Source organism: Myotis nattereri, assembly GCF_964212035.1.
Source record: "Myotis nattereri genome assembly, chromosome: 12".
Lineage (NCBI taxonomy): Eukaryota > Metazoa > Chordata > Mammalia > Chiroptera > Vespertilionidae > Myotis > Myotis nattereri.
In genome coordinates this window covers 81,785,268-81,852,082 of record NC_138087.1, presented here as the reverse complement: position 1 = coordinate 81,852,082, position 66,815 = coordinate 81,785,268, and the positions used below count along the sequence as shown (strand labels likewise).

At 65.4% G+C, this 66,815-nt stretch overlaps 5 protein-coding genes and 1 long non-coding RNA gene across 11 annotated transcripts in view; 2 read left to right on the top strand and 4 right to left on the bottom strand.

The window, feature by feature from the left end:
- Positions 1-2,027, bottom strand: part of AGPAT2 (1-acylglycerol-3-phosphate O-acyltransferase 2) — a 10,413-nt gene extending 8,386 nt beyond the window's left edge. Inside the window, exon 1 of the mRNA XM_081102953.1 lies at positions 1,753-2,027. Coding sequence (XP_080959079.1) covers positions 1,753-1,934 — 182 coding nt within the window. The 5' untranslated portion in view covers positions 1,935-2,027. The remainder of the gene's footprint in view (positions 1-1,752) is intronic.
- Positions 2,028-16,669: 14,642 nt separating this feature from the next.
- DIPK1B (divergent protein kinase domain 1B) lies at positions 16,670-23,102 on the top strand. 2 transcript variants are annotated; one of them, XM_081103488.1, is made up of 5 exons: positions 16,670-16,820; positions 19,473-19,610; positions 20,889-20,996; positions 21,122-21,298; positions 21,907-23,102. In XM_081103488.1, exons 1-5 carry the CDS (start codon positions 16,758-16,760, stop codon positions 22,711-22,713), a joined length of 1,293 nt encoding a protein of 430 aa, XP_080959614.1. In that variant the 5' UTR covers positions 16,670-16,757; the 3' UTR covers positions 22,714-23,102. The 2 variants fall into 2 exon arrangements, with proteins under 2 accessions (XP_080959614.1, XP_080959615.1); XM_081103489.1 differs by having other exon boundaries at positions 16,699-16,820; positions 19,476-19,610.
- Positions 23,103-25,193: 2,091 nt separating this feature from the next.
- On the bottom strand, positions 25,194-28,442 carry LOC308527700. 3 transcript variants are annotated; one of them, XR_013996646.1, is made up of 4 exons: positions 28,174-28,442; positions 27,246-27,339; positions 26,084-26,157; positions 25,194-25,489 (listed from the first exon to the last, which is right to left on the bottom strand). It is a non-coding gene; the product is annotated as an uncharacterized lncRNA (long non-coding RNA). The 3 variants fall into 3 exon arrangements; XR_013996647.1 differs by lacking the exon at positions 28,174-28,442 and adding an exon at positions 27,906-28,041; XR_013996648.1 differs by lacking the exon at positions 28,174-28,442 and adding an exon at positions 27,665-27,861.
- A 5,654-nt stretch (positions 28,443-34,096) lies between these two features.
- Positions 34,097-37,050, bottom strand: MRPS2 (mitochondrial ribosomal protein S2; the record flags this gene model as incomplete). The annotated part of the gene is made up of 4 exons (XM_081103637.1): positions 34,097-34,749; positions 35,792-35,921; positions 36,218-36,352; positions 36,786-37,050. The coding sequence occupies 4 exons, from the start codon at positions 37,048-37,050 to the stop codon at positions 34,140-34,142; spliced, it is 1,140 nt and encodes a 379-aa protein (XP_080959763.1). The 3' UTR covers positions 34,097-34,139.
- A 487-nt stretch (positions 37,051-37,537) lies between these two features.
- PIERCE1 (piercer of microtubule wall 1) lies at positions 37,538-39,850 on the top strand. Of its 2 annotated transcripts, none has more exons than XM_081103639.1 (3): positions 37,538-37,705; positions 38,621-38,672; positions 39,487-39,850. In XM_081103639.1, the coding sequence occupies exons 1-3, from the start codon at positions 37,545-37,547 to the stop codon at positions 39,676-39,678; spliced, it is 405 nt and encodes a 134-aa protein (XP_080959765.1). In that variant the 5' UTR covers positions 37,538-37,544; the 3' UTR covers positions 39,679-39,850. The 2 variants fall into 2 exon arrangements, with proteins under 2 accessions (XP_080959765.1, XP_080959764.1); XM_081103638.1 differs by having other exon boundaries at positions 38,591-38,672.
- Positions 39,851-43,703: 3,853 nt separating this feature from the next.
- On the bottom strand, positions 43,704-52,262 carry PPP1R26 (protein phosphatase 1 regulatory subunit 26). Of its 2 annotated transcripts, none has more exons than XM_081103636.1 (4): positions 52,143-52,262; positions 49,626-49,754; positions 48,101-48,241; positions 43,704-47,898 (listed from the first exon to the last, which is right to left on the bottom strand). In XM_081103636.1, the coding sequence occupies exon 4, from the start codon at positions 47,848-47,850 to the stop codon at positions 44,293-44,295; it is 3,558 nt and encodes a 1,185-aa protein (XP_080959762.1). In that variant the 5' UTR covers positions 47,851-47,898; positions 48,101-48,241; positions 49,626-49,754; positions 52,143-52,262; the 3' UTR covers positions 43,704-44,292. The 2 variants fall into 2 exon arrangements, with proteins under 2 accessions (XP_080959762.1, XP_080959761.1); XM_081103635.1 differs by lacking the exon at positions 52,143-52,262 and adding an exon at positions 51,666-51,793.
- Between the last annotated feature and the right edge of the window lie 14,553 nt (positions 52,263-66,815).

Below are 66,815 nucleotides of genomic sequence, written 5' to 3'. Positions count from 1 at the left end.
CTCGGGGGAGGCTGGGGCCCACGTGGGGCCCGGGGCTGAGGAGCGCCCACCCAGGCGGCCACGGCCAAGGCCGGCCAGGGCCCCAACCACCGCTCAGAAACTTCGGACTTGACTCCTTGGCCCGGGGAAGCAGCTCTGAGGTGCAGGTTCCTCTTGACAGAGCCAGTGGGGCCTTTTAACAGACAAGGGAGCCACTTAGCCAGAGGCCACCTGATGACACGGGGCCGGGGAGGGGAGAGGGGAGGGGGAGGGTCGACTCCAGGACCTGTCACTCTTGCTGGAAACCAGCTCTGAGCACAGCTCCCCTGCACCCCAGGGCCCCTCCTGCTTCTGAACCAGACAGGCCAGCGCCCGGGCCTGGCTGCGGGCAGCACCCTGACCTAGCACCCTCTCTGCACCTCCAGGCCCAGCCGGGCCCGTCCAGGGTGCAGGCAGCTGGGAGCCTCTCCCTGCAGAGCTGCACGCAGACTGGGGCAGCACCCTGGGGCGGTGGCCCAGCCCCGGGACCTACTGTTCCTGAAAACAGCCCCCCACCCTGCCCGCCCAGAGGACACTCGCCTGGGAAGAGGGTGGCTGGATGGGCCACCCCGGGCCTGGCTCCTTAAGACACTGCCTGGGCCATGGGGGCGGCGGCGGGGGGCATAGTCTCCCTGAGCACCCCCACTTGGAGCCCCCTATGGGTCACTAATCCCTGAAGACGGGGCCTGGACCCACGCGGCGAGGGCTGGTCCCCGGGCACTGGCCTGCCCGGGACAAGGACAGACGGCGGAGGCCAGGACCCCTCACCCACTGCCCTGTGGCCACTGGGTGGTGGGGGGCGCGGCCAGTGTCCCCACACAAGGTCACAGCCAAGAGGCTATTGCAAAACCCCCAGCAGCGTGAGCCACACACAGCAGCGCCCGCTTCAGGAATGGGGTGAGCTCTGCGCAGGGGCGGCACCGCAGCCAATGAGGTTCATCCCAGGCGCGTTTATTGCTAATCGGAAAAAAAAGAAACGGGGTGAAAGGGCACGAGGGAGCCCCTCTCTGCAGCCCCGCCCCAGCCTTTGACCCCGAGCGGCCATGGGCTCCTCTGTCCGCTGACAGCGGCCCCTCCACGCCCTGCCCTCGCCCCGACGCGCCGCTCCCAGAGGAAAATTCCAGCCGCCACCCCTTCCTTTCCCGGACCGAGGCGGGACCCCAAGGGCCAACCCTGGCCCCCCCATCGCAGAGCCTCCCCTTCCAGGGCAGCGGAAGGACACGGAGGAGGGACCGGCCGGAGCCGGGGACCAGGTGCCAGGTAGGCGGGAGGCGGGGTGCAGAGGCGGGGCGTCAGGTGCCCCCGCGCTCACGGCCCAGCAGGGGGCGGTGTGGCGCCGTCCCGGCCTCGGTTTCCCCGCGTGGCCCGGGCCCCTTCCTCCGGCAAAGCAGCTGCGCCACCTCCGCCCGGCACCCCGCTCCCCGCACGCCCTCGGCCGGGCGCAGGGACGCGGCGGCGCCGGAGGCCGAGCCCCGCTGGAAGCCGTCAGGGCCTCCCGGGCACGGGCGCGGGGACATTGTGACGCCAGGTCCCGGGGCCCCTGCGCTCCCCGCCGGCCGCCGCCCGAGCCGCCTCCCCTCCGCGCGCGCCCGGAGCCCGGAGCCCGGAGCCCGGGGAGACGCGGGCGGGGCAGGAAGGAGGGAAAGGAGAGAAGAAAGTTGGGGAAGCGGAAGCCGGCGCCCGGGCGCCCCCCCGCGCCGCCCGCCGCCCGGCCCCTCCCGCCGGCCCGCTTGCCTCATGTTCTCCACCGTCCGGCCGCCGTGGCGCAGCAGACACACGACGGCGGCCACGGCGGAGACGCAGAGGCAGAGCGCGCAGTACAGGCTGATCTTGGCGTAGAAGCGGGCCGCGCGGCTCAGCTGCACCAGCAGCACCAGCAGCAGCAGCGCCGCCGTCAGCCACGGCCAGAGCTCCATGGCGGCGCTCCCGGCGCCCTCGGGGCCCCGACGGCCCGGCTCCGGCTCCGCGCCCCGGGCTCCGCCGCGGGCTCCCGCCTGAGCTGCGGCCGCGGGCGCGAAGCCGACTCCCGGCTGCCGGCGGCTGGCCCCGGTCCCCGCCCCGCCCGCGCCCCTTATTGCGAGGACCTAGGGGCGGGGCGGGAGCGGCGGGCGGCGCGGGTGGGGAGAGGCGAGCGCCTAGGTGCGGCGCGCCCTCCGCTCCCGCCCCGCCCCGCCCCGCCCCGCCCGGGCCCGCCCCGCCCCCTGCCCGCCCCGCCCCGCGCCGCGCCCCCTTTCCGCCGCCGGGTCACCTAGCCTCGGGCGCGCGCCCCCCTCCCGCCCCGCGTCCTGGCCGCCGGGCCGCTGGGACTGTGGCACCGCCCCCCACAGGCTGGGCCTCTCCGCCGCCCGGTGTCCCGGCCCCCAGCGCCCGCCGCCCTCTGCCGCCGTCGCCCCGGAGCCCAGACCACAGCTCCAAAGGCGGCCCCAGGAGGCGGCCGCCCTGGCCAGCCGGTGGCCACACAAACAGGCCCTTGGACCGCACTCGAGTGACCAAAGGCCACTGCCCGTCGGGAACCCTCGGGGAATTCCAGGGAGACCCAGCCGGCCTTTGGGCGCCCTCCCCTGAGGGTTCTGGGGGGACGCACCCCAGTTAGGAGGGGGAGCAGCCGGAATGGGGCGTGCTTCTGGGCGGGCGAGGGTGCCAGCTCGGTGCCAGGAACTGTCACCCGGCTGCTGCTGGGGCCGGGCCAGTGGCAGCTACCAGGCAACTGTGTCCACATCAGCTCGGCGATCGGCCAGCGAGGCCTGAGGACGGAGCAGTTAGCCTGGCCGGCGGGGTGGGACTTCACCCGCCTCTCCCTCCTTCCAAAGGCTGAGGTGACCTGTGGCTGGAATGAGTCACTGACGACACCCCCCCCCCTTCCTCCTGGGGCTGAGCGGGGACTCTGGCCCTGGCAGGTGGGGCCGTCCCGGGCTGAGCAGGCTCACAGGTGGCAGCTGTGCCCGGCACCGAGGGCGGGGCCTGTTGGCTGCACCTGCAGGCACTTTGCAGTGAAGGCTCCCAGCAGCCTCTGGGTCAGTCTGCGGTCCATCTGGCCTTCGCTTTGTATCAGTTTAAAGAGACTACTTGTTGAAATCAGAGAAAGACAAGTGTCACATGATCACACTCACGTGTGGAATCCAAGTCATAAAACACGGATGAGCCAGTGGCTGGAGACCCTGGAGCTGGGACAGTGCGGAGGGAAGGCGGGTGCCAGGTGGCCAACCAGCCCAGGACCCTGTAGCGTCTCGCGTGGCTGTGGCCACAGACCAGGGTGGGGAGGGCTGGGGGCGGGCTGGAGGGCTAAGGGGGTAGGGGGAAGGGGACATATGTAATATTTTCAACCACAAAGAATTCTTTTTTAAAAAAAGAAAAGCAAAAAAATAAAGAGACCGCTTGTCCATCTTTCCACGGCGGAGCGGATACTGCCGCCCCTGGAGGAGCCCGGAGGACTTGCCGCCCCAGGGCAGGCGGCAGTGCTGGAGCGATGCGGTGGGTGCGGTGGGTGCGGGTGGGTGCCCTGCAGCCAGTGGTCTGTGGGGAGCGGGCAGGGCCAGAGGGTGGGCTGGGCTGGCCAGGCCGGCTTCTCGCAGGACGGGGAGCAGCACCTTAGGGTCAGTACGGGGTGGGTGGGACCAGGCCTCACCAAGCTCAAAAAGGGCTGCGCTACCCGGCCCCCCGCCCCCCCATCACTCCCTCCTGGCCTTGCCCGCCTCACACTTCCCACCATTTCTGGATCCTAGTTGTCTTTGGGGGGGGGGGCTTGCTGTCCCCCTCCACTGGGAGGGCCACCCCATTGGGACCTGTCTGTCCTGTTCACTGGTGTATGACCAGCATGAGAACCATCGATGCCTGGCACAGAGTGGGTGCTCCATAAATGCTCCTCCACAGCCCAGGCGCCCCCACTTCACGGATGGGAAACCGGGGCTCCCAGAGCTGACCCTCACCGGGCAGGAAGGGACGGGAGGACGCTGACCCCATCGCCGGGTCCCATGCCCACTGCCCTGGAAGACTGCCGGCCCTGGGCAAGCTGCCCCGTCCCCGCGCCCCGGGCTGCGGTTCCAGACGAGGCTGTTGCATCCTCAGACGGATGAGAGGTGTTGCCCAACGCCACCTCCTTCCCCAGTTCCACCCTCCCCTGGGGACATGTGGAGAGAAAACGTCCCCTTTTCCTCCGACAAGACGGGGAGGCCGGGCCTGGGCCTGCAGAGGCCAGCGGAGGGGGTCCCAGGCCCGAGGCAAATATCCAGTATTTGACTGTGACGCTCCACTTGGGAGCGAGCGGACAGTGTCCCTGTTTCTAGAAGCGGAAGCCTGGAGAGCCTTCTGGGGCGGCAGAGACGCTGAGAAAGGCGTCTCTGACGTCCGTGATTCTCAGCTAAGCAGGGCCTGGCATGGGCTCTGCCCACTTTCCTCCCACCACCCTGTGGGACGAAGGGCCGCGCTGCCGCCTGGGCAGGGGGCGCACCATCCGTCTGACCGGCTCAGGAAGCCGCGGGTGGGTTCGGGGCTGAGTCAGCGCCACCCCCGGCCGGACATCAGCTGAGAGCCTCCTGGGCATTTGCTGGGACCTCGCCAGACAGCACAGGGAGTCAGGTGACACGGTCAAGGCTGGGCTAGCACCACCTCCCAGGCCCTTGGGAGCCCGAGGCCCAGGGGAGGGCACATGGGCACAGGGCACTCCGGCTCTGCGCGGGGATTGGCCGAGGCTGAGCAGGCCACCGCCTGTCCACCACGCCGCCCCCTGCGGGGCCAGGCTTGGGCGTGGGGCTGGTTGGGGTCTGGAGGGAGGGGCGAGGCTCTGCGTTCCTGGAAGCGATGGTGTGCAACCTCCCGCCTGGCACGTGGCACCAGGGGCCGGGCCGGGTGCCCAGCCTTTGAAGTCCCCGACCTCCTTCCGTCTCCAGGTTACCCGACCGACTGCACCTGAGCCCGTTTCCTCCTCGCTGGGATGAGAGGAGTCCCCGTCCCCCATCCCCGGTCCCCAAGGCCACGCCTGACTGCCCTGCCCAAGAAAGCCAGGCCAGGACGGAGGCCAGGCGAGGAGCAGGCCTCAGGTCCCAGAGACCAGGGGGGTGTGGGCCGGGAAGCAGCTGATCAAATGGCTGGTGGGGGGCAGGGGTGGAGCCCCTGGGAGCTCCTACTGCCTCTGGGCCTCTAGGAGGCTCACTCCTGGGTGAAGGCTGGGGGAGCCGGGCCTGGAGGCTGAATGGGGGCAGGGAGGCGGCTGGGGGAGCCGGGCCTGGGGGAGAGGCCTGGCTGCCAGCTCCTGAGGGGGCGCCGTGGGAGCAGCCGCTCTCCCTCCACCTGTAAATAAAGCGCCTGTGAATCTTTCATGGGCTGGCGTTTAAAAATAGATGAGGTGAGGCCTCCGGGCCATTCCCGGGGCGCTCGGGCTGGGGCCACATGCTACCCCTGGGTGGCAGGGAGGGGTGTTGGCGGGCAGGCGGCTGGAAGCACGCGGCCCAGCGCAGGGGCCGGGGGAGACCCCCTGGGAGTGCGGTCGCACGGCTGGCTCCCAGGCTGGGCACCGGCCGGTGAGGCCCCAGAGCCTGGCCATCATGGCCCCCAGCTCCTGCTCTGACACTGGCGGGCACCCGGCCTCAGGTGGGTCCTCAGAGATGGCCCCGCCCACCCCCGCTGCCAGGAAGGAACAGGAAGGAACAGAGGGGCCCAGGAGGTGGAGCGGCACCCCGAGGCCCCTGGCCAGCAGGGTGGGGGGGAGGGGGGAGACCGAGGTGAGGGCCTGAGAGCCCAGGGCCCTGCCCAGCCCCCTCCCCGCAGGGGATCTCAGCCCAGCCCTTCCTCTCTGGGCCCCAGTTTCCCTATCTGTGCCCAGGGACAGCGGCAGGCTCTCAGGGGCCTGGTGAGGTGAAAGGGACAGGCTGTGTGCGCGATGCCAGCCGTCAGCAGCTCTGCCCCAGGCTGGCTGCCCTCGGCCACCTCACCCCTGGTCCAGTTGGCGTCCGGACCAGTCAGCTGCCCCAGGGCTCCCCGGCCAGCCCCAGGCGCTGCCGGGCCTCCGCCTGCCCCGCCGCCCCTGGTGTGGGCTGCTGGCCGAGGGGCAGCCTCTCTGGGCCAAGGGGCCTCAGAGGTGCCCGCGCCCTGCTGTCCTGCCCCGCACCACTGGCAGGCGGGGCAGCAAGCCCCAGGGAAGGGGCCGGGCTGGGGTGTCCTCTCCACTCTGAAGGCCGCAGCCTGCCTCTGACCCTGGGGTGGGGAGGCGGGCTCCGACTGACCAGCCTCCTTCCCCCCGCTCCCCCCCTGAATTCACTCACTGCCCTGGAGAGCTCCGAGCCGCCTGCTGTCCCCACCAGGACTGTGGCCGGGCAGGACGTCCTTTCTCTGGTCACTGCCCATGGTGTCACACCCGGCAAACCCAGTCTGGGGACCCAGACTCGCCAATCTAGGGAGCAATGTCCCCTCTTGGTGAGATGAGGCAGAAGGTGGGAGGCCCACACAGGCCCTCCCGGGGTCTCCCCTCCTGCTGCAAGCCAGGTGGCGACGTAAGACACATCCAAACCTGAAGAGAATTCTAATAAGAGCTTACTTTGGCCTGGCCGGTGTGGCTCAGTGGTTGAGCATCAACCTATGAACCAGGAGGCCATGGTTCGATTCCCGGGCTGTGGGCTGGATCCCCGTGTGGGGCGTGCAGGAGGGAGCCGATCCATGATTCCCTCGCATCACTGATGTTTCTTTTTCTTTTTCTTTAGAGCAAAGGTGGAGATTTATTGAAGAACAAATACAAACCTCATCATTAATTTTCTCTCTCTCCCTTCCTCTCTGAAATCAATACAGAAAACAAGATAAACATTTTAAAAAGGAAGGGCCAGGAGGAAGACGACATGGAGTGGTGGGACTGCAGGGCAGCGAACAGGTGCTGTGCTCGGTCGGTCCAGGGTGACTCCCCTCTCGGGTGTCTTTCCGGCATCCTCGCCGAGGTGCACCGGATGGAACAAGGCGGGTGGCTCAGTACAGAGGCGGCAGGTCCGGGCGTGGCCCCTGTGAGCTGGCCCCCAGGAATGTGTGAGCATCACCCTGGGAGGCCGCTTCCCACACAACCTGCCTGTCCGTCCACAACGTGACGAAGACGGGGAGCCTCGTCCGGAGCGGAGCGGGGGGCCGAGGGGGAGCCGCTGGGAGCGGAGGGAGCCCGGGACCACCGGGCACTGCACCTGCCCCCGGCCCCCCGGAGAGCGCAGGCCCGGCCCTCTGGCCTTTGACCTTCCCCACACCCTGCACCACGGAGGTCTGGACAGCTGAGTCCCACGTCACGGGGCGTGGGCGAGGGGCCGGCAGGTACCACCGTCAGTGCTCACCTGACTCAGCAGGGCAGGTGCGGCCTCCCGGGGACCCATCCGGGCGAATTAGTCACTGAGCTAATGAGCGTGGAACGCGCTGCAGCTTCCGCCGCACCCAGAGGGGCCCCGCTGGCTCACGCTGGCCCCAAGGAGGGGCCCCCCACCCAGCAAACACAGCACAGGCCGCGGGGGGGTGCCCGGCCCAGGGAGCACGTTCAGCACAATTACGCCCGAGCAGCTGGGGCGCACTTGTCCTGAGAAATGTCCGTCGTCGTGTGACCTCTGTGGAGGGTGAACCCCTTGGCTTTGGTCTGCCCCCCTCCCCCCACCTCCCCCCACCCTACCCCCTGACTAGGGCCTGCCGGGGCCCTGTGCTCACCCAGGTTCTCGCCACTGTCACCCCACCGGGCTGGGCGGCACTGCCCTCTAGTGGACAGTCCGGGAGGGAAGAAGCAGCCAGCAGTGGAGGAGGATGGGGGGAGGGGCTCCGGGTTCCCGGACCTCCCCCTCCCCCGTGGGGTTGGGAGGGGGTCTGGGGTGTGGGGGGGAGGAGAAGCAACCACCTGATAGTTCACCGGCCCCCACCGCCCGGGCGGCTGCCCTCGGTGAGCACACTGCCCCCCGGACTGCAGGCAGGGCCGGGCTTGGTGCCCCCGCCGTCCGCCGGGAGGCTCTGCCCAGGCCACTGCGGGTCCAAGTGGCGCTTTCTCCTTCTCTCCGTCCCATCTGAGCTCAGTTTCGTCCTCCGACTCCCCGCGCCACGGTCCGAGCAGGTGCCCCTCCCTGTCCCCTCGGGGCCGGGAGCAGGGAGCCCCGCCAAAAGGTCTCCGGTCCCCCAGGCTCCATGCCGTGGCCCCTGGAGGCTGTGTGGCTCTTTTTTAATACATATATTTTTAGTATATTTTATTGATTTTTTACAGAGAGGAAGGGAGAGGGATAGTTAGAAACACCGATGAGAGAGAAACATGGATCGGCTGCCTCCTGCACGCCTCCTACTGGGGATGTGCCCACAACCCAGGTCCATGCCCCTGACCAGAATCGAACCCGGGACCCTTGAGTCTGCAGGCTGACACTCTGTCCACTGAGCCAAACCGGTTAGGGCTTTTTAAAATATATTTTTATTGATGTCAGAGCGGAAGGGAGGAGGATAGAGAGAGAAACATCAGTGACAAGAGGCAATAATGGATTGCTGCCTCCTGCGCGCCCCCCACTGGGGATCCAGGCCACAACCCGGGCCTGTGCACTGACTGGGAATCGAACCGTGACCTCCTGGTTCATAGGTCGACGCTTGACCACGGAGCCAGGCCGTGCCCTGGAGGCTGTGCCCACAGCACCGTGAGGGGGAAGCCCACATGGGTGCTGCCCGCAGGACCAAGCACAGAACCCCGGCAGGCCCTGCCTCCAGCCCAGCGAGACCGCGGGGTCCCGGGTGCGCCCAGCCCTCGCGCTGCGCCCTGGGGGACCTGCCTTCTGAGAGCAGCAGTCCCGACGCTGCAGGCAGCTGCCAGCTTCCCTTCACAGGGACCTGGGGGGGGGGGGGGAGACTCCCAGCGCGGCCGGCACCCTCCTGTCACTCTGCGGCTTGGACAGGGCGTGCAGGCGTGACAGCAGGGCTGGGTGACGTCCCTGAGACGCCCCACACACCCACAATCCATTCGGACGCACCCCAAGCTCAGTCCCCGTCATAGACTAACCCCATTCTTCCTCACCGGCTCGGAGTCCTCCAGAGTGAGGTCACGCCAGCGCTGGGGCGTAGCCAGCCCTCCCTCCCCCCCTCCCCAGCTGCTCCCTGGGGGGGGGGGGGTGTTCTGACCAGGAGGAGCCCTGCTGCCCAAGGCCCCAGCCCCCAGGACCACGCCTTCTCAGGCTGCATCACCGGGAGCCCCGGAGGGTCTGTCGGCTGCGCGGTGGCCTCGGGGTTCAGGGCTCAGGTTTTGTTACTCTCCTTCCCACCCCCAGCTCCAGAGTCCCCGGGACGTTCTCGGGAAATGCTGAACGAACGAACGAACGAATGAATGAACGAACGAACGAATGAATGAACGAATGAATGAACGAACGAATGAACGAACGAATGAATGAACGAATGAATGAACGAATGAACGAATGAATGAACGAACGAATGAACGAATGAATGAATGAACGAACGAACGAACGAATGAATGAACGAACGAACGAATGAATGAACGAATGAATGAACGAACGAATGAACGAACGAATGAATGAACGAATGAATGAACGAATGAACGAATGAATGAACGAACGAACGAATGAATGAATGAATGAATGACTATCCAGGTCCCACCCTCCTCAGGGCTGGCCTGTCCAGGGCCCGGAGCCCCGGTGGAGCTCCCCGAACATTCCAGCCGCCTCTGGGCCAGGAGGGGAGCGTCCGGGGGCCTAGCCCCTCACAGCCCGCGGGACGGTCAGGCCTTGGAGGGGGACACGGGGTGGGTCAGCGCGGGGCGTCCTAGGGTAACGCCATCCGTTGGAGCCCTGAGTGCGGGGCTGCCCCGCGCCCCACAGACCACCTGGGTCTCAGAGGGCCAGCAGCGCCTCAGCCGCTCGCCCAGTGACGGGCCAGGACCGGACTGTCCGTCTGGCTCAGGCCTCTGCCTCGGGCCACAGGGAATGCCAACCCTCGCCCGTCAGTGCCCGGCAGTGCCAGCCCCACACCAGCCGCCAGCCTGGTGCACAGGCAGCATTCAGGGGAAGGGCAGCCCCTCCCTGTCCTGTGTCCTCTCTCCCGCCTCCTCCCCCAACCCCTCCCCCCCCCGCCCCTTGCCCTCCCCTCCCCTCTAACCCCCCTGCGCATCACTCCCTTCTTCCAGCCCCATCCTGACCCCCGCTGGCCCGGCAGGAACTTCTGTGACAGACCCTAACCCGACCCTGTGCCTGGGCCCTGCATGGTGAGCATTTGTGTGAGTCTGTGTGTGTGTGTGTGAATCCATGTGTGTGTGTCTGTGTGTGTGTGCATGTGTGTGGATGTGGGTATGTGTGTGGGTGTGCGCGCATGTGTGCATATGTGTGGGGTGGGTGGGGTATGCATGTGGGTGTGCACGCGTGCGTGTGTGTGGGCGTGTGCATGTGTGTGTGCGTGCATGTGGGTGTGCGCGTGTGTGTGCGCGTGTGCATGTGTGTCTGAGTGCGCCCCGTGCTGGGTGGGGGACTCCAGCAGCAGTTGGGCCCAGGCAGAGGCGGACTCCCTGGGCTGTGGCCACAGGGACTTGGGGTCCAGCAGAGACCCCGACGCTGATGGGGAGGTGGGGGGGGGGTCCTGGTCCAAGGCGGAGGCCCGGCATGGAGGGGGCTCGAGTGAGCCTTCAGGTCAGAGGCCTCTGAGAGGGCCGCCTGAGCTGGGAGGTGGCGGGTGGGGGTCCCGACAGAGGGCAGCCTTGGCTACGGCTCCCAGGCAGAGAGCGCAGGCGCATTCTGGGACTGAAAGAGGATGGGGCTGGGGGTTCCTGAGAAGGAGGCCCCACAGAGGCTGTGTCGGGAGGCGGGCGGGGGGCTCCCTCCCCGGGCACTGCCCCAGGCTCCTCTGGGTCGGTGCTATTGTGGGGGCGAGGGGGGGGGGCTGCCTGCACCCGTGTCCCCCAAACCCCCAGCCCCTGGGAGGCTGCGTCTCCCTCAGCTACCCCCAGGCTGGGCTCTGTGCGGGGGCCACCGGAGAGCAGCCTCCGAAGCCGCGCCTGGACAGGGTCTCCTGCAGGACGCTGTCCGGGTTCGTGACTAGGGAATGGCACCCGCCAGCCTGTGGGGACAGACGTGCGCCAGCTCCCGGGGCCGCCGGCAGCGACCGGTTCCATGACCAGGCCCTTTGGGCAGCAGAAGCTGTGCGGCCCTCACCCGGGCCCCGGGCCTGGGCCCTGCTAAAGAGCAAGCGTATCCCCCAGGCCCCGGGCCCACCCAGCACCCCAGCGATGCCGCTGCCTGCCGAGACGCCCCCCCAAGAAGCCCAAGGTGTCGGAGGGGGGAGAGAGGGACACGTCTTCCTGAGCCGAAGGGCAGCTTGTTGCCGCGGTGACGGTTAGACCGTTAGGCAATTTCTCTCCGTCAGCAAGGCCAGAGCCCAGCGTTTAACACCTTTCAGACCGCAGAGAAATCTCTAAGACATACGCCAGGGGCCGTCCGTTGTTGGGCAAACTGCACGTTATTTAAATCATCATAACTACAGATCATAATGCACTTTAGGTGTTGTTTTTCAATAATTATAACATTTTATTTACAAAAACAATTAAACAATTAAAGTTCCTGTACTTTTTTAACGTATGGTACTGCGTGAAACATTTTCCAAAAGCGCCAGGAACTTGAAGATGAAGACTATTCGAATGACCAAAATGCAATGTAACTGCAATGCGCTATGGGCTCGTGCAATTACATAGTTTTTCGTAGATTGACCTGCACGGTTCCCACCAATGAGATCGCTTCATTCGATGTGGACAGACAGGGTGTTGGCATCTAAGGTCCAAACAGATGGCGCACGGAACACGAGAAAGCTCGTGAGCGGCAGGAAAGGTGTTAGAACTCCGCTCAGAGCGGTGGGCCCCCAGGACCGGGCTGAGGACTCCAGTTCTACTGAGATACACGATCAAAGAACAGTGACCCCGTGTACATACATGACATGCAGGCCCTCACGCGTGTGCTGCGGGCTGTGTGTGACCGTGTGTCCACGGATCATAGCAATGCTCAGCACTGGAAGGCCCGGACCCAGTGAGGGCGTCAGCGGGTGGCGAGGGTACAGGAGACGTTTCTTTGTTCTCGCCCATCTGATCGCTGTTTGTCTCAGAGAACATGCAATCAACCCATGTCGTTCAGAACACGTGCATCGCCCCAAAGGAACCCCCAAACCCTGCAAACACTCCCCACCCTCCCCAGCCCCGGCAACCTCTCACCTGACTTGTGTGTGTAGAGTTTTTTCTTCTGAAAGTTTTAAATCCGGGGAAGCATACAACACGGGGAAGCATACAACACGGGAAGCATACAACACAGGGAAGCATACAACACGGGAAGCATACAACACGGGGAAGCATACAACACAGGGAAGCATACAACACGGGAAGCATACAACACGGGGAAGCATACAACACGGGGAAGCATACAACACGGGGAAGCATACAACACGGGAAGCATACAACACGGGAAGCATACAACACGGGAAGCATACAACACGGGGAAGCATACAACACGGGAAGCATACAACACGGGAAGCATACAACATGGGGAAGCATACAACACGGGAAGCATACAACACGGGGAAGCATACAACACAGGGAAGCATACAACACGGGAAGCATACAACACGGGAAGCATACAACACGGGGAAGCATACAACACGGGGAAGCATACAACACGGGAAGCATACAGCACGCGCCTCTGTGTCTGCCTCCTTCACTGAACGTGTTTGGGAGCTTAAAGGGCGTGTGCAGCGTGTGTCAGAATCCAGTCCCTCACGCTGAGTGCCGTCCCGCTGTGTGCGTGGCTCTGTTCACATAGACGAACGTCCTGGGTGGCAGCTGCCTGTGCCTCCGCCGTGAGGCTGAGCCCTCCGCCCGGAGGATGGAGGACATGGTTGCTGGCAGGGCTGGCTGAGGAAACTGCCCAGCCCTCTCCGCGCACTCAGCCTCCTCTTCCCCCACCCCCCCTACGGGCTTCCACCCTCCAAAGCCTGCAGGAGGGGGCAGGCGGCCGTGGGTTAGGCCTGTGGAAACAAATCGGAACAATGGCTCACGTCCTAGTTCGGGCTCGTCCAGACCCCGGGGTGACGACCTGCACATACCAACATTCACTGTACAAAACACAGGGTCCACATGGGGCAGTCTGTGGCCTCTGCACACTCGGCCCCTCTGCCTGGAGCTGCGTGCCTCCCCGCCTCCCCCCCACCCCCATCCTTTGGGTTGAAATGCAAATATCACCCTCCCAGGCCTGGCCTGGGGCTGAAGGCGTCCCCACCACAGGTGGGTTCCCCATTCTTTTCTTTCCCCCTTTTTAAAACAAAACAAATTTTTATTGATTTCAGAGAGAGGAAGGGAGAGGGAGATAGAAACATCAATGATGAGAATCATTGATTTGCTGCCTCCCGCTCGCCCCCTACTGGGGATCGAGTCTGCAACCCAGGGCTGTGCCCTGACTTCCCAATCGAATCCTGATCTCCTGGTTCATAGGTCAAGGCTCAACCACTGAGCCACGCCTCCCTGAACACCTGCCTGCAGGGAACTGGGTGACCTCTGACCTCAGTCTAGAGGTCATCAGGGTGGGGCAGTGGGCTGGGCTGTGTCTGGAAGGGCAGTGTGCCCGGGGCCTGCGTCGCCCGTTTCTCCTGCACATACTTGTGCCCGAGGCTGAGGGTACCGGACCCTGGAGTTTACCTGGACATGTGGCTGCTCAGAAAAGACTGGTTTCCCCGCCTTCTTCGCAGCAAGTCAGGTCATGTGACTAAGCGCAGGCCAATGGGGTGTGAGCAGCAGAGGCTGGTGTTTCCAGGTCCTTCTTTGCTTCCCCGCTGCTGGGGCGCAGTGTGGGGTGATGCTGGGGCGCAGTGTGGGGTGGTGCTGGCTCCGGAGGCTCACCCAGCTGCACGAAGGAGAAACCCCGCTTCTCCCGGCGTCAGCCCCTGGTTTGGGGTCCTGTGACGAAACCTGTCCTATTTCCACGGACTCCTGGGCTGCAGTGAGGGGGACAGTCTGCCCACAGGCTGTCCTCCCAGAACCCTGGGATGTGGGTAGAGAGGGCCCGGCCCGGTGTTGACCCGGCTCCTGGCGAGCTGCCTGCCTGGGACTGTGAGTGCCTCTCGGGCGTGGGCTGCACCCGCGCCCCCCGCCGCCCTGGGCGCCATCTCCCAGCCCCTGAGGCTAAGCGGTGGTCTGGTGCCTCTTTGGTTGCGAAAGCCTCCCCATCATGGGCCGGGGCCAAGCCGTAGGGCCCGCCCTCACCTCCCACTGCCCACAGGCCCGGGCTGATTTCTGACTCTCCCTCCTGAGCTGGGCCAGGCCTCCAGCAGTCATCCCCCCCCACCCCCACCCTTTCCTTCCCCACCTCCCAGCCCCAGGCCCCCCAGCCCCAGGCCTCCCCCCCCAGGCCTTCCCCCCATCTCGGCCCCAGGCCTTTCCCCCTCCTGGCCCCAGACCTTCCCTCCCCCCCCCCCCCCCCCGCCCCAGGCCTTCCCCTGTGGCGAGCCAGCATGGCCAGGGCATGCTCAGCCCCAGGGCGCCTGATGTGCCGCCCGTGCCAGCTCAGCCCGGTTCAGTGACCCTGAGAGGGGGCGGTGAAGGATGGAGAAAAGACAGACAAGAGAAGAAAGCTGGGTCTGGGTGGGACGCTGCTCCCAGATGGAGAGACAGCGCCACGGACTACAAGCCGTGTCTTTATTTTATAGCAGATGCCACGAGGCAAAGTAAGGGCGTATTCAAGATGTTTACAACGTTCTCGGGGGTTTCGATCCTACTCAGTTACATGCACCTGAACTCTATCAAGCCCAGATCACTCAGGCACGTGGGGCCGCGTGTTCGGACCACAGGTTCAAGCTCACAACCACAGCTGTTGGCTATCACTGTGCTGGGAGGGCCCTGCCCTCCACGCTGGGATTTGCACGTGGCCATGAGAGGACTGTGCCCTCTCATCAGTCCGAGGCTTGAACCTGTCCAAACCCTGTAGCCGCTCCACATTCCCCCCCGTCCTGGTCCCAGGCCTCCCCCCTAGCCCACCCCTCCCCCCCGCCCCAGGCACATTACCATCAGCTGCCTCACCCCCAAGCTCCCAGGCCTTCCATAACTTGTTTCCGAAGCCCATTTCTTCTAGGAATTTTCCTACCTCTGTGATCTACACCCTCTCCCCAAGTAAGAAAGAAAAAAAAGATTTCTGACTCCCCATCCCCTCCTCCTGGTCCCCACGGCAAGGTCGGGCAGCTTGTCCCCGAATGTGGCTGCCCAGAGAGGGGGCCTCTGTCGGGTGGGCTGTCTGGAGGGACGCTGTCCAGATTTTTTGGATGTTCCAGATCCCCCACCCCGCCCTCCTGAGAAAGGCCCTTCTTCCCCCTGGAGGCCCTGTGGCTTCTCCTGTGGGACCATCGTGGCCTTGGACCTGAGGACAGCGCCCTCGGTTGAGCACGGGGTGTCCAAGTGTGGGCCACGTGATTCAAGGTGTGGGGGTCGCGGGCCTCAGTCAGAAAACCTTTGTGATCGGGTTAGGCCAAGCCTTCTTCGATCTGTCACACACACACACACACACACACACACACACACACACGCATGCGCGCTGTCGGCAGAGGACATGAGTGCAGGACCCTACGGAAAGGAGCGCCCTGTGCTCCAGGAGCCCCGGGAAGGAGCCCGCGGGCGGCTCAGTGGGCGGGCGTCGTCCCTGCCCCGAGAGGTGGGAAAGGCGGCCGCTGATTCCGGGCTTGGTTCCCGCGGGGGCGCAGGCCGGGGTGGGGCTCCATCCCCAGTGAGGGGCGAGCGGAGGCAGCGGATCCATGGTTCTCTCATCATGGACGTTTCTCTCTCTCCCTCTCCCTTCCTCTCTGAGATCAATAAAGAGAAAACGGAAGCGACAGCCCAGAGGCCTGGAGAAAACCTTCCCGACCCCCTGTGGGGTGTGGACTCCCATCAGCGGACAGAAAGCACCCCGCAGCTCAGCTCGAGAGCCAGGAGCCAGCGCCGAGGAGAGGAGGGAAGGCACCCTTTGCCCCAGAGGCGCACAGGCCGCCCCTCCCTCCGCACGCGCAGCTGCCCCGCAGCCCGGGGAAGGCCAGGGCGGGGCGGCGGGGACGGGCCTGGGGGACGCGCTGGACTCAGGGCCGATCGCACCCAGAACCCGGGCTCCCCGCCGCGGAGGGACAGGGCTCGGCTGCGCCTCTAGAACCAGTGGCACCCCCCAGGGTGAGGGGCTGGGCGCCCAGCGTCGGTGCCCAGGTGCCCAGGCCGCGGGGCAGGGCAGGGGCGGGCTGCTCAGGGCTCTGCCCAGGCGCCTCCGGTGCGAGCGCCCACGGCTGCGCGGGGAACGGTGCGGGGACTTGTCCTCTAAGACACGGAGGAGGCCCCACTCGGGACCTGTCCCCACAGCGCCCGGCTCCCCGCCCCGGACCCGGACCCGCCGCAGGGCCTGAAGGAGGCCGGGCTCACCCGCGCATCGCGCCCCGCCCCCGGGTGTGCGGGAGGCTCCGGGCTGGGGGCGCGCGGCGGGGGGTGCGGGCACCTCCACCCGGACCGGCTCCCCGCTGCGGCGCCCGCCCTCCTCTCCGGTCCCCGTTCCTCCCCCCGCCCCTGAGCATCCCCTCCCCCGCCCTCCTGTCCCCGCCCCTCCCCCTCCCCCTCCCCCCGCGTCCCCGAGCAGCGCCCCCCGCCCCCGTCTCCGCGGAGGAGCGCGCCCTCGCGAGAAGGCGGCGGGAGAGCGCGCGCGGCGGCAGGAGCGCGGCCGTTGCGGACCGGCCCGCGGGGCAGCGGGGAGCCGAGCCCGGCGCCCACCATGCGGCGGCTGCGGCGCCTGGCGCACCTGGTGCTCCTCCGCCCCTTCGCCCGGGGCCCGCAGGTAGGCGCCCCGCCCGCCCCCCGCCCGCCGCCCGCCTCGGTGCTGGGCGGAGGCCGCGCGTGGGGTCCTGCGGGAGCGGGTGGGAGCGGGGTCGGGTTCAGGACGCCGGGTGCGTGGCCGCCGGGCGCCGGGGCCGCGATGCGCCGGGCGGGGGAGGGGCCGGGCGCAGGACCCGCTCCCCGAGGCCCAGAACCGCTCCTCTGTCCGCCACCGAAAGACAAGGCTCGCTCTGCAGCGGGAACTCGGGGCGCAGAAACGCCCCAAGAGGGACCTCCCCCACCTCCCCCAGGCACCCCGCGGGCGTTTAGGGGGCGCCTGACCCCGGGTTGACCTTGCCAAGGCCTGCCCTCGCCAGGCCCTCCGTCTGCTGGGAGCCCGGTGCCTTGGGCGCTGGCTGCGGGTTGGGGGGGGGCGGGGGGGGCGCCGCCTCCGCGGGGGTGGGGGGGGGGCGGTCCGAGCCAGGCCCGAGGCGGAGCCGAGCGCTCCGGGCGCGACTGTGACCCAGGCCTGCAGGTCGGCCGGGTCCGAGCCTTTGGGTCCCAGCGCGAGGCTGCCCCGGGGTGGCCTCCTTGGCCCAGGGCCCCCCTGAGCTGCTCCGCTCCGGGGAGACTGGGAGCCCCGGGCCATGTGGGTGACGTGTCTGCCAGACGCCCTGTGCCCGCCAGGGCCCGTGGGGAGCCCCCCCCCCATGCTCTGGCCCCAGCCCTGATGGAAGGGGCGGCCCAGCCCTGCAGAGTGGGGGGGCACAGCGGCTGCAGCGGGAGGGACCCAGGGGCCCCCTGGTCTGAGCCCAGCTCCGCCGCCCTCAGTGTCAGTGAAACCCCGCCCGGGTGGGCGGTGCGTGTGGGGAGCCACCTGTGGGCGCAGTCATGGTGCTGGCCTGTCCCCCAGCACCCAGCACCCTCCCCCCTCCCGTGGCTCCTGCACAGGAGGGAGGCCTGCCCCGCCCAGGGCTCCCTCGCGGCAGGAGGAGGGGGTCGGGCTGCTCCTGGCGGAAGGGCCCACGGGAGATGAGGACCTGGGGTCCAGCCCTAGTCGGCCAGAGGGGTCAGCGGCCTGGAGGGACATGGCGCCTGGAGGGCTGGGGTGGGGAGAGGGCTGTGCGGGCCTCTGCAGGCTCCTGCAATGGCTCTCTGACGCCTGGTCGCCCCCCACCCCACCCCCACCCGCGGGTCCAGCCTGCCCTCCTGCCCCCCAGGACCCAGTGCTGAAAGCCCACCCAGGCCCCGCCCAGTGGGAAGTACCCCGACAGCCACAACACCCCCAGCTGCTCGCCCCCCCCCCCTTTCCTGTTTTTCCTTGTGAACAAATCTGACGGAAACAGGCGCGGGGCAGGGACAAGTGGCCTGAGGCCCAACCTCCTCCCCGGCTCCAGGGGCCCCAGGGCCCCGCCCCCTGCTCCTCAGTGTCCCCCCCAGGCGCCCAGGCTGCAAGGTAGGGGGGCGTGGCCAGTGCTGGCCATGGTGCCTCCTCTGAGGACAGGCTGGCTATCGATGATGCTTCTCTCTCATCATTTTTCATCTCTATCCTTCTCCCTTCCACTCTCTAAAAATCAATGGAAACATATTTTTAAAAAGAGAAAAGAAAAGAAAAACATCAGTGGGCGGCCTCCTGCACGCCCCCTACTGGGGATGAGCCCGCAACCCAGACTGAGCCCCATCGGGAATCGAACCAGTGACCTGGTTCACGGGTCGGTGCTCAGCCAGGGCCACCCTGGCCGGGCTGTGCCTGGTGTCCTCCGCGGAGCGTCAGGCCTGCAGGGTCCATCGCGGCGGGCGGGCGTCAGGACCCCTCCTTCCTGAGGCGGTGAGACTCCCGCCTGGAGCGCCCGCCGAGTCCGGTCGCCTGGCAGGGGCCCTGGGCTGTGCCCCCTTTGGCTGCGGGGAGTGTGGGTGTGTGAGGCCCGGGCTCCAAGGCTCGGCCGACTGTGCGGCCAGGGCGCTGCCCTCTGCCCCAGCGGCCTCCGGGGCCCAGCGGGAACTCTCCCCCCGCTGGAGGCCGGCGCCTGCCCGGCGTTCTCCGCCCACTCTCATCAGAGGTCGCTACGGAATGAGGGCAAGACAGGAGGGAGACGTGTAAAACATCTTTATTCGGCAAAGTACAGAGCTGACTCCCCTCTGACCCCCGTTTTGAAACTGATTTTCTACCTGCCCGTGTGTTTATTGAAAATGTATTTTTATTGCCTGGCCAGGTGGCTCAGTGGTTGAACGTCGACCTGTGAACCTGGAGGTCACGGTTCGATTTCGGGTCAGGGCACAGGCCCGGGGTGCGGGTGCGATCCCCAGTAGGGGGCGTGCAGGAGGCAGTGGATCAGTGATTCTCATCATTGGTGTTTCCATCTCTCCCTCTCCCTTCCTGCCTCCTGCACGCCCCCCACTGGGGATCGAGCCCGCGCCCGGGCCTGTCCGACCCGAAATCGAACCGTGACCTCCAGGTTCACAGGTGGACGTTCACCCACTGAGCCACCCGGCCAGGCTGCCCATGGATTTACAGTCACAGCCTGGGCACCTGCCCCCACCTCCGAGTGTGTGAGCCGAGGGGTGGGAAGGTGGGGAGGCCCCCGGGCGTCCCTGGGCCGCGCAGTGCCGGTGCTGGGGCAGGAGAGGGGGTGACACCCCCAAATGTGGCGCTTCCCCCGTGTTCCCCCCACAGCAGGGCCGGCTCCCGGGCCTCAGGGTCAAGTACGTCTTTCTGGTCTGGCTGGGCGTCTTTGCGGGCAGCTGGCTGGCGTACGTGAACTACTCGTCCTACACGGAACTCTGCCGTGGGCACGTGTGCCAGGCGGTCATCGTAAGTGTCCCCGTGGGCTGGGCATGGGCTCCGCCCCTCCCCGTGTGGCCTGGGCGGGCCAGGCAGGGACCCGCCGTCCTCTGAGGCCCTGAAGTGGGTTTAGGAGGGACCCTCCGGCTGGCGGAGGAGGAGATGGGGTGGTAGGAGGAGAGCAGGGCTGGGGGCGCCCTGCAGGCACCCAGGGGGGCACGGCTGGTGCCAGGGATGGACAGATGGGCGGACTCCAGAGGTTTGGGAAGGAGACGGGAACGGGCAGATGTTGGTGACCTTGAGGGCCCCCAGCTGCCTCAGAGGCTCCGCAGCTCGTCCAGGCCACACCCGGAGGGCAGGCCCCGGGCTCAAGGATGGGGTGCTGCTCTCCGCGTCCCCAGTGCGGCCCAGACTGCAGACGGGAAACGGGCCTCGAGGACACACCGCCCACAGTCCCTGGCAGCCACCCTGGGGTTTGCTGCAGAGCAGACCCCTTGGGGTGGGGGCCTCCCTCCTGGGGGTGGAGGGTGCGGTTTGGGATTTTCTGTTTTCCCTTCCCCGTCGGGCCTGCCACAGCCGACGCCGCCCTCACATGGAGCCCAGGCCTCAGCCTGGTTTTGTCCCGTCCTCCCTCCTCCCCGCATGGGTGGCGCTGTGCTCCCTTGCCTCTGCCTCCTCCGGGCCTGGCTGGCCAGGCCTGGGCTCCATGGCAACCGAGGGCACCTCAGAATCCACTCCGGTCCCTGCAGAGGGAAGGGCCGGCTCGGCTCTCTCACCCCTGCCCTGTTCCTGCCCAGCAGCTACTCTGGAGCCGACAGGATGGCTGCTGAGAGCTCCCCGCTGTGCCTCTGGCTGATGGGTGGTGGGGGTGGGAGGGGCTGCAGGGGACAGACAGTCCAGAGAGGCACTGGGGGAGCCTGCCTGCCTCAGGAGGGGGAGGCAGCTGGACTGCATCACCTACCCAGCTGGCACGTGCCCGCTGGCTGTGGGCTCTAACCGGGCACCTGGGCAGCGGTGAGGGTGCGTGTCTGTCCCGGCCTGGCTGCCTGCTCAGCAACTGAGCCAGGAGAAGCCGGTGTCTCCGGATGGAGGGATGGTGCAGGGACAGACGGAGAGCTCAGTGCGGAGAGCCAGCATTGGGGCCCTCTGAGGAGCATGTGGCCCAGGAGCCAGGGGCCCTGGCAGACGTGATGAGGGCTTCGGCCACCGCCCAGGGGTACAGCATGTAAAGGGGGGGCTCGGGGCGGCCAGTGTTGGAGCCCCTGAGCCCCGTCTCCCAGGCCACTTCCCAGCCTGTCCTCCTCCTAGTGTGACCAGTACCACAAGGGCATCATCTCGGGCTCCCTGTGCCAGGACCTGTGCCAGCTGCACAAGGTGGAGTGGCGGACCTGCCTGTCCTCTGTGCCCAGCCAGCAGGTGAGCCCGGGGCGGCCAGGCCAGGGCTGGGCCGGGAGGCCTCCCCCGCGGTCTGGGGGCCTGGCTCAGAGGCCTGGGTGCAGCGGGAGGGGGACTTCTACATGGGGACCCCTGCGCCCACCCAGGTGTACAGCGGGCTCTGGCAGGGCAAGGAGGTGACCATCAAGTGCGGCATCGAGGAGAGCCGGGGCGCCGAGGAGGCGGCGGAGGCGGCGCCCCGGCGGGAGCTGGTGCTGTTTGACAAGCCCACGCGGGGCACCTCCATCCAAGAGTTCCGCGAGATGACCCTCAGCTTCCTCAAGGTCAGCCGCTCTCGGGGGGCTGCGTCCAGTCCATGCCCAGGGCGTGTGCACAGAGCAGGAGGCAGGCCTGGTGGGGCCTTCCGGGGGTCAGGCTTCTGGCTGGGCCCCAGCTCCAAGCATCAGGCTCGCCCACGAGGCAGGGAGCACCCTGCTCCCAGGGTGTCAGTAGGGAGAGCAGGGCTAGCTGGGTGTGCACGGGAGGTGGGGTGATAGCTGGGTGTGCACGGGAGGTGGGGTGATAGCTGGGTGTGCACGGGAGGTGGGGTGAGAGCAGGAGAAGCGACTGGCCCTGCCCAGCAGGCTCTCACCTCCGTGCTGAGGCGCCTACCCCCCAGCCCCTGAGCCCTGATGGAGACACGGGGACACAGTCCTCGGAGCAGCTCCAAGAGATGCTGGTGGGTGGGCAGTCAGGGTGGGCTTCCAGGAGGCGGCAGTTGGAGGCTGGGCTCCTCTAAGCTGTTGGATGTGCTGGGTCCTGGGTGCAGCCCACCCGGCCAGCACCGGGGCACCTGAGGGCCTGGCACCCACACCAAGGCCGGTGTCCTGCCTCCTTAGCCACAGCCTGGCTCTGAACCACTGTCCCCCTTTCGTTTGGCCCCAAACTTCAGGCAAACCTGGGAGACCTGCCCTCGCTGCCTGCGCTGGTGGGGAAGGTCCTGCTCCTGGCCGACTTCAACCAGGACAGCCGGGTGTCGCTGGCCGAGGCCAAGTCGGTGTGGGCCCTGCTGCAGCGCAACGAGTTCCTGCTGCTGCTGTCGCTGCAGGACAAGGAGCACGCCGCCCGGCTGCTGGGCTTCTGCGGGGACCTGTACGTCACCGAGGGCGTCCCGCCCGGCTCCTGGCACGGGGCGGCGCCCCTGCTGCGCCCGCTGCTGCCCCCCGCCCTGCACCAGGCCCTGCAGCAGTGGCTGGGGCCCCCATGGCCCTGGCGCGCCAAGGTGGCCATCGGCCTGCTGGAGTTCGTGGAGGAGCTGTTCCACGGCGCCTACGGGACCTTCTACATGTGCGAGACCACGCTGGCCAACGTGGGCTACACGGCCACGTACGACTTCCGCATGGCCGACCTGCAGCAGGTGGCGCCCGCGGCCGCCGTGCGCCGCTTCCTGCGCGGCCGCCGCTGCGAGCACAGCACCGACTGCACCTACGGGCGCGACTGCCGGGCCCCCTGCGACCAGCTCCTGCGGCAGTGCAAGGGCGACCTCCTGCAGCCCAACCTGGCCAAGGTGTGCGAGCTGCTGCGGGACTACCTGCTGCCCGGCGCCCCCCGCGAGCTGCGCGCGGAGCTGGGCCGGCAGCTGCGCACCTGCACCACGCTCAGCGGGCTGGCCAGCCAGGTGGAGGCGCACCACTCGCTGGTGCTCAGCCACCTCAAGACGCTGCTCTGGAAGACCATCTCCAACACCAAGTACTCCTGACGGCCGCCCGCCCGCCCGCCCGCCCGCGGGGCTCCCGCTGGGGCTGCCGGACAGGACTGCCCGTCCCCCGCCCGGGCCTTCAGCCGCCCTGGCCCCGAGCCTCCTCCCTCCTCGCCCGTCACGGGCGAAAGCGAGGCTGCAGGGGCTGGGCCGGGCTGTTGTGTCCAGCCCAGGGGTCCTGTGACCAGGGGCCCCCTTCCCGTCCCGCCCTTCCCCAGGGTCCAGCAGCCCAGATGGAAGGACTGTTGAGCAGGAAGGAGGGGCTGGAAGGGGAGGCAGGAAGGAGGACCTGGAACCCACCAAGGGCTGGCCAAGGCGCCCCGCCCAGGCTGAGTTGGGTTTTCTTACTTTCAAGATCATCGGATGTAAATAAATAGCTTTTCTGTGAATGCTGTTCCCCTCACTGTGCCCTGGACCAGGCCCCCTGCCGCCCAGACCACCCCTGGCCGCCTGGGCCTGCTCTCGCCTCCTGCACAGAGCACTCCAGTTCAGGGTCACGGCTACCGGAGGCCTCAGGGGCGGAGTCTGCCTGGCCCCACTCCTAGAGCCAGCCCTGGGTAGTCATCTGGGATGAGGGGGTGACAGGATGCTGGAGGTGGACCTTCCTGATTGGTCCAGCCCCCACCTGAATGGGGCCCGGGCCCAGCTAACACGCGTGTTCCTAGCGCTCACCCTCCCGCCGCCTCCTCAGACACCGGTGTAACGATTGCCCGCGGATCCCCGTTGGGGTGGAGTCCACGTGTAGGACTGCGCTCTGGGCAGTTAGAGGCTCCGCTCGCCTTAAAGCAGCGGTTCTCAACCTGTGGGTCGCGACCCCTTTGGCGGTCGAAAGACCCTTTCACAGGGGTCGCCTAAGACCCTCCTGCATATCAGATATTTACATGACGATTCATAACAGTAGCCACATTAGTTATGAAGTAGCAACGAAAATAATGTTATGGTTGGGTCACCACATGAGGAACTGTATTTAAAGGGCCAGAAGGTGGAGAACCGCTGCCTTAATGTGTGGGGCCGCTTAGATGTGGAATTTTAAAAGTGTTAATATATGTTTATTGATTTCAGAGCGGGAGATCGAAACCAGTGAGAATCATTGATCTCCCCAGCTGGGGATCAAGCCTGCAGCCCGGGCATGTGTCCCGACTGGGACTCTGACCCTGGCCTCCTGGTTCGTAGGGACGCGCAGCCACTGAGCCACTGGCGGGGCTGGCTGTGGACTTCCCTCAATAGGCTGTATTGGAAATTGTGATTTTGCAAGTTTAAGAAAACAGCCAAACCACAGCCTGGAGCCGTGGTCGGCAAACTGGCTCGCGAGCCACATGTGGCTCTTTGGCCCCTTAAGTGTGGCTCTTCCACAAAATACCACATGCGGGTGCGGGTGCGGGTGCGCGTACGGCCCAGGCGCAGAAGTCGGTTTTCGGCCTGGGAGGGTCTCTTTTGAAGAAGTGCTGTGGATATTTGGCGCTGTTGACTAATGAGTTTGCCGACCACTGGCCTAGAGATATGAAAAAACCCAGAAAAAGGTGTCCTGAGTGCCTGAAAAGTTACTCTATTTGGAAGTGACCTCTCGTGTGTCCGTTATGTTTAGGGTGAGAATGTAACCCCAGCGACACGGGGACCCCTGGTGACACCAGGGTGCTGGAGGTGCCCCCTCAGAGCAGAGCAGCCAGGCCGGCACAAGGACAAGTGGGCCTGCTGGACACGTGCCCAGGGAAGTGTGTGCAGCCGCGGGCGCTCCCGGTGAAAGACCCTCTACCCCAAGCAGCTCGGGCAGGGTCACTAGAGACCCTCAGACACCACTGGGGTCAGAGGAAGGCTGCACGCCCGGCCAGGTTCCCAACACAGCGGTCTCCACCCCGTGTCAGGCCAGGAGGCGGCACGGGACTGGGCAGGAGGGGACAGGCTTTGAGCAGGACCCCCAGCTGCCCGTCCCGGGCTGTACAGGAGGCGAGAACCTTCCCCGGGCAGCCCTGTCGATGCTTTGGTGCTGAAGTCTGGAGGACCCGGCCTGAGGGTCAAGTCCCTCAGGCGCAGACACTGCAGTGCCCTGGCCACCCGGAACCGTGAGCGGCCTGGCGGCCGACTTGCCCCTCTGGACCCACAGGCTCCCTGGAGGGGACACAGGGCTGAAGGGGCAGCGGCCACAGGCTCCTGTGAAGCCCAGGGAGCCGCCTCTCCCATGACCCACTTCCTGAGTGAGTCCACCAAGCTTGTCTGGTGTCACCTATGGCGAGCACCACACGACACTGTCCCCGCCCCCTCCCAACTGGCACGGGCACGGGCAGCCCGTCCTCCGTGTCCTCCCACAGGCACGAGCCGACACGTCATTTAAAACGGGCAACGAGTCCCCTCGCCACAGTGGGCCTCGTGCTGGAGACCATCACACAGGGCAGCTTAGAACCACGTGACGCCCCCAACACCGCACCGTGGAACGACCCCCACGCCCGGGGCGTCTCCTCCGTTCCCTGGATCAACGCGCACAGTCAGTGAACAAACACGGCTTCCTTTATTCAAGAACCTGGACACACGCATATAATTGCAGGGTCACCTGGCACCTCGCCCCTCGGAACATGTGAATGAGCGTCCCCAGCAACAGCGGCCAGAGGTGCATCTGCTGCCTCCCCAGCATCCGGCACAAACGACTCCACCCGCCCGAGATGCTGCCACCAGCAGCATGAGGTGCATCCGTCTGTCCTTCTGTGATGTGAGCCAGGCAGCCTGTTCCACGCGCTCTGCTCTCAACCAGAGGCGGCGCCGGGCTGGTCCACAGGAGCCCCATCTGTAGAAAGAAAACCAGCCAATTCTGAGGACCCTGCAGCGCCCCCTGGGCTGGGCCATCACCCTCAGCTCACCCCCCCGCCCCCCCCCCAACCCGCAGCCAGAACAGATGCTCCCTCCCTCCCAAACCTGGACCCGGGGCCACAGAGATCGAGGGCAGCAACACACGTGCTGCCATCTCCCAGAAGCCCCTGCTCCCCACTAGGGTTACACGGCTTTGGGGGAGCCAGGTGTTGTGAGAACTCGGCCTCCTGCCAGCAGCCAGAGCTTGCACCTCAGAAATCACCGCCGGCCGCTCCTGACCCCCAGGCCGGTGAGGGGACAAGTCCTCGCTGTCCTACAGGACCGAGCTCCTGGGCGAGCTGTCCTCGGCCACCGACCACCGGCACCACCATGCAGGCAGGGAGCTCGGCCTCCAGAGGTCAAGGGGCCTCACCACCAGCCCCCCCACCCAGCACTGCCAGCCAGCCCTCCCTCCCCCAGGGCCACCGCGCCCCCAACACGTGTGCTGCTGGGGGCCACGTGTCCTGGGAGGGCCACACGGGTCAACTCTCACACGGAAACATTTTAGGAAACAAGGTGCAAAGCGTCTCACCAGACTGGAACCAGGTGGTTCTGCCTTGAGCACGTGGCCCCATCCTGTCTGGCTGCCAAGCACCGAGCTCTCAACTGCAAAGGACAAGGACAGCGGGTCACACCTCCACCCCCCCCCCCCCGTGCCCTGGCTGGGAGGGTCACTTACCATTGGCCCACTGAGGGCATCCACGTGGGGCCCGACTCCCACCTCAGACAGGCAAATGCTGGGCGCCGACCTCTGGCACCCCCACCCCTAACTGACCAAGCCCCTCCCGCTCCCAGAAGTTCTCTGCTTGTCTCAGGGTCGCTAGTGTGGGTGCTCATGTGCCAGGTGGCTCCCGACCGCCCACCCAGGGGCAGGGAGTGCACACGCCCAGCCCTCTGAACCCTCCAGGCAGGAGCCCTGTGCCGCCAGCCCCACGGCGTCTGCCACCTGCACCCACACACCCGCTGAGGTCCCGCCCGCGGTTCCCAAGCGGAAGCCTGAGCACAGGTCCCACACACCAACCCCAAACGCCAGCCGGCGGCGCGCCAGGAATGTCAGGCCACAAACCATTCTCAGTGCCCACGGTTCTGAGCAATGAGTGTAGAAATAGCCACTTCCTCTGTGCCCGGGCGTCACAGGTGCAGCAGGCAGCCGCGTCTGTGGTGCCGGCAGGTCCAGCACCCGCAGGGCAGCCGCCCCACCCCCCACTGTTGCCTTTCTGACCCCAGGCGGGCACCCAGAGCAGAAAGCAAGCACCGGGCCGCCCACTGTGGCCCCCGGTTCAGGGTCTGAAGAGCCTGGGGAACACGTGCAGCCAGGAGGGCGCGCCCTACAGACTGCTGCACCCCTCGGGGCCTCCCAGTGAGGTCCCCACAGCGAAGGGAGGGTGTCGGCCCCGGAAGCGAGTCCTCGGGGACGTCAGGCCTCACTCGCCCGAGGTGCCCCTGGCCTGCGGCACCGTCTGGAACCTCTAGCAGGATTTCGGGTGCGTTGGGTGCACAGCCATAGACTTGCATTAAGCGGCAGGGCAGCTACCCACCCACACCCGCAACACTCACACCCACTGAAGGCTTTGAATTACCGGGTCGCTAGGAGACATTTTTTGCCCCAAAGGAAAATTTCGCTGCCACTTTTCTTACCCACGTGGCAGTAAGCAATGCTCAGACCGTCACCGAGCGGCCCCAACCCCACTCACCTTCCCCACTCGGCCCTGCGCCGGCTCCTACCTCCGGCCGTCAGACGCATGCGGGCCGCGATCGGGGGGAGCCACGATCGGGGGGAGCCGCGACCTAGGAGAATCGAGGACCTTTTACCCCACGGGCTCGGGCCGCTCCCCCGCCAGCAGCCCAGAGAGCCCCGTGTCAGGCCGTCAACCATCCAGGCGCCCACGGCCAGGACGCTGGGCGTAGGCGAGCCTCTCTGCTCTCTGCCGCCTCATGACGCAGGCGCGGCACGGCAGCCACACCTGCAACGCCTCTAGGGGCAGTGCGCGCGCGGACAGCCCACGCTCCCCCCGCCCCCCCGGGCCCGCGGCCACCGAGGCCTCCCACGGCAGGGCCTCATCTGCCAGCTGCACCGGGGACCCCGCTGCTCCAGCGCCGACTGTGGGCTCACCGGGCCCAGGACGCCCTCCCGGAGCCCGGCTGCCAGCAGGCAGCTCCCCGGAGCGGTCACCGGGGCCACACGGAGGGGGCGGATGCAAGACCAGGAGGCACGCGGCCGGGGAGCCGCCGGACCGCAGGCGACCGGGCACCAGGCCCCCGCGCCAGCCGGGGCGCCGACCCCCCTTCTCCAGCAAGAACACGTGGCCCAAAGCTCGGAGGCGTCCGCAGGCCCCCGCCCGCCGCTCCCTCACCGGCCCCGCCGCCTCTCCACGGCGCGCGCCACCCGGAGGCTCCAAACCGGCAGGCGGGTGCGCCGGGGCCGCGGACCCCGGGCCGCGCGGAACAGCCACGGACGCAGCCATTCCCGCCGCCCCGCCGCCGGGAAAGAGCGCGAGAGAGCGAGCGGCGCCCTTTATAGCGCGGACGGCGCCCCGAGGCCCAAGCCGCGCCCACCGCTCCCCGCCGCCGCAGCGCCCCCTCGCGGCCCGCCCGCGCCCGCCCCGCAGGCCGGACACCCACCCTCCGGCCGGCGACTCGGTTCGGGTAGTTGCAGCTGCAGGGCTCGTGGGGGGTGCGACCCTGCAAAGCGGGGCTCGGGAACCTGCGCCCGCGGTGGCGGATGCGGGATCGGCCGGCCCGTGCGGACCACCTGCAGCGGCGCTCGCGCTCCGCGGTGTCTAGCGTGGCCGCGCCCCGCCCCGCGCGCGGTGGCCCTGAGCCGGGGCCGCTCGTTGGCTGCGGGACAGGGGCGCCGAGGAGAACCCGGCAGGACTCTGCGACAGCGTGTCTGTGGGGGCCGAGCGGAGGGAGGACCCGGGGCACCAGACCTGCCTCCTGGGCCGGCCACTGGGCCGAAGTCTGGGCATCCCCTGCGGTGCCCAGTCCCTGGCCAGGGGGTGCCCTCCCCTGGGGACTGCAGTGCAGAGACGGAAGGGTCCTGACTTCGGGGGACAGACGGGCTGGCTGGGCGGGTGGGAGAAGGACGCCCCCTTCCTTTCCACCCACCAGCCTGGCGGAAGCTGCGTCGGGAGGGACCTAATTCTCCAAAATAGCGAAGTTTCTAGAGCTCTGCAGAGGGACCCGGGGCCTCCCACGACTCCCCCTGGCCGCTGGGATCCGTGCGGCACCCTCTTGTCCTGTCCACCCCACCCCCACCCCCAACCCCCGTCCCCACGCTCTGGGGCTCCAAGCAGCAGCCACACTGCTGACCTGGGTGCCGTCTGGTAGGTGGGAGCCTGGTGCTCCTTGTCTTGTCCTGCTGGGACCAGAGGGGCTCGGACAGTGGTGGGCACCCCCTTTTAGAACATTTCCTGGGGCGCACGGCAGCGTCACCCGGCCCGTCACACCCAGCTCAGCGAGGTGGCTCGAGCCTGTGGGAGTCCCTGGCTTGGTGCTTGCCCACTGAGGGCCCCCAGCACGGCCCAGGCACCCCAGCTGGAGGGGCACATCGGAGCTGGGCTTTGGGTCATTCTATGGCAGTGGTTCTCAAGCCTGGCTGCACATTAGAATCACCTGGGCATCTTTCTAAAATCCTGATTTCTGGGCCTCATCCTCCAGAAATTCTGTTTCTTTGTTATGGGGTGGGGCCACAACATGAGTAACCAAGAAACAGAATTTCCGGAGGATGAGGCCCAGAAATCAGGATTTTAGAAAGATGCCCAGGTGATTCTCATGTGCAGCCAAGGCTGAGAACCACTGCTCTATGGGCTGCACTGCAGCTTTGACTTTTTCTAGTTTCGCGCAGTGAACGTGCTGCTGCACAGACCAGGTGCCCTGCGTGACCTCATCCTAAGCAACACGTGTGTACACGGCTAACACCAGGGAGGAGCCTCGTATGAGAACCAGCTGCCCCAGAACATGGCCGGGGAAGGAAGGGAGCGGCAGGCGGGACACACGGCTTCTGAGGTTCGGGGACCCCGGTGCGGGCGGCGCTGACACCGGGACACCATTCCGGACCGTGGGCCGCTCCTCCGGGCCACAGTCTCCCCTGAGGACGTCAGAACTGGGGGGTTCCTGCCCCAAGCCAATGCTCATGTGCAGTGCCCCCAAAGCGACAGGACATCGTGTCCTTGTCCGTGGCCTCAGGCGGGCGGAGAGGACTCACTGACACGGGGTCCGGCCCTGCCTCTAGGAGGGTCTGTCGGTTGGGCTCTGGGTCGTTGTGTCCCACCAGATTTGGGGGAGAGAGGCTCCGGAGGCTGGGGAAGCAGGGGTTCCCCAGGGTCTTAGGGTCTCTCATTCCCCAAGCAACCCCCACGGGAGGCGGGCCTGCCATCCCCCACCCCGCTGCCCTGCCTCAGTTTCCCACCTGTCCCCCGAGGGTTGCATATGCAACAGCCTCAGCCCAGCTCAGCGTGGACACGGGCAGGGCTCCCACGCGGCGGGGGAGGGGCGCACGAGCCTCCGTGGACACGGGTGGACCCAGGCGGATCCCACGGAGACAATTAGGCGTGGCCCGCAGTTGAGCGCACGTGACCCCGCCTCGCTGCGCGCATGTGCCATTCCAGTGACGCCCCTCCCCCCAATGGCAACACAGCTCCGGCTGGTCCCCAGTGTCCGGGTCCAGGCCACCTGCTCTGTACCGCCTCACCTGCGGGGGTGTTTGGAGGGTCCTGGGTCCTGGGGACCTCGTCCTGTGCGCTGTGGTGTGGAGGACGGAGTGTGGGGTGACGGCTGTCTGAGAACTCGGCCCTGGCACCGCAGGCCGCCCCTGTGCGAAGGCGTCTCCCCGTCTCTAGTCGCCAGGGCCTGAGCGACTGATCTCTGAGCCCGAGGGACCCACTGCTTCCCGCTGTGAGCTGGCTCCGTGGGGAGCGCTGCTCGGGCCTGGCCCTTGGTCCTGGAGCCCTGCCTGCTGCCTCCCGGGGACCAGGCCACCCGCTCCAAGACCAGCTGCACCCTGTCCCCTCCGCCCTGTGACAGGGGCCCTGTGCCGAGCGGCCCTGCAGGGAGAGCTGACCCAAAGGAGCGCCACTGTCCCCGCCCCGACTGGGCGCCCGGTGGCAGATGCCCACCTGCGTCCCTTCTCCTGTGAGGATGAGCTGGTGGGGGGCGCACACCTGCGTCCCTTCTCCTGTGAGGATGACCTGGTGGGGGGCGCACACCTGCTTCCCTTCTCCTGTGAGGATGAGCTGGTGGGGGGCGCACACCTGCGTCCCTTCTCCTGTGAGGATGACCTGGTGGGGGCGCACACCTGCTTCCCTTCTCCTGTGAGGATGACCTGGTGGGGGGCGCACACCTGCGTCCCTTCTCCTGTGAGGATGACCTGGTGGGGGGCGCACACCTGTACTTCGTTGCAAGCTCCTCCCCACCCCGGCCCTGGTCAGGGCTCGTGCAGGAGGCACCCAATTGATGTCCCTCTCTCTTTCCCTCTCTCCTCTCTCTTTCCCTCTCCCTAAAAGTCAATCGAAAAATATACTCAAGTGAGGATTCACTAAACAAACAAACAAACACAAAGAAACCGTCTGGGAAACCCCACGGAAAGTCAGTACCTTCACTTGGCCTGAGGGCCAGTCCGTGCGTGGGCCACGGGGGACCTTTCGGTGAACCTGTCCTATGTGGAGAGCACCCCGTTTGGGGCAGAGGGAGGGGGTTTCTCGGCTTCCCAATGAGAAAGGGCAGGGGATCAGATGCCAGAGAAGCTCCCAGCATGCCCTGGGGCCAGCCGGCTCCCTCCTGGGCCTCAGCCTCCTCCTGGGGAAGTGGGGCTGGGACGGTCGGTGGGCGTGAGCGCCGACAGCTGCTGGCCTCCGGTCCGATGCTCCTGCAGCCGTGGCAGGTGGTGAACGTGGGAGCTGGTCATGGAGCAGAGCCCCCCGCCTGCCCTCACTGCCACGTGCGGCTCCTCCCCGTCGCCACGGTGCCTCCGCGACCGTGGACACTCCTTGGTCTGGGGAGGACGTGTGCACCTGAGGGGGCCTGCCTGGTGCCCGGTGAGCCACGCTCAGTAACGCCATTCATTGCCAGGCCTGTTTGTTTATTGTTAATCCTCACCAGAGGGTATCTTTCCCATTGATATTTAGAGAGAGTGCAAGGGAGGAGGGAGAGACACACAGAGAGACATCGATTGGTTGCCTCCCGAACAGGCCGATCACGGCTGGGGATGGAGTCTGCAACCCAGGTATGTGTCCTTGACTGGGAATCGAACCTGGGACTTTCAGTCTGTGGCCCATGCTCTATCCACTGAGACAAACTGACTAGGGCTCAAATCCTATTTTTTTTAAAAATATTTTTTTAAATTTATTTTTATTGATTTCAGAGAGGAAGAGGGAGAGATAGAAACATCAATGATGAGAGAGAATCATTGGTTGGCTGTCTCCTGCAGGCCCTCCACTGGGGACCAAGCCTGCAACCCAGGCATGTGCCCTTGACTGAAATCGAACCTGGGACCCTTCAGTCCGCAGGCCGATGCTCTATCCACCGAGCCAAACCGGCCAGGGCTTTTAAATATGTTTTGATTGATTTTTATAGAGAGGGAGGGAGAGGGACAGAGAGAGAAACATCAATGGGAGAGAAACATCATTGATTGGCTGCCTCCTGCACGACCCATACTGGGGATCAAGCCCGAAACTTGGCATGTGCCTGACTGGGAATCGAACCGTGACCTTCTGGCTCATAGGTTGACTAAGCCACGCCGGCTGGGCCAGAGGGGCATCCTGGGAGGCCTCCCTGCCACGGAGCCGCGTTCTGTAAACACTGGGGGAGGGGGGCCTCATGCACCTGCTTTTCTGTCGCAGGAGGCGGGTGCTGACCGTGTGGCCGGCGGGCCTCTTGAGGGAGCTTCCTGTCTGCGGTTTGGCGGGTACAGGTCAGAGGGCTTTGAGGGTCACTCGTGTGTCCAGTTGGGCAGTGTCAACCCAGGCTTCGCCCAGATCCCTTGGGCAGTGCCCACAGGGCCCAGTGTGCCGGGCTGCTCTGGGTGGACGGGCCCTGGCGGCGGGCACCCTCTGGCACCGCGCTTCTGAGACCGTAGACCCTGGCGATTCTACAGGGACAGGAGTGTGAGAGCGGCTGCAGCGTTCGGACAGGTTCAAGCCTCAGACCGATGAGAGGGCAGGTCCTCTCGAGGCAAAGCCACGGGCAAGTCCAAGCACAATGATGGCCAAAGGCTGTGGCTGTGAGCTTGCCCTTATGGTCCGAACCTGTGGTCCCGCGGGGCTGAGTGGTGTGGGCTGCGGAGGTGCAGCAAGTCAACAAAGACTGACCAGGTGCATGTAACTGAGTGGATTCGAAACCCATGAATTGTAACCACGCCCTGACTTTGCCTCGTGGAATCCGATAAAATAAAGACTCGGCTTGCAGGCCGTGGCGCTGTCTCTCCACCCGAGAGGAGCCTCCCACCCAGCCCCAGCTTTCTTGTCCGTCTTTCCTCCATCCTTCACGCCCCCTCAGGCTCACTGAACGGGGCTGTGCACGCTGCTCACACCTGCACTCACTCCTTCAGACTCATTCCCGCCACACACAGATGGCACAGCCAGCCCCGCGAAACCGTCACCCGTGTCACCACACGTGTCCTCGAGCCACATTTAATATTCAAGACCCGGTGCAGCCGTCCTGTGTACGACCCAGGACACACTGTCCGGAGGAGGCTGCAGGGTCTGGCGGCGCTCACGCCCTTGGTTGACGCCTCTTAGGGTTTGTGCTCGGAGGTTAAGAAGGTCAGGGAGGGAAGAAGGAAATTCAGCCTCACACACGTGCGCACACACACACACACGCACACATGTGCTCAGCTACAGTTTGGGAAGGCGCCGAGTGGGCAGGGCTGGCAGAGGTGGGCACGGAGCAGCCACTGTGGGTTACCCTGTCCCAGAGCCTGCTGCTCACTCCCTGGCAGACGGGCCGCACCTGGGTAGGTGCTGACCCTGAGGAGGCAGGCAGGACAGAGTGCCCGCCCAGCCCAGGGATACAAGTGCGGCCGGGGGGCCCGTCCCGACCCCCGGGGAGGGGCAGCACGAGGCCTGAGCCCAGCACTGACGGTGGCCCGAGGGCAGGTGCCCGTTGCCCTGCCCAAGCGACACGTCCATGTGCCTGCCTGTCTCAAGGCCCAAGGACCCCGAGGGCAGGGACCTTGGTGACCTGGGGGGCAGCAGGGAAGTGCCACACAGACGGCTGTCCATGGACCACACTGCTGAACAGGGCTCCCAGCCACCTGCTGCCGGACCCGAGCTTGTTACGTCGGGATCGTGCTGTCTGCCCACCCAGTGGGGGACTCGCCTGCCACCTCGTGCGACAAACAGCCCAGCCAAGGGCCACTCGGGTGCAGGAAACACGCTGCCCGGTGTGAGAACCTCACACACAGAGGGCGGAAGCAGATTCCCGGACAAGCGTGCTTCCCGCGGGTCCCTGCTCATCCTCTGCACCTGCGGGGCCCGTGGGCCACGGGAGGCGCTGCCAGAACGGCGACCATAGCGGGCCGCCAGGCCGGGATGACTCGAACTCGGGACCAGGCTCGGCTGCTGATTTTATTTAGGAGGAGGGTGGACCTGTCACAGTGAAGGACCCGCGTCCAGCGAGGCCTGTGTTCCCGGGAGGGCAGGGTCGGCAGGACCCCGGCCCTCGGCCCCCTCCTGGCCCTGCAGCTGGTACAGGGCCTCGACCTGCCTTCGCTTCTCCTTGGCCCGGCTGATGACGGTCCGGAAGAGCCTGCAGAAGAGCTGCACGGCCGGCGGCGAGTCGTCGTTGCCGGGCACGGGGTAGGTGACGAGGCAGGGGTTGCAGTTGGTGTCCACGATGCCCACGGTGGGGATGTTCATCTTGGCCGCGTCCCGCACGGCCACGTGGGGCTCGAACACGTTGTTGAGCGTGTGCAGGAAGATGATGAGGTCGGGCAGGCGGACGCCGGGGCCCAGCAGGAGCGGCGCGTTGGTCAGCAGGCCGCCCTTGAAGTAGCGGGTGTGGGCGTACTCGCCGCAGTCCCGGGCCGTGTTCTCGATGAGGTAGGAGAACTGCCGGTGGCGGCTCACAAACAGGACGATGCCCTTGCGGTAGGCCACGTGGGCCGTGAAGTTCAAGGCCAGCTGCAGGTGCACGGCCGTCTGCTCCAGGTCGATGATGTCCTGGTCCAGGCGGCTCCCGAAGATGTAGGGCTCCATGAACCTGCGGGAGACCCCCCCGGCCCCCGCGAGTGAGCGGGGCCCCCCTCCCAGCGACGACACAGTGAGGACCCTTCCCGTGCGTGCTGGCTGGGCAGGTGGCGTGGCTGCGGAACCTGCACCCCGTCCCCCGGGGGCCCTAACAGCTCATCCTCCTTGGCCGTCTGGACGTCTGAACACAAGAGCGTGTTCTGCTCTCTGCTGTTCACGTCGCAGCCACTTCTTGTCCTTTTAAAAAATTTTACTGATTTCAGAGAGGAAGGGAGAGGGAGAAAGATGGAAACATCCATGAGGAGCCATCGACAGGCTGCCTCCTGCACGCCCCACACTGGGGGTCAAGCCTGCGACCGGGGCCTGTGCCCTGACCGGGAATCCAACCCCGACCTCCTGGTTCACAGGTCAGCGCTCAACCACGGAGCCCCGCCGGCCGGGCCGTCATTGTTCTCGAGGCTTCATGGCCGAGGTCCTTCCGGGATGGGCCGAGGGGCCAGCAGAACAAGGAGGGACCCAGGCTGCAGAGTGAGGGGTCGGGACGGGAGCAGCCGGGCCTGGGAGGGAGCCCCGAGGGCAGAGGGCCGGTGGGCGGGACAGATGTCACCCCTCAGCTCCACTTGCGCTCACGCCCACCTGGCTCTGTCCCTTCCTCTCAACAGACTCTGCCCAAGGCCCCGTCTCACCCTCGCCCCTCGCCCCCCCCCCGCCCTCCCTGCCCATGGGGCCCTCATCTCAGGGGCCCAGGATGCTCCCTCCCAGCACCCACGTGACAGTGCCCGGGTGGCCAAGGTGTCACCCTTCACGGTACCCAAGCTCCTGATGTCCCCAGGTCTCCCTGGTTCTGGTCATCTCGGCATAGAGCCCCCACCTCACATCCACCGCTGCTGGGGAGCCAGGCCGCGGCACCCCCTTTGGATACAAGCTGAGTCCGAGGACACCCCGGCCTCTCCTGGGGCGCAGGGACCCCGTCTGAAGAGGAAGGGGTTGTCCTCAAGCTGACAGGTGACCCTGCACCCAGGACCAGGGCAGAGGGTCCCCCAGCTCGCGCCCACCTGTGCCGACAGCCGGCTTTGTGTCCCAGGTGCACGCGGGCGTCAAAGAGGCTCCTCACGGAGAACAGCTCCCTGACGTTGAAGAAGTCCGCGTGCTTGAGGGGCTCGCTGAGGACCCGGGCCTGGAGGTCTGGAGGGGACAGGGTGCTGGGTCTCGCGGGGCGCAGGGCCACAGGGCCCCCCCAGGAGGCTGGTGCCGACCGCCCCTCCCCGAGGGAGCCCAGCCGGCCTCGCCCCGTCCTCGGGGGTGCATGGGGGACACCGCGCGTCCGGGGCCCACCGCGCCCGCGGGGCTGGGCCGCCCCTCCTCCTCCCGGCTCGGACCCTCCCGGCTGCACAACTGAAACAGCGGGGCCCAAACTCCTGGCGACGGGCGATTTAACCCCAAAGGGGAGCCCCGCGCCCCCCTCCCGCTCAGCCCCGGACCTGCGCTGCCGCTGCCGGCCTGGGGGTCGCTCACGGCGGCGGCCGCGGCACTTCCCAGCGTCCTGCCGCTCGGCCGGGCGGGCCCCGGGGTCGCCGCCTGGAGGACGTGCAGCCGGAGCGGCCGGGGCCACGCACCTGCGGGGAGAGCGGGGCGCGGATTCGCGGCGCGGCCTCCCGGGCCCTCCCGCCCCAAGTCTCCGTGCGGCGGCCGTGCGGGCGGGGCGGGGGCCCCCGGGAAGCGAGCAGGGGGCGGGGGTCCCCGCGAGGCGATCCCGCAGGGCGGGGCGGGGTCCCCGGTAGACGAGCCCGCGAGGCGGCGGTCCATGGGATGCGAGCGGGAAGGGGGCGGGGGTGCCCGGGAGGCGAGCAGGGGGCGGGGGAGGAGGGTCCCCGGGAGGCGAGCAGGGGGCGGGGGTCCCCGGAAGGCGAGCAGGGGGCGGGGGAGGGGGGTCCCCGGGAGGCGAGCAGGGGGCGGGGGCGGGGGTCCCCGGGAGGCGAGCAGGGGGCGGGGGCGGGGGTCCCCGGGAGGCGAGCAGGGGGCGGGGGCGGGGGTCCCGGGCGCGCTCACCCGCGCTCAGCAGCCGGGGCAGGGAGGGCGCCATGGTGCGGAGGAGGCGCGCGCGGTGCCAGAGCGGCCTCCTCTTCCGCCGCGGCCCGCGCGCCCGCCACGCCGCCTGCCGGCCCGGAGGGGCCACTGCACGTCGCGCGCGCTCCCCGGCCTCCCGCCTCCTGCCGAGCGCGGGTCGTGCGCAGCCCCTCGCGCCACCCGCTTCCCGGGACCCGCCGGCGCCCCCTGCACTGCCCGCCGGGCTCGCCAGCCGCTCTGTCCACATCGTTTTAGGGTTCCAATGCCGCTCGGCTTAGGAAGGCTCCGTCACGTTAGGCAATCGGGAGCCGAAATGCAGGCTCTGGGCTCCGCGGGGCACGACCTCGCGGGGTCCGGGAGCGCCCCGAGCGCGGGGAGCGTGGCCCCTGCGGGCGGCGGGCCTGGCGGAGCGGGAACCCCCGCGGTGGCCGCTTTCCCGGCATTTGGGACGAGGCCCGCCCGGCCCGCATCCCCGGAACCCGGCACTGTAACCCCAGGAAGCGAGGGTTTGTTATCCCGGCCCAAGGGGGCCCTGCGTGCTCGCCCCGAAGGTCTAGATCCCGCATTTCAGCCCCGCCGGCCCGCAGAGGCGCGGCGCCTTTAAGGACCGGACCCACCCAGTCAGGCGACCAAGCCGTCGCTTAGCAACGGGACGCCGCGCGACCTGGTGGCGCGGGCCGCGGGGAGGCCGTGCCTTGCCTTTCCTTCTTCCCCGAGCAGCTCCCGCGGACGGACGGCGGGATGTCCCAGGAGAACCCCGGAGGGTGCGGGGCGCCCGTGGAGGGCGCGGAGCCCGCGGAGCCCGAGGCCCAGGCCCCCCTGGAGAAAACCAGCGACTACTACCGCGTGGACAAGGACCTGCCGGCTCGGTTCAACCACCCCGCGTGCTTCCGGGGCTACAGGTGAGGGCCACAGGTGGGTCCACCGGGCACACGCCGGAGGGAGAGAGGGAGGCCACCTTCCCCAGCGGGCGGTCCCGTCCGGCGTGCGGGAGCCCAGGTCCCCAGCCGGCCTGGCACCTCAGCCAAGAGCGTGGTCAGCTCTTCACCAGATGAGCTGCCCAGAGCTTTGGACACACGTCCGTGGGTCCCGCCGCAGTGGGGGGTGGATGCCAGCAGGAGTCTGGAAGCCCAGCTCGGAGGCTGGGGGAAGCCCCACTCCCCTCCAGGCAGAGGAGCCCTGGAAAGTGGGAACCGCCCCCGTCCAGCGTCCAGCGGAGTGGGTGGCCTGCAAGCCCTTGCAGTGCACTGCAAACTCCACACCCTTCATCCCGCCCTCCGGCCTCCAGGCCCCCCACAACCCCAGAGCCGGACCTGTTCCTGGAGAGAGGACTGGGAGGGTGGAAGATGGCGGGTGCCGGGACCTCACAGTGTGGGGCCCACGGCCAGCCTGTTCTGTTAGTAGAGTTGGCACCAGGGACTGCAGGCATCTTCTCGGGAGGCTGGGAGTGGAGGCCCCGTGGGTGGCGGGGTCTGGAGGCTGAGCCACACACAGCCCCGGGCCTACCCGCCTACCGGGAAAGGACCACGTGTGCCCGGCCGATGGGTTCTGAGGCCCAGAGCGTGACCCTGGGAAATTCTCTAGGGCTTTTCTCTGGGAAGGGCAGGGGCAGAGGTGGGCAGAGGGACCAGGAGGCCGCACTGCGCTCCCCGGGAGCCCACATCCGGGGCTGCACCTCCAACCTGGGGCACTTCCAACAAGGCTCCACCCGTCAGGCCCGTGCAGGCTGGGGCTCAGGCAGGGTGATAACGAATGCACGGAAACAGAGGGGGTGTGTCACGGGCCAGGAGGACCAAGGAGCCCGCCTCCGTGTACAGGACCAGTAACCAGACCTACGGGAGCAGAGCGCCCACCGTGCACGAGATGCCGGTAAGCAGGCACGAGCCCGGGGGAGGGCGGGCGTCTCTAGAAGGGACCTGAACCCTGGATTTCTCAAAGGGCCTTACACCTCGGGGGAGGGCTGGGAGGGCCCAGGGCTCCAGGCGGCAAAGTGGGAGGGACCGCCGAGCCCGCTGGAGCAGGGCGGGTAGGAATGAAGGACTTGCCCTGAGATCTGGCGGTGAAATTGTTCAAGGGTGCAGAGTGCACGTGCACTTGCCCGTGGTACTCGAGGGACCAGCCCCATTCACTCTCACTCACACACACACACACACACACACACACGCACACACATGCACGTACGCACACACACATGCACACACATACACACATGCAAGCACACACGCACACACATGCACGTACGCACACATACATGCACACACACGTGCGCACGCACACACGCGCACACTTATGCATGCACACACACACACGTCAGTTCTGAGGCAAACAAAGAAATGTCCGATAACCGGCCCGGTGGCACAGTTTGTAAACCAGGAACTGGGGTGGCTTGAGGCGGGACCCCCAGTCAGGGCTCGTGGCCACACCTGGAGGGGCCATGCCACACGCAGGCGGCCGGAGCTGACCCTTCCCTCCGTGTGACGTGGGAGGAGGCACAACTGGCCATTGTCCGGATGGCGGGCGTGGCCGGGGACGGCCGGGGGCAGCTAGGCCTTCCGTCGCACTGGCCTCGCTGCTTCGCAAGAATAGGGACGTTTCCTTACGAATTCTTTCTCTCCCCAAAATCCCAAATGACGGACGGGTAAGAGGCTCCCCGTGCGCCGCTGTGTTTCCTTTGCCCTTCCAGAAAGCGTTCTACGCATATTCAAATAGCTTCTCCAGACGGCTGGCGGCCGCGGGAATGTTCCGGAACACTTCTTTCAACGTCCACGTGGAGAAGAGCTCCGTGTCGGGCGCCGACAACTGCATCACCTCCTACAACCGGCTGAACTTCCACCCCAGCTACAACATCCGCAGGCCCTCCATCTGCAACGACTGAGGCCGGGCACCCCCCCCCCCCGCCCCCTCCCCCCCGTAGCTGTGGGACAGGACGGTCCGAGCTCACTGCTGTCCCTCAAAACGCCTTTCCTCCGTGAGGCCCACTTTCCCGTCCGACATTGGAGGTGGAGAGGGGCCGCTGCCTCGCCTTTGCATTAAAATGTTGCCACATCCTGAGTCCCCGACTCACCTGGGATCGAGGAGCAGGTCGGCCCATGCGTCGCCCTGAGCGCGTCCCCGTGTCTGTTGCGCAGCCTTGTTCCTGCTCCTGCTGCTCGGCTGTGCGGGGAGGGTCGCCCTGCCCGGCCGCTGGGCCAGGAGGCGCTGCAGAGCCCCCGGAAGGTGCCAGGCAGCCAGGCAGGAGGGCGCGTCGGTCCCTGAGCCTCAGAGGACAGGCTCGGGGGTCCCAGCCAGCAGCCTCCGGCCGCGAGGAAGCCCGGCGGGCGGCACGGTAGACGAGACCCGCGGGAGTGCGCTCCTGGCTGGTGGAGGGCAGGTGCCCACGGGCAGTTCTTACCTGGGTTCATTTAAACTTTCCAATGAAAAGTGGGAAAAACCCCCAAAACCAAGCAGGCAGGGAGTAAGCTTCCTCAGGAGGGGCCGCGGCCGCAGTGGCGGGTTTTCATCTGCGTGGCCCGTCCTCAGCCCGGGGCCGGAGCTGGAGGGTCCTCAGGGAGAACCCAGCCTCTCCGGCAGCCACAGGGACCCCTGCCTCCAGGAGGACCCCCCCCCCTTTCAGGAGAGGCGCTCGTTACCTTGGAAACCAGACAGTAGCAGCCACGGCCACAGACCACCACAGCGCCTTCTTCACGGGACTTTCACCCGAAGAGATTTTACAACTGAATTTGGGAAGGAATTAGACCCCCGTTTATTTCTTCATTAAAACCGTTGGTTATTAGCACCCGAAGTAAACATCTTGGCAACACTCTTGTGTCCAATCTGGAATGACAGTGGTTTCCAGAGAAAACCAGCACATTTAATAAAAAGATACAAGCCTGAGCCCGGCCCGCCCGGCCCAGTGGTCGGAGCGTCGGCCATGCAGCGAGGATCACGGGCTCGATTCCCGATCAGGTTCGAGGGCACGTACCTGGGCTGCAGGTTCGAGCCCGAGGGGTCTCAGGTGGGAGGCGGCCCATCGATGTGTCTCACCTTGATCTCTCCCCCCTCCCCTCCCTCCCACTCTCTCAAAATCAATGGGAAAAATAGAAATATCTTCGGGCGAGGATTAACAAAGAAAAGTAAGAAGACACGAAGTGACCCGAGCCAGGACCCGCACCCAGAGCAGGAAGCCAGCGCGGCCGCGGCGCCCGCGAGCTCGGTCCTGACGTCCCCATGCAAACACCGAAGTACGGGCGCCTCCGGGGTTGGGCCTCTGATGAAAGAAATGAAGGAAAGGGGTGCCTGATGCCACCCCAGGTTCTGAACTCAGCAGAAGGGGAGTCCTCCCCTGGCCACTGCACGGAGGGGGGCAGCCTGGGGGGGCGGTTAAAACCAGCACAAACAGCTTCTCCTCCTGCCTTAGACGCGGCGAGGCCGGGAACCCCGTGACGAGGCGGCTGCCCGAGCCAGGCGCCAGGGGAGACCCCTGGCCCCGGACAGGATCCCCATTCTCCGCGGCTCCAGGCTCCGCTGGGCTCGCCCGCTGACGGAGATGCAGGTGGAGACGCAGGCGGCCCCCACACAACAGGCTTCGAGGGGTGAGCGTGGGCAGTGCCTGCGCACCTCTGGCAGGCAGAAGTCTCTCTCTCCTTTAAAAACAGGTTTTTAATTTTTTAGAGCGAGAGGAAGGGAGAGAGAGAAACATGGATCGCCTGCCTCCTGCACGCCTCCTGCTGGGGGTGGAGCCCACCACCTGGGCATGTGCCCTGACGGGGAATCGAACCGGTGACCTCTTGGCGCCTGGGTTGGCGCTCAACCAACTGAGTCACAACCAGCCTGGGCGGCAAAGGTCTCTTAAAGGAAAAGACCGGTGAGTTAAGGTCATGGAAAGTGAGCTGTATTTAGCCCCGGCTGGTGTTCTCAGCGGTGAGAGCGGCAGCCCCCAGCCCCACGGTTTCAGGTTTGATTCCTGGTCAAGGGCACACACCTGGGTTGCTTGTTTGCTCCCTGCGCCTGGTCAGGGCAAGTGCGGGAGGCAGCCAATCAATGTGTCTCTCATACCAATGTGTTTCTCTCGCTCCCTCCCTCCCTCCCACTCTCTGAAAAGCAATGGGAAAAAATATCCTCAGGTGAGGATGAACAACAAAGTGAGCGAGCCATATTTATTTTCCTAAAAAAAAAAAATGAAAATGGGTGCTAAGCGCTCTGCCAGCGTCACCGAGTGAGTGCTGGCACGGTGTTGCTTGTGGCCAATGACTGCCATTTCTAACAGCCGCTACCGATGAGGCGGCGCTAGGCCAGGGATGGCGAACCTTCTGAGCTCGGCGTGTCAGCGTTTTGAAAACCCTAACTTCACTCTGGTGCCGTGTCACATATAGAAACTTTTTTATATTTGCAACCATAGTGAAACAAGGACTTCTATTTTTGATGTTTACTTTATATACTTAAATGCCATTTAACAAAGAAAGATCAACCAAAAAAATGAGTTCGCGTGTCACCTCTGACACGCGTGTCACAGGTTCGCCATCACTGGGCTGGACTGTGTCTATTCTAAGCGGAAGGGGTGTCTGAAGGAGGGAAACAGACACCTTTGTGCACACGCGTCTTCCCCACCCGGGCGCTGTCTGCAGCTCTGGCTCCGCGTCCGCGTTCTGGCGCCACCGGCCTGTTCCTCCCCGTCCACCTGCCGCCTGCGGTTTGCAAAGGGCTTTGCTGCTGTCCCTCCTCTGAGTCCCTCACCTGGGGCAAGTCTTACTCCTGCCCCCCCCCGCCCCCCCCCCGTTTCCGATGGGAAGGTTAGGGTCCGCCTTGGGGGTGTGCTGGGAGGGGCGAGGTCCCAGCGTCTGCTCCACCTCCTGGCCCTAACTTCCAGCAAATTCACATAAGTCAGAGGGGCTCCAGCCACGAAAGGTCCCGGAACCTTCTTTTATCTCTTTAGCCTCTTTTCACACGGGAATCTGTGTCCTGAGGGGAAAGAGTGAGACCCACAGGGCGAGCTGGATGCTCCCAGATCTCGCCCGTGTGGGCGATCGCACAGCGCGGCCGGCCGAGGAGAAACGAAACTTCCCTTTGGACCGTGTACTGAGTTCATTCCCAACCAGAACAACTACAGACAAGGCGATCGGAACATGGGGGGTGACCGGAACATGGGGTGACAGCAGCCGCCCCACAGGGCGCTGGATGGGGTCCCCACGGCTCCTGGAAACCGCGCTCCGCCCACCAGCTCCTTCATCTCCCTTCCTCTCCCCTCCCCTCAGAGAGCAAACCCCAGTGGCACTTTGAGCTGCTGAGTTTGCTTAAAACCAGTAACTTCTTCCTCTGAAAGCTTATTTCCATCTCTGCTTCTGCATTTGTCTTCAGTGGCCTTTTGTCTGTTAATTATAGTTGATCAGGATAAGAGGTTTTGAATATATTGTGACACATGTCAACGTGAAAACAGCACCCGAGTGGCCAGCACCTTGAGGGTCTGCAGACCTCGCCCGCCAGCCCCTCCCGGCAGCCTGCCTGTGGGGTGCAGGCCGGGAGGGTGGGATTTGTCCTGCTTCACCCTCTAACGGCCCCTTCAATGAACTCTGGGGGGCGGGAGGTCAAGGTGACAATACCTTTGTTGTTTTTAAAAAATGTGTCTTTAAGAAATTTGACTTCAGAGAGAAGTGAGAGGGAGAGAGAGAGAGAAACATCAATGATGAGAGAGAATCATGGATTGGCTGCCTCCTCCTGCACGCTCCCCACTGGGGATCGAGCCCACAACCTGGGCCCGTGCCCTGACGGGAATCGAACCCTGACCTCCTGGTTCATGATTCGATGCCCAGCCACTGGGCCGCGCCAGCCGGGCACTTGAGACCTCATCATGCTCTGGACATGGACACAGAAGCGCACGGGCTGCCTGCCACGTGCAGGGCCCAGACTGAGAATGAGGGCAGAGGCTCCGTGCACAGAGCGGTTTATTGAGCTGCTGCCTGTGGCCACGGAACAGCAGTGGACGGGAGACAACACAGGCCCCGGGCGGCGGGGTCCTCGCTGGCGTCTGTGCTTTGCGGGTGTTGGTGGGAGGCTGTGGCCGCGGTGCTCAGGGGATGTGCCAGCCTCCCGGCCCAGGGTTCCCGCTAACGGGCGATGTCCAGGAACCTCCGGACGGAGACCTCAGGGCTCTGGGGGGTGCGATCGCTGCCCCCAGGCACAGCGGACGTTTCCACAGCAGTCACCCGAGTGCCAGCTCAGAGTCGTGGGCACTGGCCGTGGCGGGCAGACCGAGGGCAAGCCGGGGAAGCCACGGGACCGCCCTACAAAACCCAACAGCTCTCGTTTCCAAAAATAGTTTTTACAGCACTTAAATAATTTACAAAAGAAGCTACAAAAATCATATTTACCAGGACACACGTGTTAAATAAGGGCATCGCTGCCCGTTAGTGTACATATATGTACAGGGCGGCCACAGCGGCCCGTCCCCCTACCCAGGGTCCCTCTACACGCACGTCCACGCGCGGCCCAGACACGCTGGCGCCAGGACGCCCGCTCACAGCTGGAGGACCGTGCCCTTGGCCGCGGGGCTGCCGTCCTCCACGGAGGTGTCGCTCAGCTCGCTGGTGTCGCTGCCCCAGGCCGCCTGGTCCTCGTCTCTGCCCGCCCGCCGCCCATACCGCAGGTCTAACACGTCCTCGTCGGAGCCCGAGTTCCTGCCGCCGCTGCCGCTGCCGCCGCGCGAGCCAAGCGCCCTCCTCCGGGGCCAGGGCCGGGCGTCCTTGCCGAGCAGGCGTGAGCGTCCGAACCGGCCCGGGTGGCCAGCGGGGGCCTCCCTGAAGGCCGAGAAGGCCGGGCCCTGCAGCGGCAGGCTCAGGCCGGGGCTGAAGAGCCCGGCGGCCGGGGCCCCCCAGGACGCGCTGCTTCCGAAGTGGAACAGCTGTGCGGGGAGCAGCGGGGAGAAGCCCGCGAAGGGCAGGCCCTTCCTGGGGTCCGTGGCGGGGCCGGCGGGGCCCCGGGCCTGGCCCTCCGGCCCCCTCTCCTTCTCGCTCCCCAGGCCCCCCTTCCACGCCCCGACCCTGCCTTCTGAGCTCAGCGCCCACGTGCTCTGCAGTGCAGTCTGGTGGGCGAAGTCGCCCCACGGGAGGGTGAGGCCGGCCTGGGGCGCCCCCTCCCTGTCGGCTCCCGGGCTGCGGGTCGGTGCGCTCCGGCTCTGAGAGGCCGCGGGCAAGGCCCCGCCGGGACTTCGCGCCCGGGTATCTGCCTCTGCCGTCGCGGACGCCCCTCGCGGGCCCTGGTCTCTGGGAGGGTGAAGGCTTCTCTTGCCCGCGGGGGACCCCCTGGCCGAGAGCACCCCACTGCTGCTCCGGGGAGGTGCCGGCTGGCTTCTGGGCGGAGCAGCGGGGAGGCAGGCGGGGTCCGTGCGGGGCCCGCCCCGGGGCCCCGATGTGGGCTGAGGGGCCCCCCTGCCCCTCTGGCTCCGGGTGCACACGCCCGGCTGAAGGGCCAGGGCGGGGGCCGCCCCCTTCCGGCACAGCGGCTCTGGCCTGGGCCCGCTCCCCGGACCCGCTCCTGGAGTTTCCGAGCCGCTCTCCGTCTCCTTGGCCTTTTCGGCCAGAAACTTCCGGATCTCCAGCTCGATGCTGTCGTCACTGTCCACGGAGCTGCTGTCATCAGACCGGAGGCCGGGGCTGGTGGCCGGGCCGTGGCGGGGGCGGGCCTCGGCCTCGCCGGGGAAGGGACTCTGCGCCGACGGGAGGGCCTGGGGCGGGTCCGCGGGCCTGGCGCCCTCCGTGGGCCCGCAGAAGCCGCGCGACGGTCTCCCCGGCGGGCCCGCCCCGCTGTCCCTTTTGGACCTGGAGAGGCAGCTCTTCAGCACGGGCGGGCTTCTGTCCCGGCCGCCTCTCTGGGGGCCGCCCCGCGGACCCGGGGCCCGCGCCTCGGTGCTGCCGAACCGGACCTTCTTCCGGCCCCCGGCTCGGGGGTCCCTGCCGCGCCTCCGGAGCCGCCGCTTGGACCGCAGCAGGTCTTTGATGGCCGAGTCCAGGTCCTCGTCGCTGTCCAGCGAGCTGCTCTTGTCCTCGGAGCTCTCCTTCCCGTCCACACTGCGGGCCTCGGCCACCTTCCCGGGGCCCGGCGACACCCCGCCCCTCGCGTCCGTGGCTCCGTGCTCAGCCCCCAGCCCGGCCGTCCTGCAGGGGGGGCGCTGCCCCCTGGCCTCGCTGTCCCTGCCAGGGGCCTCGCCGGGGCCAGTGTCCGGGGCGCCCCCCTTCACCGCCTCTCTCGCTTTCTTGGGTGTGGACGGCCGCACGGCGCCGGCGCCTCCCCTGCGTTTCCTCCTGCAGCTCAGCGGAGGCTCCGGTGTTCGAGAGACGGGTGCCTTGGGGGCGCCAGCCTGCCCGCGGGGGCCCGGCGGCGGCGGGGGGCTCTGTGCGGACGGCAACGTCCCCGACTGGGCCTTCAGCGCCAAAAAGTTCCGGATCTCCTGCTCTATGCTGTCGTCACTGTCCACAGAGCTGCTGTCGCCGTCCGAGCGGGAAGGCACGCAGGAGGGACAAGGGAGCAGGCTGGTGGCCGGGGGTCCGTCCCCGCCCTCCCCGGGGGCCGGCAGGATGGCTTTGGAGATGTCCAGGATCGCCTCGGCGCACATCAGCTCGGTGGAGGTGTCCGCGCGGCACGAGGCCCCGTCCGCAGACCGGCTCCTGGCCGCTGTGCTCCCCGGGGCGGCGGGGGCTTGGGGTTCCTTTGGTGGCTCGGACGGACGGTCGGGGTCAAGCCCGCCCGGGCCCAGGTCCACAGCCTTCGAGGCCGCTGGCTTCCTCTTGCCTGGCGTTTTCCTGGGGGTGAAGGGCAAGGCACTTTTTGTGGCGTGGCTGGCGCTGTGGGCGGGAGGGCCGGGCTGCTGCTCCCCGGCCGGGGCTTTCGGGGGCAGGTCCCCGCTCGCCTCCTTCCTCTTCTCCCGCTGGTACCGCCGGATGGCCTCCTCGATGCCGTCGTCGTCGCTGCTGGAGTCGGCCGCCGCGCACACGGGGGCCCGGCCTGCACTCCTGACGCCCTGTCCCCTCCGCCCGGGGCCCAGGCTCCTCCTGAGCCGGCCCTTACCCTGGGCGTCCGCCGTGTGGCAGGGGGCGGCCGGCCTGGGGGGTGCGGGCTTCGGGCCGCCCACGCTCTCCGGCTCGGCGGCGACCTTGGACCTGAGGCTCCTGGGTTGCGCGGCGGCCGGGGCCAACCGGGAAGGATTCTGGAAAACAAACTCCTTACACGCTCCCGCCGCGTCCTGCCGGGGCGCCTTGCCCACCGGCTCTTTGCTGGACCTGAGGGCGGGTGTGGCCAGGCTGTCGCCAGGGTCGGGCTTTTTGTCCGCAGGCCTGTCACCTTGTGGGGTCTCGTGCTGTCTCTTCTCGCTCAGGAACTGCTCGATTTCCGCCCGGATGCTCTGCTCGAAGGAGTCCTCGCTGCTGACGCTGCCCGGGGAGGCGGAGCCCGGGGCCTGGCCAGCTCCCACGCAGCCACTGGCTCCCACGCGGCCACCGGCTCCCACGCGGCCACCGGCTCCCACGCAGCCACCGGCTCCCACGTGGCCACTGGCTCCCATGCGGCCACCAGGGATGCCTCCTGAGCCAGGGGCCCGCTTTGGGGGACACAGGGTAGTCGGGGTGCTGTTCGGAGGCTCCGGCGTGCACTGAGGGTCCTGGGTGGCGGCCGCGGGCTGGACGGCCCCGCTCTTGGCCTTCAGGTACTCCTGGATGGCCTCCTCGATGCCCCGGTCCACGGAGTCATCACTGTCTGAGTCCCGCCCCGAGGGGCCGGGGTCCGAGGCCGCCTCCTTCCTCTTGGGGTCAAAATGAGCAGCGAGACCGCTGGCAGGGGTGGCGGCCGGCTGGGTGTGGCGGCCCCGGTGGCCCCGGTGCAGGGTGCGCTCCTGGCTCCGGCCCCGCGCTGTCCGGTCGCCCCGAAGTGAGCTGATGAGCATCTGCACCCGGGCGCTCACCGCTGCGCCGGCCGCGCCCTCCGGCTCCGAGAGGCGGCCGGGGAACCTGCAGCTCCCCGGCGGCCTGCAGGCCTCCCACGCGGACTGGAGGGGGAGTACAGGGGGCGCGTTCATGAGGAACATCCTAGCGACCGACCGGGAGGCACGCAGGGGCCAGGCTGCCTTCACATCCTGCGGGGAGAGCGCACACGGTGAGACGCGCTGCGGGAGGGGCAGCGCAGGGAGGGCTGCTGGGAGGGCCCAGGAGGAAGATGCATCTTCACCAGCCGCCCGCCCGAAAGCGCCCACGGGAGCGCTCACGTGTCTGCCCTTTCCCCGTCCCTGCGCCCACTCGGCACCTCCACCTTCTCTGAGAGGAACAGGCTGCTTGTACCTTAGGAGGCTGCCCAGGGGTCCGGGCGATGAAGGCCGCACACCCTTCTCTGCAGGTTCAAGGGCAGGAGGACTCGGACCCTAGGGGGTGAGCGGGAGGGACCCCGGGGGTCGGTTCATTCTTGACGGGAGCAGCGAGCCCCTGAGAGAGAACATTACGAGAGGTGAACAGTTCAGCAATCGCCTCCCCAAACATCTTTAAAGAGTCACTTTTTATTTAAAAACTGGTGGCCCGGTGCACGAATTCGAGCACACTGAAAGGAAATTAATGAGAAGAAATATCTTAATATCGCTGTTGGCCCTTTCTCTATAATAGAAGTGTCAACCAAATTCATGGTGGACGACGACAGACCGAAACACACGGGTGTGATTGGCGCCAGCGAGAGCTTTATATGTTTTTGCACATGTGCGAGTCAACTTAGCCTTTTATAGACATAGAATAAACTTGCTTAATCAGACCTGCTTTCTGATGTAGTGAAACTTTTTCCAGCCCAGGGAAGCACCCCAACTTCTCTTTCAGGTAACTCTCAGCAACACAGCAGTAAACATCAACACGAAGCAGATTATTATTGTAGATCACGCAGGGAGAACAAAGGGTATAATATTTAACTGCAGCCGTGTCTGACTATATTCTGCTCAGTGAGAAAATCTGAAGTCATTTTCAAGGTCCACCATTTCTTTATTTCAGTCGGGTCAAGTTTCCAAGCTTTCTAAATCTCTGTTTTCTGGCTAATGAAGAGAAAATAGGATTCCACCAAGTCTCTTACCTACCTACTCCAGGACTTTTGTGAGGATTACGTGAGATGAGGCACGGGAAAAGCCTTCACAGACATTTGGTTACAGTGTAAAATGCTTGCACATGGCTATAAAGCAAGTCCTGTTCCTTGGCTGAAGAAACTGCAAGGAGGCTAGTCGCTAGGGAGAGGAAGCCGGGTGTTGCTATGTGACGTCATTACCCAGTGCCTACAATGACCGTTTAAGGCTGGGCTGTGGGCCGCATTTTGCGCCATGGGGTCTCGGCAGCGGCGGCTGCGACTGGTGGGCTGTCGCTCTGGGGTGATGGCGGAGCCTGTGTCCCACTTGGGGGGAGCTGAGTGTTGCTTTGTGGGCGCCAGGTCCGCGGTGCCGTTTCTCTGTAAGTGGCCAGTGCGCGTCACAGCAGCTCCTGCGGTCAGTGTCTGCCCCCTGGTGGTCAGTGCACGTCATAGTGACCGGTCGGACGGTCGGACTCTTAGCATTTTAGCCTTTTATATATGTAGCCCAGCTGCCATGGCTCAGTGGTTAAGCCTCGACATATGAACCAGGAGGTCAGAGTTCGATTCCTGGTCAGGGCACAGGCCTGGGTTGCGGGCTCGATCCCCAGTGTGGGGTGTGCAGGGGGCAGCCGATCCATGATTCTCTCTCATCATTGATGTTTCTCTCTCTCTCCCTCTCCCTTCCTCTCTGAAATAAAAAATATATATTACACACACACACACACACACACAGACCAGGAACTTCAGTGTCGAGGAATTTCTTGCACTCACTTGAAACTCTCTTCCAGCGCAGGTCGCGTTTGGACAGAGCAGCCAACACTGCTGAGTCGTGGGCCTGAGGTCTCCATCGCCCCACCTGCCCGCGTGGGGTCCTTTCCCGCGTGTGAGAGAGACTTTGTGCTGCCAGGGTAGAGAGAGGCAGAGACACTGAATTCACAGGCGACCATATATGTATATCTTTATGGAAAGAAACAGCATCAATTTAAGGGCCCAAAATTAAATGTTGGAAGATTTGCCCTGAGGCCAAATAGAGTTCATCACAACTAGTTTACCACCCCCCGGCCACAGTCGGACACTGGGACGCTGGTGGAAGCAGGTGGCCCAGACCCCCGTCCCTGCCGCCCATGTCCCTGCCCTCACGTCCCAGCCGCAGAGCAGCGGGCCCAGCGACAGAGGGGCCTGGGTGTGGAGAGCCCGGGGGAGAAGGCTAACGCTTAAACACTCCCGTAAAAGCGACCCTGTCCCAGGGGTGGGTTGGGGGGGACAGGCCGCAGTGGTTTCCACACCAGCAGGCAAAGCCGGAGAGAACCGGCGGCCGGTGTTTACCGAGCGGACGGCGCGCGGCTGGCTGTAGAGCCTGGCCTCCTCGCAAATAAACACTCAGGGGCGTCTGTCCTCAGCAACAGCCTGTGCTTTAAAGCAACTGCCCGAGGGGAACCCCTCAGGAGAACTCCCTCGATCACACTGCCCCTGCACCCGAGAGGCCAGGCCAGGTCAGAGCCTGCTGGGAGGACACCAGCCGGACCCCAAAGCTGCGCCGCCAGACTGAAAAGTGGTGGCGGGCCCTGGGCATCCTCTTGGGCTGCAGCCTGGACACCCTCTTCCGGGCGGAGAACACCGGCTGCGGATCTTGCACAGCCTGGCTCCCTGCACCTAATGCCCCCCATACATCACCTAATGCCCCCATACATCACCTAATGCCCCCCACACATCACCTAATGCCCCCTCACATCACCTAATGCCCCCCCCCACATCACCTAATGCCCCCCACACATCACCTAATGCCCCCTCACATCACCTAATGCCCCCCACTCACCACCTAATGCCCCCCACACATCACCTAATGCCCCCACACATCACCTAATGCCCCCTCACATCACCTAATGCCCTCATACATCACCTAATGCCCCCCACACATCACCTAATGCCCCCTCACATCACCTAATGCCCCCACACATCACCTAATGCCCCACACATCACCTAATACCCCCCACACATCACCTAATGCCCCCACACATCACCTAATGCCCCCCACACATCACCTAATGCCCCCACACATCACCTAATGCTCCCTATTCACCACCTAATGCTCCCACACATCACCTAATGCCCCCCACACATCACCTAATGCCCCCACACATCACCTAATGCTCCCTATTCACCACCTAATGCTCCCACACATCACCTAATGCCCCCCACACATCACCTAATGCCCCCACACATCACCTAATGCCCCCCCATTCACCACCTAATGCTCCCACACATCACCTAATGCCCCCCCACATCACCCACAGTGGTCCAGCCCCTGGTGCCTGCCTGGGGGGCGTCCCCCGGGCTTATGGAGGGGAGGGCCCGGCAGGCCCACGGTAGGTGGGAGGTGGGCCCGTGGGCCAGATAGGAGGTCAGACCTCACAATCCTGCAGCTCGGTCTCCCCAAGCACAGCTGCAGGGCCACGCTGGTGCCTGGGGCCCGAGGCAGGTGAGGCCCTCCCAGCTGACCCAGCCTGCCCTCTGACCCTGAGCACGGGGTTCCCTTCCTGGGGGCGCTTTCGCCCGCACCCCCTCTGCTGAGGTCGCAACCAGGCCCTCAGCCACGTCACGGTGAGACCCCCGCGGGGAGGGCAGCCCCACGCAGTCTGCACGGGGTTGCTTCTGGGGTCCAGGGGCCGGCGGGGCGCCAGTGACCTCCCGGAAGCTGCGCCAGACGCCACTGTCCATCCGCGGGGTCAGGGTGGGGGGTTGGGGGGGGTCCTGGGCCGCGCTCCGAGGTGGGGGCGCCGGGCCGGCCGGCAGCGGCCCGCGGGCCCTCACCTGCGCCTCTCCAGGTGCGCCCCGCGCCCGGCAGCTCCCAGGACCGCGGGACGCGCAGGGCCCGCGACGCGGAGGCGGGGCCAGGGGCTGCCTCGGGCGCCGCGACACCGCCCGGCGGTCCCAGCCCCGGCGCCCGGCGATCGCGCCTCCGCCCCGCGCGCCCTCCCCGGCCCGGCGCCGCCGACTGCGGCCTGCCCGCCGCCCTCCTTCCCCCGCGCGCCCCCTCCGCCCGCCGCCCGGCCCCTCGCCGCCCCCCACCCAGCGCCGGCCGGTCCGGCCCGCGTCCCGGGGGAGGAGCGGCGCGCGGGGGGCGCGCGGGGCCGCGGGGTCCCGGCGCCCCGCCCCTCGGCCGCGCGGAGGGGGTGGGCCGCCCGCTCCCGGCGCCGCTCCCCGCCCCCCCCGCCCGGCGTCCGGGGCCGCGCGGAGGGCGGGGCGCGCGGGGCGGGGCGACCCCCGGTGCCCCCTCCCCGGACCTACCGGCGGCGGCGGCGCGGCGGCGCGCTCCGGAAGCCGTGCCCGCTGGCTGGGCATCATGGGAATGGCACGGCCAGTTCCGGGGGAGGCGCGCGGCCCGGCCGGACCCCCGCCCGGCGAGCGCGCGCCCACCTGCCGGCCGCTCGGAGCCGGGGCGGCCCCCTCCCGCCCCGGACGGGGCCCCGGCGGGTCCTGGCGCCGCGGGTGAACTGATGGCGGGTGTGACGTCGGACCCCCGCACCCCTGCGGAGGCGGGCCCCGGGGGGGTGGGCCGCCCTGCCCTCGACCCCTCGGTGCCGGGAGTCGGGGAAGGCCCGCCCTCTGCGCCCCGAGGTGGGCGTGCGCGCTGGAGGTGGCCGCGGGCGGGCGCCGGCGCTGCTGGGCTCGGGGGTCGTGGCTGGGATTGAGCTCCGGCAAGTCCGGGGTCCCCGTGTGCGCGCCCGAGCCTGCACCCCCTCCTCCTGCGGGAGCTCCCGGCTCGGAGCAGGCTGAGCCTGGCTCCCCCCTGGAAGCGGCCGTCCCTCTGCCCGCCCCCGGTGCCCCGGCTGCGCGCCGCAGGGCCGGCTCTCCCTCCATCTGGCCGCCCCGGCCTTCCTCGGGTCATGGCCCAGGCAGCTAGGCCGGCAGGTTCCAGCCAGTGTTTCACAGAAGCTGCCCGCGGTCACTCAAGAACTGGCCCTGGGCCCAGCCGGTGTGGCTCAGTGGTTGAGCTGCGACCTATGGATCAGGTCACAGGCCCGGGTTGCCGGCTCCATCCCCCTTGGGGTGTGCAGGAGGCGGCCCATCAAAGATTCTCTCTCATCATTGGAGTTTCTCTCTCCCTTCCTCTCTGAAATCAGTAAAGAGGAAGGAAGGAAGGGAGGGAGGGAGGGAGGGAGGGACTGGCCACAGGGCCCCTGAGCGTGTGTGGGCGCTGGAGGAGGGAGTGGGTCCTGTCCCCACACCTGGCCTGTTGGGGACGGGGAGGGACCCTCGGGTTCTGTCACTGAACGGAGGCTTGGACGCTTTCCCAGTTTTATTTCTCAAACAATCAGAGATCTTCGCCCACGGCCTGCGGTGTCCAGGGTGCTGCGCAGGGTGCCAGGGCCGTGGGGATGAGCCCCACTGTGCACGGGGCAGGACAAGAGCACGATAGCCGCGCCACCTGTCTGTCCGTCTGTCCATCCTGCCGGCTGCCTCTGCGGCCGACACGGGGGATTTGGGGGGTAAACGGGCATCCGTTCCCCGTGTTGAAACGCCAATTTGGGAAAATAAAAACCAGCGGCTTTTCCCGGCCGGGGAAGGGGTATTTCTAGCCTCCAGCCGTCTGGGAACTGTGGCGGCCAAGTGTCAAGAAACCCACGAAACACGGTTTTAATGCGTCAGTGAGCTGTTTTCATAAACAATGCTTTCTCATTATCAGAGCCATATTCTTGCCTGGCTGGTGTGGCTCAGTTGTCTGGGCTTCGTCCTGTGCACCAGAAGGTCACCGGTTCGATTCCCGGTCGGGGCCTATGCTTAGGTTTCGGGCTTGATCCCCAGGAGGGGGCGTGTGGAGGCAGCCGATCGATGTTCTGCTCATTGGAGCTTCTCTTTTCCCCTCTCCCTTCCGCTCTGTAAACATCAACTAAAAAAATAAGGAGGGGAAAAGTAAACAACAACAAAACCCCAAAAAATAAAGACAAACAAAAAAAGAATACCCCCTCCCCCCAAAAAAGGAGTCATAGTCATTACCCAGGATTTGGGGAAAGGTACCTAATGGATCGCTAACAGTCCGGAAATACAGACTATAATATTTCCGCCTGTGCTTCCCTGGAGGTTAAGTAGTGCAGGTGGCCTTTGATAACACGTGGCCTGAGTATGTCCTCAGGGTAGGTGCTTAGGAAAGACACCCGGGGCCAAAGGCTACGATGCATTTTGCCAAAATGCCGCGTCCTGAACTGGCCGGGCCCTTCCCTCTCCGGCAGCCTCCCGGGCAAGACAGCCTTTGCATCACACGCTTTTTTATTTTTTGTTAATTCTCACCCGAGGAGATCTTTTTCCAGCGATTTTTAGAGAGAATGGAGGGGAGGGAGGGAGGGGGAGAGAGAGGAACATCTATCTGAGAGACACATCAGTCGGTTGCCTCCCGCACGTGCGGGGATTGAACCTGCAACCCAGGTGCGTGCCCTTGACCTGCGACCCTCGGGTGCCTGGGCTGACGCCCTCACCGCGGAGCCGGGCCGGTCAGGGCTCCTCACTCGGCTTTTAATTTCTCTGGCTGCTGTGAGAAATTTGCCCGTCCGTGTTTGTAGTGTTTTTCCTTTTCTTCCTTTTTCTTCCGTGTGACTTTTCCTTCTCCCAGAGCTTCCTCTGTTGGGGGTCTTAGTCCGTCTCCACCATGTGCTGGTGCGCTAACCGTTTATTTCTTCTTTCCACTTGGGGTTTAGCTTTTTGTTTATTTTTTAGAACATTAGTCTTGTCTTCTTTTTACTTTTTTAGTGGGTGTCAGAGAGGAAGGGAGCGGGAGAGAGATTGAAACATCAATGATGAGAGAGCATCGTGGATCAGCCGCCTCCTGCACGCCCCCTGCTGGGGATGGAGCCCGCAACCCAGGCATGTGCCCTTGCCTGGAATCAAACCCGGGACTCTATCCACTGGGCCACACCGGCTAGGGTAGGGTTTAGCTTTTTGCTTGTTTTCTTTGCGACGTGCAAGTTTTAAATTGGTTATGCAGCCACATCTATCAGGTTTTCTTCCACGGTTTCTGGCTTTGGGGTGAGGCCTATGGTCGCTCTCGCCACGCTGAGATTTCACACGTGTCCACGGATTTAATGGCTACATTTCAAAATGGGGAAAGGGCCTGTCTGTGTTGCAGTGGTTCTCAACCTTGCTAACGCCGCGACCCTTTAATACAGTTCCTCATGTTGTGGTGACCCCCAGCCATAAAATTATTTTCGTGGCTACTTCATCACTGTCATGTTGCTACTGTTATGAATCATCATGTAGATATCCAATAGGCAGGATGTATTTTCTTTTTTTTTTAAATATATTTTACTGATTTTTTTACAGAGAGGAAGGGAGAGATAGAGAGAGCTAGAAACATCGATGAGAGAGAAACTTCAATCAGCTGCCTCCTGCACATCTCCCACTGGGGATGTGCCCGCAACCCAGGTACATGCCCTTGACCGGAATCGAACCTGGGACCCTTCAGTCCGCAGGCCGACGCTCCATCCACTGAGCCAAACCGGTTTCGGCTGCAGGATGTATTTTCATTGCTCGCGACCCACAGGTTGAGGACCTAAAGTTTAGGGAGTTGGTGACGCCCACAGTCGAAGACACCAGTGGCAGCTGGCGCCTGTTGTGACATCCCGGGTGGGGGCGGTGGGGGCCTGGGCCTGGCCCTGAGTCCTGCGCACACCCCGTGCAGGTGGGTCTCCACAAAGACTGCTCTGCGCTCTTCAAAGCAGAAAACCCCAAGCGATCAGCACGAGGGGCCGGGGACGTGGCGGTGCGACCGGGCGCGGCTGAGCCTCCGAGGGAAGGAAGGAGGCCAGTGGTGCCCACGGGAGCAGGTCCCCTGAGGCCGAAGCCAGGTGTGCCCGGGGCGGTGCCTGGGGCGGGGCCGGGCCGGGCCGGGCCGGGCCGGGCCGGCGGGCAGGTGGCCGCTGCCTGGCGGAGGGAGCACGGCCCCGGGTCCTGCCTGGGGCTGAGCCGTGTGGCTGGGATTGTCTCTGGGTGAGGCCTGGAGAGGGGCCGGCCCAGGGACGTGTCACTGTTCCCTTGACACCCTTTCTGTTAAGAACCCTGAGCATGGTTCTCATATATACAAATACTAGCCGAGGGGACGCGTGAATATTCATGTATGCAAATGATGTCCTATGCATATTCCACCCAGAGCCTGGCCCAGGGAGCCGCCGACTGGATTTGATCTTTGGAATTTCTGTTTCTGCCCAAGTTTTAAAACCTCTCGCCTCAGAAGGGACTTTGACTCGCGTATTATCCGGCTCTATTTCTGAGTGTCAGGTCCTCAGGGTTCTCCTGGCACGAATTTCACCCAGTTTGTTACTCACCGTTTCTGGGCCCTTCGTGACGTTAATGCTGACGTCACAGGAGTTCGCACTAAAGGAGGAAACGAGAGGAAATGATTCAGGAGCATCATCCACACAAACCCGGGCACGTGGCCTCGGATTATTCTAGCGGGCAGAGCCCGGCCGGCCTGGCTCAGTGGGTGAGCGTCCACCTGTGAACCAGGAGGTCAGGGTTCCATTCCCGGTCAGGTGACTTCAAGGTTCAGCCGTGAACAATAGCCTGGCTTCTTCCGGGAGATGCCCAGCGGGCGTCGGGTCCCTGGCCGCCCCCCCCTCCAACCAGGACATGTCCAGGCGAACAGGGGGGGCGGAGCAGCCGGTGGGAATGTAAGAGGAGAGAAGGTGAGCGTCCAGGAGAAGGGGGGACGGGCACCAGCGCCCCCGGGCCTTGCGGGACTCACAAAGGGCCCCCCACTTCAGAAGCCAGAGGAGTCAAACCCTGCGTCTTTGGGTGGGGCCCTCCTGCCCCCCAGGCCCCCCGCCCCCAGCCCCCCCTCTCTGAGGCTGTGTGTACAGAGAGGCCGCGTGGGAATCCCCCCACGGGACCCGCCTCCCAGCCCTGCCCCCGGCGAGGCTGGGGAAAGGCCAGGAAGGAAGAGCTGGCCAAGTGGGGTGCCGGGGATGCTAATGGTCAGGAGGGACGAGGGGCTGGAGCTCACGGGCAGACGCTGCCCACGCACAGGAAGTGCCCAGGGAGCAGCGTCCTGGGCGAGGCGGCTTCCCCTCCAGAAAGGGGTCTCGGTCAGATGATTCGCGGAGCCTCCGGCGCGGGAGCCTGGAGACGGGTTTCCCCCACCGCCGGCTCCAAGAGGGCCAGGCCGCCCGGCTATGCTGGTCCGAGCGTTGTCCTGACACACCTCTCTCTCTCTCTCTCTCTCTCTCTCTCTCTCTCTCTCTCTCTCTCTCTCTCTCCCTCTCATTCTCATTCTCCCCCCACCTCTCTCAAATCAATAAGTAGCCCTGGCTGGTGTGCAAAGTGGTTAGACCAGTGGTTCTCAACCTTCCTGATGCCGCGACCCGTTAATACAGCTCCTCATGTTGTGGTGACCCCCAACCATAACATTATTCTCGTGGCTACTTCATCACTGTAACTTTGCTACTGTTATGAATCGTCATGCAAATATCTGATATGCAGGATGTATTTTCATTGTTACAAATTGAACATAATGAAAGCATAGTGATCAATCACAAAAACAATACGTAATTATAAATGTGTTTTCCGATGGTCTTAGGCGACCCCTGTGAAAGGGTCATTCGACCCCCAAAGAGGTCGCGACCCACAGGTTGAGAACCGCTGGGTTAGAGCGCCAGCCTGAGCACCAGCGGGTTTCAGGTTTGATGTCCGGTCAAGGGCAGTACCTGGGCTGCAGGTTCAACCCCAGGCCCCTGTTGGGGAGCGTGTGCGAGGCAACCAGGCCATGTGTCTCTCTCACATCGGTGTTTCTCTCTCTCTCTCTCTCCCTCTCTCATCAATAATAATAATAATAATAATAATAATAATAATAGAATCTAGGAAAGGGTGCTCTCTAAGCCGGTGGTTCCTGGCCGCTGGTCGCAGCATCCTGGGATGTGGCCGTGTCTGCACGGCCCCAGGACACACGACCCGGTGCCCGTGACACTGCACGGCACCCACCCTGCTGGCGGGCCCTCCAGGGACAGGGAGCGGGTCGGGCCGGGGCAGCAGCCACACGGGAGTCCCGTGCACAGACGTTATCGGGGGGAGCTCCGCCCCCCCCCCCCCCCCCCGTCAGGGCTGGTGCAGGGCCCTCGGAGAGCTAATTGGCTTAAGTGTTCAAACCTGAAGGCCAGCTGCCGCGATGGATGCGCGTCTGGAGTAACCAGGAGGCTGGGGGTGGGGGCGGGGGGGGGGGTCCAGCCTCCATCTCTCCCTTCCCAAGGGGAGGAGGCCGTGCTGGAGGCCGAGGCGGGAGCCGGGAGGGCTTGGTGGGTGCAGCGGCGCCCCCAGAGGGCCTGCCTTGGCCCCCGTGCCCCCCTCTCCTGCTCTCCAGCTTCGGAGCAGGAGCTACAGACGCTCTTTGGAGACGCAGCGCTTCCGTTTCAGTGCGAGTGGTCCCGTCTGTGTCAGAGGTCAGGGAGCCGCCCCGAAAGTGTCGCTGGGGGTGACGGGCGGCCGCCTGGGGTTGCAGCACCGCACAGGCCAGCAGGGTATGTGTGTGTGCGTGCCTGTATGAGTGTGCACGCGCGTGCGTGTACAGGTGTGCATGCCTGTATAGTGTGCGTGCCTGTATGAGTGTGCGTGCCTGTATGAGTGTGCGTGCCTGTATGAGTGTGCATGCGTGTCTGAGTGTGCATGCGTGTGCGTGCACGGGTGTGCGTGTGGGTGCTCATCTGCACGGGTGACATGCCCTGAAAAGGGAGACTTTCCATTCGGGTCGCTGACGTGGGACGATGTCAGCCTGGACCCCTGCGGCCATGCCGTCCGCTCCCCTGGCCACGGGAGAGGCTGCGAGGGGGGGCAGAGCACAGCCGGCCCCCCTGAGTCTGGCCCAGGCTGAGCCGCCCCGCGGGGCTGGGACCCCCTCGGGGTGAGCGGGGGAGCGGGTTCGGGTCAGGTTTCTGCCTGGTGACGGGGGTCTGACCAGGAGACTTCCCTGCGGGCCCCCCGCCCCTGGAACATGGCTGTTTCCCAGGTCATCACGGGGCAGCTCAGGTGTTTGCAAAACCGAAGCCATGCCCATTGCGGGCGCTTCCACCTGGGGGGCGGGCAGCCTCAGCGGACGGCGCCCTCGATGGCCGCACCGGTGCCTGTGCACCGCCCCCTGCCCGCAGCGCCGAGATCCACAGTCCACTCGCCTCACGCTCCCTGGGGAGGGGGTCAGGACTCCGGCCGCGCCCTGGGCAGCTGGGCCTCTTCCGTGGGCGCTGCGGCGGCGGGGACCCGAGGGGGACCAGCAGCCACGTGAGGACAGCTGGCTCAGCCGCAGCTGCTGACCAGAGGCCTGCTCATGGCACTCGCACATGGCTCCTGCACACAGCCCCCGCACACGGCCCCCGCACGCGGCTCCTGCACTTGGCCCCCCCCACACGTGGCTCCTGCACATGGCCCCCCCCCACGCGGCTCCTGCACTTGGCCCCCCCCCACACGTGGCTCCTGCACATGGCCCTTGCACATGGCTCCTGCACGCGGCTCCTGCACGCGGCCCCCGCACGTGGCTCCTGCACGCTGCGCCTACACGCGGCCCCCGCACGTGGCTCCTGCACGTGGCCGGGGCCTCTCCCAGGCAAAGGCCCGCCTCCAAGCGGCTCGGAGCGTCCGGAGGGAGCGTCCAGGGGGCAGGGGCTCCGGAGGCACCGGGTGAGCTGCCTGGCGGCTGCTGACCGCCTCTGGGCACACGTGGTCCCGCCCGTCACTGACTCTGGGGCCACGTTTCACACCGCGTGCCCGCACCTCCTCAGGGCCCACACGTGGGGCCTCACGCAAACCCTGTGACGAAGGCCCTTCTGCTCTCGCGTCCGGGACGGAGAGGACCTGCTCGCGGCCCGAGGCGTGGACGGTGAGGCCCAGAGGCCCCGGGAAACCCAGGGCCCCCAGGTTCGCGACCCCCCAACTTCAGAGCGGGGTCCCTGCTGGAGCTCCGCGCCCGGCAAGGATGCGGACACTCGTGAATGAAATGAGGGCCCTGGCCGGTGCGGCTCAGTGGACAGAGCGCCGGCCTGCGGACTGAAGGGCCCGGGTTGGGTTCTGGTCAGGGCACAGGCCCGGGGTGCGGGCTCGGTCCCCGGGGGGGCGGGAGGGGGTGTGTGCGCAGGAGGCAGCCGATCAGTGATTCCCTCCCATCACGGAGTTTCTCTCTCTCCTTCCCTCCCCCTCTCCCCGCCTCACGTCATTAAAATACACCGTGGGGTGAGGATTAGAGAAAAAGAGGAGAACTCCGCCCCTTTCCCGGCCAATGACAGACAGAGGTGCGGACGGAGCCCTCCGTGGTCAGGTCGGCCGCGAGGGTCGTTGCAACGTTGGCTGCGCGGCGTGAGCGGCGGTTCCTGCCGGGCCTGTTCCTGAGCCTCTGCTTCCGGCCTCGGGGGAGCACGGACACAGGAGAGCCCGTGGCCGGGAGGGAGGGAGGGCCGTGCCGTCCCTGCCGCTGCCTCCGGGACACGGGCTCAGGTGCCCCCCGCCACCCCCCCCGGGGGACGGGCCTCGCACAGTCGCCCAGGAGGGCGGGCAGCGTGCGGGGCCGCAGGTGCCCGGACACCACGGTCTGCCTGGCGGCCGCGTCCTGGGGCAGCGCCCGAGGGGCGTGGAGCAAGGGGGCCAGTCGCACAGTCTGGTCATCACTGTGGGGGCCCCCGAACCCCAGCATCTGTCAGCACGGGGTCCCCGTGGGGCAGAAAGGGCCCTGGTGGAGGGTCCTCCCGCCGTCAGCCCTGCATCCGGAGACCCCGTGCTGGGAGGTGGCCAGGCCAGGGGCCCCAAGCCCGGCTGCTGCAGGGTGGGGACACCCAGCATGGGGCGTGCGCCTTGCTGAGCCCACCCTTGACCCCCGTCTTTGCCACGGGGCTGGAGGGTGCTGGGCCGCCCCGAGGTCCGGCCGCGGGTCTGCAGTCTCCCTCCCGGGCCAGGGAGAGCGGGGGTGGGGGGGGGTATGGGGGGGGCGGAGGGGGCAGGCGGCTTTGTCTGCGTCTTGTATTTGTATCTGGAGCTTATGGGCCGCACTGCGTCCCAGCGTTCACACCTCGAAGCCCTCACCGCCAAGGTGACAGTATGGAGGCAGGGCCTGCGGGGGGGCGGGGGGTGGCAGGCCACGGGGCGGCTGTCCCCTGGCACAGGAGGGGCCACGTGAGGGCACAGCGAGAAGGCCGCCTCCGTGCACCACAGCTCCGGCCTCCCAGAGCCTCACCGACAGCCCCTGGGTCTGGGCGTCTGGCCTCCAGGATGGTGGGGCTCCCCGCAGCCGAGGACCCCACCCCACCTCCAGGGCCAGGCGAGGTCAGAGCCTGTGTTCCATTTTTTAAAATGTTTTTTTTTATTGATTTCAGAGAGAAGGAGGGGGAGAGAGACAGAAACATCTATGATGAGAGAATCATGGATCGCTGCCTCCTGCACGCCCCTCACTGGGGACTGAACCCGCAACCAGGGCATGTGCCCTTGACCGGAATCGAACCCGGGACCCTCCAGCCCGCAGGCCGACGCTCTATCCACTGAGCCACACCGGCCAGGCCAGGGCGAATCCTGTGTTCACTTCACCTTTGATATTCTGCACATCACGGATATTTTCACATTGATTTTGATTTTTAAAAAATGACACTAAACACTTTGTGAAAAACCTTGATTGTTGAGTTCATTGGCGTCCCCTTAACTCACTCTGTGCTCAGGGCACGGGCTCCCTTGCCTCCCCGGCCCCAGCCCCGCTTCCAGGGTTTGGTCCCGGGTGCAGAGATGCCCGCTCCGGCCTCTGGGTGCCAGGATTCCCCCACTGGAGAGGCCGGGCGCAGGCAGGACAGCGTCCAGCAGGGGGCAGCCGCGCTCTGCCTCAGACTAAGGCCCAAAGCGGAGAATTGCTGTCCCTCAAGCTCAAATGCTTGCAGAACCAGCCCCCCCACCCCGCCCTCGCCCCTGCCCCCCCTGCCCTGGGGAGGCGAGGCTGAGCGCAGAAATCCCCTCTTCCCGGCCACTCCGCGCTGACCACTGACCGCAGCTCCTCTTTCAAGAAGTGCTTCAGCCCTCGGTGCCGTCCACCTGGGGGGAAGGCGGGCTTGCCCTCTGCTCTGGGCAGCTGACCGCCAGGGCTGCGGGGACGGGGGCGGGGGGGGATTTGAAAGTCCTTGGTGTTTGGAGCTGTGAGTTTTCTGTGGTGGAAGGAGGGGTGGGGGGCAGGCCTTAGGGGCATTTGAATCACCTGGGCAGGGGCCGCCGCTCTGGGCCAGGACAGGCCTCTCTCTGCAGGCAGCGTGGCCCAGGCTGTGAGCGACCACGGGGGGCACTTCATCAGCGATGCCGGGGCCGGGGCAGCTCAAACCTCGACCTCTGTCTCTGACCCGACCCCATCAGCTCCTTCGTGGAGACGGGCTGCAGGCTCCGGGGTGAGCACGTGCTGTATTACCCGCGGCCCAGCCCAGCCCTGCCATGGCCGTCGTCCTGCTTCCCTGGGCACTGCCCTCAGGGCTCCTGCCTCGCCCCCGGCCCAGGCCCTGCCTCTGTCCACCTCTGCTTTTTGGCGCCAACCACCACCCTCCACTCACGTGCTGAGCATGTGTGTGTCTGTGTGTCCATCTGTCCTCCCACTCATCTCTCTGTCCATTTGTCTGTTCTTCCATCCACTATCCATCCACCATCCACCATCCACCATCCACCATCCACCATCCACCATCCATCATCCATCATCCATCATCCATCCATCCACCCACCCATCCACCATCCATCCACCATCCATCCATCCATCCATCCATCCATCATCATCTATCATCCATCCACCATCCATTCACCCATCCATCCACCATCCATCCATCATCATCTATCATCCATCCACCATCCACCATCCATCCATCATCATCTATCATCCATCCACCACCCATCCACCACCCATCCATCCACCCATCCACCCATCCACCCATCCACCATCCATTCACCCATCCACCATCCATCCATCATCATCCATCATCCATCCACCCATCCACCATCCATTCACCCATCCACCATCCATCCATCCACCATCCATTCACCCATCCATCCACCATCCATCATCATCTATCATCCATCCACCACCCATCCACCACCCATCCATCCACCCATCCACCCATCCATCCATCCACCCATCCACCATCCATTCACCCATCCACCATCCATCCATCCACCATCCATTCACCCATCCATCCACCATCCATCATCATCTATCATCCATCCACCACCCATCCACCACCCATCCATCCACCCATCCACCCACCCACCATCCATTCACCCATCCATCATCATCTATCATCCATCCACCATCCACCATCCATCCATCCATTCACCCATCCATCATCATCTATCATCCATCCACCACCCATCCACCACCCATCCATCCACCCATCCACCCATCCACCATCCATTCACCCATCCACCATCCATCCATCATCATCCATCATCCATCCACCCATCCACCCATCCACCATCCATTTACCCATCCACCATCCATCCATCCACCATCCATCATCATCTATCATCCATCCACCACCCATCCACCACCCATCCATCCACCCATCCATCCACCCATCCACCCACCCACCATCCATTCACCCATCCATCATCATCTATCATCCATCCACCATCCACCATCCATCCATCCATTCACCCATCCATCCACCATCCATCATCATCTATCATCCATCCACCACCCATCCACCACCCATCCACCCATCCACCATCCATTCACCCATCCACCATCCATCCATCATCATCCATCATCCATCCACCCATCCACCCATCCACCATGCATTCACCCATCCACCATCCATCCATCCACCATCCATTCACCCATCCATCCACCATCCATCATCATCTATCATCCATCCACCACCCATCCACCACCCATCCATCCACCCATCCATCCACCCATCCACCCACCCACCATCCATTCACCCATCCATCATCATCTATCATCCATCCACCATCCATCCACCCACCCATCCACCATCCATCCATCCACCATCCATCATCATCTATCATCCATCCACCACCCATCTACCACCCATCCATCCACCCATCCACCATCCATTCACCCATCCACCATCCATCCATCATCATCTATCATCCATCCACCCATCCACCCATCCACCATCCATTCACCCATCCACCATCCATCCATCCACCATCCATTCACCCATCCATCCACCATCCATCATCATCTATCATCCATCCACCACCCATCCATCCACCCATCCACCATCCATTCACCCATCCACCATCCATCCATCATCATCTATCATCCATCCACCCATCCACCATCCATCCATCCACCATCCATTCACCCATCCATCCACCATCCATCATCATCTATCATCATCCACCACCCATCCACCACCCACCCACCCACCCACCCACCCACCATCCATTCACCCATCCATCCACCATCCATCATCATCTATCATCCATCCACCCATCCACCATCCATTCACCCATCCATCATCATCTATCATCATCTATCATCCATCCACCATCCATTCACCACCCATCCACCCTCCATCCATCCACCATCCCTCCCTCCCCTCATTCTAGAAATGCTTTCCTTGAGTGAGTGGCCGCGCTGTTAGGAAGCGGGGAGGAGGCCAGGAGAGATCCAACGGGAGAAAGCAGATTCTGTCTCTGGCCTCACAGAGCCACAGTCTGTGGGCGACGGGTGTGGGATGGGGGGGGGAGGGCAGCTGGGGGCTCAGCGAGCCAGAGAAGCCCTGCCTCGCGGAGGTGGCAGGTGGGGAGAGGTCCAGGGGGGCTCCCTGGAGGGGGACGGCGGGCTGAGCGGGAGGCCTGTCTCCGGCCGGCCAGCTCTCCGTGGCCCTGATGTGGGAGAGTGGAGGCAGCGCGCAGCAGTCTGTGCCCACATGCCATCTGCCTCGTTCCTTCCTCCCCAGCGAGCGCCAGAGCCCCGCTGCCTGGTTGCCGCCGCCACCAGCGGCACCGTGGGCTCCCGTCCGCCCAGCATGCCCGGCGCCTGGGGCCCTCGGGGAGGCGGGTCCGGGCCCAGAGAGCCCACGGGACCAGAGGGACGCCTTCCCGGGCCCCGTTTAACAGCCCCCCCACCCCCCCCGTTTAACAGCCCTCCCACCCCCCCGTTTAACAGCCCCCGAGCTGGGCCCATCCCATGGAGGCAGGGGCTGCCCATGGTGCCGAGTCGGAACAGCCGTGACCTGTGACCTCTGTGGGCGCCGCGGCCCCAGGAGCGGCCTCCCAGCAGAACTTCGCTGCCCTCGCACCCGGGTCTCCGAGGAAGCTCCGCTCCTCCCGGCTCGAGAGTCACGTTGATTTCACCCCGTGTCTTTGCATGGCTTCGCTGTGAGATGCCATCTGCGCCCACAGGACCCACTCCGAAGGTGCGGCTCTGCCTCGCCCGTGACGGTGAGACGCGCTGTTGACCTGGGGTCAGGGAAGCCGAAGGGGCTGGGACAGGGTTGGGGGGGAGGACGTCGGGGACCCTGGTCCAGAGGAGCGCGTGGGGCCGGCGGAGAGCAGGTCCGCGGTGTGATGGCGACGGCGAGAACGGTATGTGTGGGAGCCCGTGCCCTTTCCTTTCTAAATCCTCACCCGAGGGTGTTTTCCATTGATTGTCAGAGTAGAAGAGAGAGGGAAAGACGGAGAAACGGCCATGTGAGAGAGACACATGGATTGGTTGCCTCCGTCGGTCCGCAGGCCAACGCTCTATCCACTGAGCCGCGGGCTGGGGCTGCCCGTGTTCTTGAGGCCTCTTACCTTCACGGCCGCCCGGGCCGACGTCCCAGAACCTCCTCCTGAGGGTCACTGGGCACGGACAGACGGACGTCCAGCTGGCCCTGGGCCCCGTCCTCCCGGTGGGCCCCACGCTCCCGCGCCCGGGGCCTGCGGCCGCCCTCCCTCCTCCGGCCGATCGCGGAGGCGCAGCTGCCACCAGTTCATACACAGCCTGAGACCCGGCGCCACCCGCAGGAGCACGGACGGCTGAGGCGCCACCTCCGTCTGCTGGGGAGACGGAGGCTGGAGGACGGCCCGGAGGCGTGAGACCCCCCTTTTCCTGGCCTCCATCTATTTATTTATTTAATATTTTTATTGATTTCAGAGATGAAGGGAGAGAGAGACAGAACCATCAATGATGAGAGAGAATCATTGACCGGCTGCCTCCTGCGCCCCACATTGGGGGTGGAGCCCACCACCCGGGCCTGTGCCCTGACCGGGAATTGAACCGTGACCTGGTTCACGGGTCAATGCTCACCCACTGAGCCACACGGGCTGGGCAGTGGTTCTTGAGCGTGCACACGCATGAGGTGAGCCCTGTGGTTGCACTGGCTCACTGCCTTGGGGGGCTCCAGGCCTGGCAGGGGGGTCCCCGGAAGGAGGAGCCGGACCCGGGCAGAGGCTGTGCGGACTGGAGCAGGCGGAGGCTGTGAGCATGCGAGAGAAGTGCCTGTGGCCCAGAGAGGCCCCACCCCCGAAGGACCCGAGGAAACGGCTGGGGCGGGCTCCAGGCAGGAGTCGGTCTGCCCGCGCCTGGCAGACAGGCAGACGGGCAGACGGGAAGCCTCCATTCCAGGGTCACGGGGGAGGGCACAGAGGGGCTGCCCCACCGGGAGGAATGGTGAACCCAGGTCCCCCCATCCGGCGGCACACGGAAGCTGGGAAGCAGCACCCGGCAGGTCCGACGGATCCAAATGAATGTGCCCAACAGAGCCCCACGCTATGCGTATGAACGTAAAGCACTCGGCGCCCGACCAGGTGCGCTTCAGAACGCGGCTCCGTGAGAATCACCAGGCAGGATGGTGCGGGCCCGGCCAGGAGAGAGAATCCGTGACAGCGCCCCGCGTGCCCCGGCGTCAGAGGGGCAGACGGGAAGTGGACACAGTCGCTGTGGCTGCACTCCAGCCGCTCAGACAGCCAGGGGAAGGCAGAGTGTGTGATGTGGAGGTACGGACACTACAAGAGACCCAAATCGCCCTGGCGGTG

Excerpts from the sequence above, each read along its gene's own strand:
- DIPK1B (XM_081103488.1), top strand. The coding sequence starts at position 16,758 with ATGCGGCGGCTGCGGCGCCTGGCGCACCTGGTGCTCCTCCGCCCCTTC. Across the intron at positions 19,611-20,888 it reads ACGTGTGCCAGGCGGTCATC|TGTGACCAGTACCACAAGGG; the intron begins GTAAGTGTCCCC and ends TCCTCCTCCTAG. Across the intron at positions 20,997-21,121 it reads CCTCTGTGCCCAGCCAGCAG|GTGTACAGCGGGCTCTGGCA; the intron begins GTGAGCCCGGGG and ends GCGCCCACCCAG.
- PIERCE1 (XM_081103638.1), top strand. The coding sequence starts at position 37,545 with ATGTCCCAGGAGAACCCCGGAGGGTGCGGGGCGCCCGTGGAGGGCGCG. Across the intron at positions 37,706-38,590 it reads GCGTGCTTCCGGGGCTACAG|GAGGACCAAGGAGCCCGCCT; the intron begins GTGAGGGCCACA and ends GTCACGGGCCAG. Across the intron at positions 38,673-39,486 it reads CCACCGTGCACGAGATGCCG|AAAGCGTTCTACGCATATTC; the intron begins GTAAGCAGGCAC and ends TTGCCCTTCCAG.
- PPP1R26 (XM_081103636.1), bottom strand. The coding sequence starts at position 47,850 with ATGTTCCTCATGAACGCGCCCCCTGTACTCCCCCTCCAGTCCGCGTGG.